This window comes from Vanellus vanellus (genome assembly GCF_965231255.1).
Source record: "Vanellus vanellus genome assembly, chromosome: 4".
In the NCBI taxonomy this organism is placed as follows: Eukaryota; Metazoa; Chordata; class Aves; order Charadriiformes; family Charadriidae; genus Vanellus; species Vanellus vanellus.
The window spans coordinates 10,944,694-11,016,782 of NC_138909.1; positions in this window are offsets into that span (position 1 = coordinate 10,944,694).

Genomic DNA, 72,089 nt, shown 5'->3' on the forward strand with positions numbered 1-72,089 from the left:
GTTGCATCAATCAATGCTCTGTTTTACTTTCCTCAAGCTGTAGTCAGCCTTTTCCCTCTCTGGCAAATTTTATATGTATTTCCGCTTTCCTTTTGTGTACGTGCTAAGAATGGATGAATAAAGGCAAGCTGGCTTTCATCTCCGTAATTAACACTTGCATGAAGCATAAAATGTGAAAATTAGAAATGAGGATGCAACTGAGGGGGGAAGCTGAACCTGCCTGATCTTTTCTGGTTTGAAACCGCTTGACAGATCAACCCTTTGAGATTCAAGTTGTATTTAGTGAAATGTCAGTCGGAAGCTGCTGAGTGGGAGGGGCGGCGTCACTCACTCCTCGGAGACAGCTAATCATATCGCGGCGAGTAGGAAGGACTGTTTAATTCCTGCAGACTTCAGTTTTCAGGGAGTCTTGTGAATTGCTCTTTGTAAATTTGCTCTGCCAGGGCTAGAGGTAAGCAGGGCGTAGGTACACGATCTCAAACAAAAGCTCCCAAACCGAGGTCTCCAGCAGCCGTTCCTAGGCATAAGGGCCCTGGTGTTTACTCCCCGTTTCTACCCCCCAGCTTCTTTTTTACGCCAAGGAAAAGAAGCAAATAGCTGGAGTGACGCTAGGGAGGGGAAAAAATGGTTTTTGATATCGTGAGTGTGTTTCAGTGCCTGCCTGTGTTCACTGCCTGGAGCACAGAATAAAACTGTACTGAATGTGAAGCCAGACTTGCTCTTGAATAAGGAACGAAATAACCATTTTGTAGCACTCAGGGTATAAATAACGTTAGACTGGATAGCAAGGTGAGCAATCCAGAGTTGAGTTGTCTGAGGTAACGATGACTGAGATTTAAAAAAAGCGTTCATTAAATATATATGAACTTACTTGTTGCAACAAAAGCTTTAAAGTACATTGCTGACAAAAAAGAACAGAAGTCGTCTCTCTATCTTAGCTTCCTGGTGTCCTGGTGCAAACTTGGGAAAAAGTAAGAAGTGCTCTAACGCAGCATTTCCAGTCTCTTAGGCTGAGTAAACTCTTGCTACATTTCGGTGTAAGACCTAGATGTTGGGTCATTTTTCTTACCCCTGTTGGAGACAGCGGTGGCCGATGCCAACAGGTTCTTGGGCAGCCTGTAGCAGGTACTTGCTACAGAGATCAGATGCTGCTTACCTAGCCCAGAGCTGACGACCTCCAAATGAAATGCTGCTGGCAGAGGTATGTCAGTAGTGCCACCGCTCTCTGGGACTGTAAAGTCCAATGTAAGGCTTTAAGTCATCTCCTTCTGTTCGGCATTCATAGCTCAGATACCATGCAGGTATGGAAAGCTGAGTGGCGAGCGGTAGCCACGCAGAGTTTAGCTGCCAAACCTGTAGGCGCTTTTAGGACTAGACAGACTTTTCTGAGAATCGCACCCTTCCTCAGGCTCTCCTTTTCTGGTTATGCCCCCTTCCAGTCCTGGCATGGATCTCGACTGAGCTCCTACGTTAAGAAGTGGAACGTGCTGTGAGAAAGCGAGTCCAGAACTGTAGCAGAGAAAGCTGAAAATGATTAGGAAAAAAAACAAACTGATGTTCTTTAAGAAAACATGAAAGCTGTGGAACTGACCCTAAATAGAGCCTGAAACTCTCCAGGCAGATAAATAATTTTGGCTATATCTAAAGCTGCACAAGAGAAACAGTGTAGACACACCTGTCGAGTCTGTTAGCTAAGCCCAGTGTCACCCTGTACTGCATCTGGTCCAAGGGTGAGCTCTGGTATCCCTCCAAGGCTTTGCTCTTGGAAACTTAAACCTACTGTTCGTTAACTTCCTCTGTCCTCTATTTCCATCCCTACCGTATTTGCTTTACAGCAGAGGACTGGCCGGGGGGGCTGCAGTTTTACGTGTGGTCTCTTGATTGTGGTGCATCTGGAGAGTAATGAATAGAAAGTATTTAACTGGCACGCTGTGCATTGATTAGAGATTACCAAAATTAAGCATGTTTATCTTTGCGATGGCAATATATTAATAAAAATGTTGTGTAGCCTCGATCAGTGTAGATTAAGGCAATTTTTTTTCTATTATCTCTGAGTGCATTACTTTCATTGTCCATCGTACATGTGTGAAAGGTGGTCAGGTTTAAAATACAGTGGTTTAGAATAATTTTTTAGCTTAGAAAGCCAACAATTGTGATAAATTAAAAACTAATTTATTTTTCATTGTTTTCTTTAGAAATGTATTTTAATACCCTTGATTAAGATGCATGTCATAATTTCTAATTGATATGTAAGAAGTAGAATAGATTTGTGGGGGCTAGGATGTGTCCCTTGATGAGAAGTACAGGGAACAGATGACAGAAATGTTGTACGTGGGTAATAAGTGAATGTGAATCTCCCACACATCTATGAGAACAAAGAAACAAACAAACAACTTAATATCATAAACAAAAGGGTACACTTTAAAGCACAGAATTTTAAACTATTTTTACTGCCATCTGAATTGACTTTTAATGTAATTAGTATCAGCCAGATAGAATTTAATGTTAGTGTGTGAGCATGTATGAATTCATCCAGATACATAGGAATGTGTAGATAATACATTTAGTACTTGAGCACAGTTAGCAGAACGATGTCATCATGCAAAGAAATGTTCACACTGTATAATTACCTTATGACAAACACATACATTGGGATTATAAAGAATCTTCAATCAAAGAACTACGCCATTCTGCTCAGTATATAATTTTAAATAGAAGTGTTCCAGCTGTTGCCAGTACTGCTGTCAAGTTTGTATCTAATCACACTCCCAGCAGTAGAAAGCCTGATTTAATGCTGCTTCTCTGGTCTGAATTTTTAAGAGTCCATCTTCTAATCCCCAATGTTTTTGCTGGGCTGTGTAAGACCAGCTCATTACAAGTGTTAAAGCACCTGAAAATTTGAGATTCACCCACCCACTGATGTTTCCAAAACCACTTTACCATTATCTGCCCTTTACAGTGCCTAAATAACTTTTAGAAGTGTCTAGTATTGATCATATCTCAGGAATAAAACCAAAAAACTTTTATTAATAAAAAAAGGGGATGACAGTAATTCCTGGGGAATTATTTTCCTTCATTATCCTTCCAAAAATTGAGATTTTGGAACTCTGGCTTCAGAGTCAGGGACAGAGGTTGACCCAGCGGTGAGAGTGTTCACCGGGGGCATGAAAGGTCTAGGTTGATCTTGAATGTTACACTTGCTTATGTGAAAGGAAAGATTGTCAAGGCTAAGACGCTCCAACAACTTCATAGCCGACAATAAGAGAGTCTGAAATCCAGGAGTCTTATCTGCTTTGTTCATAAATCTTGTTCTCCATCACCTAAATCCTTGAATGATGGGCTAGTATGAGATATATTAGAAGAAGAAATATGGACAGCTACTTGCCTGTCTCAAAACTGGTATAAATCAGTCTATATATATATGTGAGAGAGTGTGTGTGTGTACATACAAAGTTACATATATATTCAATTTGGTCCTGATATTTTTGCTAAAAAAATATGTCAGAAATTTCCAGCTTGCTCTTGCCTACTTTCTGACAAGCACCAGACTACTGTAAAAAGATTGACATGTACCCTTGGGACTTCTGATTTTTAATTTTGCCTTTGCAAAAGATTTAGTTAATGTCAATTAGTGTGCCGTATTTAATATAAAATAATCTGTTTAGAGTCTGTCAATCTTTTATTTCTTGGCTCATGAAGAATTACATAGTAAATATGATCTAATACTTCTGAAGATGTCCTCCAACAGAATTAGGAATATAAGAGCTACTATTTCATTTTTTTTCTAAGACTAAGAATTAAATACATGTAAAACCAATTGAGAATGAAGAGAAACAAAGAAAAGGCCCAATGACTTAATACAGTTATACACCACAAAGATAGAGGAAAATGTCCAAACATTTAAAAATTATAGTGATTCTTGACAACTCACCTTTTCAACCCCTGTTCATAGCAGAAAAGTGTCTTCTCCTTGGTCTGTCTAAATACAAAAAGAATGTTTTGATGAGTGGGTTTGAAAAAAGCGGAAAAGTTGTCCTTCAGTTCTCAGCCACCCTGTAAGATGACAAAAGACACTTTGTAGAGAACACCAGCAGATTTAAAGAAGAATTGGCGGCTCAACAATATTGTTTGGCACAAAGCTGCAAATAAGCCTCCCTCTGAAGAACAGATAGGCTGTTAAATAGGTTTATAGTTCTGTGCCCTCAGATTCATATGACCGAGTTCTCAAAACAAATCCCCTGGGTTTAGATGAAATCCCTAAAGAAGGGTCATGAGGATACCTTCCGTACCTTGCCCTGCCTTCACATTGCTTTTTGATGACCAGAACCTGAAAACTGCTGAACTGGGAACTAACTTTTTTCAAACAGGCTTTGCGTACAGAAGTTCATTTAACTGTAATCTAGTGGGATCTGCTGTCAGGAATTCAGGTCAGGTTCCAGGACTCCGAGGACAAACAGCAAGTAGCCTCTCTCAAAGTACCGCTGCTTTAATTTTGACAAGATGTACTGAAAAGAAGCAAGAAATATGGGTAAATTGTGCAGCTTGACATTTCCTACTGAAAAAGAAATGTCTCCAGAAAGACGCAAGGACACGAGAAGTGCAGTTCATCTCAAGAGAGTTCTTCAAGTGAAATTGAAGCTAAGTCTCTTACAGCCAACTCCAACCACCTACCATTTGGCTCTTTCTGTTGTCAATGCAGCGAGAGAGAGGGGGGCACCTCTGAAAAGCAATCCTTTTAAGAAAAGGAGGCATATCAATCCCTCTGTTTACCCACCCTGAGCAACAGCATACCTTCTCTAAAAGTAAGGAAAAATTCAGAGTGGCTTCAGTCATGTCAAGACTACTCCGAGTTGGTTTTTGGAGTTTGAAGTCCTTAGTTCCATTATGCATTGAGCTCCTCTAGGGATACTCCATGCATCAAAGGCTGCCTATTTATGAAGTTCATTTCAAGCAAAAGTTGAAATTTTTATAGAAGGAAATGAAAATTTAGTGAATGTAATTGACTTTGCCTTGGCTTTATTACTGAATTCACCACCCTAAATTTTTACATATTCTTTTGGAAAATCTGTCTTTTTCTTTCCTAAGGTAAATTCCATAATTACATTTATAAAATTCTCATGGAGTGTTGAGATTCGCCCTAGTTGAACAAAAATATTTGTATGCTATTTTGAAGGTTTTTTAATTTGCAAGTTAAAAATGACCTGTGTCATGTTTTGTGTGTGCACACACACAGAGCCAATATTTCTGCATTGCCGACGCATCGAAACATAACTGATTTGTATTATGCTGTCCCAATTAGTGGCTATGCTGAATTTCTCTTCCACAGAACTTTTACTAATTGATGAAGGTAAGTAAAGAAACTGTTAAAAAAAAATCATTAGGTGGTACTCAGATTTCAGGTTGCTTATCAGAATTTTCAAAAAAGGAACATTTCTTAAATGCTTCTGTTACTTCCCATTTGTTATGTACCTTTTGGTCATCTAAGTGAGCAACAGCTATTTTCAAAATTCATTAAAATATTATAAAACACAGTTTTCAAAGTGCTTGTAAATATACGAACGCAATTTCACCTGACTTAACCACTATGCTGTTAGAGATTCTTTTCTCTTTATGACCGAGGACACATACTGATTTCAGATTATTTAGTTATGGTTTCTTCCTGTCACCTGGCAGACGGGTGTGTGTTTTTTCCTTCCACCTACAATCATTGCGGAGAGCGGTTCCCGCTGCCTGCAACAGCTGATACTTCACATGTCAAAAATCCACCCAGTCCCCAGCCTTCAGCCGAGAGCCCCTTCCAGTGCCCCCTGAGCCTGCTGCAGGTCTTCGCGCTGCACAGATCTATTTCAACAACAGGGGAAATTGTTTCTGAACCTCAGTGTCTTGGCAGTGCTGGTCCAGAAGCATCGTGTTTGTTTACATTTATTGGGTTTTGGTACCTACTGTAACTCCAAAATGTTCACGTGACTCTGTTATCATTTAAAAAAAGATAATCATTCTGCTATCAAACTGCGTTCTGTAGCTGCTAAGCTGTGCTTAGTGCACATCTGTGCTTCCCCATACGTGGGCGTTTGTTATTTTTCCATGTAGGAGTGTGTGTGTGCACGCATGTATGCAGTATCGATATTTTTAATATACATATAAGTGGGTACATAACAGCTGTTCTCCCCTGTTTTACCCTAGCAGCCTTTGCCCCTCTCTTTTTGCTGTTTTTCTTTCCAGTAAGTGTTCTTGGTTTGGTGATCTGGTGCTGGATTAGGTTTCTGTTAATAATTTAGTGAAGCCAAGAAAGGAAGGAGATGAGGGACTTAACGTAACTCTGAGCAGCGCTGAGCAACTTCTCTGTAAATTCATATCCTAAATCCTTTTCTCAATAGAAGCCCTGTTTAGAAACCCTCTTCAGTGCTGTCTTTTGCCTCATGATTTGAGTAAGAATGCTATAAAATAATGTTTATTTGCAAGCGCAAATTATGTTTATTGCTGAGAGTGCATTTCTAGGGAACTCTTGCTGCACTTAAATGTGTATCCTTTCCCACTTAAAGGTTTTTTTTCTGAGAATTTTAAACTCTCTTCTCCAAAATGTTTAGGTACTGCAGGAGATGGAGTGGTATAACTACACTGACTGAAATGGGGTTCCTGCAAGGGTAAACGTGGTGTGCTCGTTCCTTCCCTTCCCTATCCTCCAGTATCATTATCCTTTACTGATGAGATTGGTACTGAATGATTATTAGGTTTGGACTTTGTATTTTCTTGATGAAACAAATATTGAAAGTTCATGAGGTTTTTTTTATCCCTGATTTTAGAAACGTTAAGTATGAAAGTAGTCCAGAAAGGCAGCCGGCCTTATGTAAAGAAAATAACAACAGTTGTCAGACTGAAGAATGTAACACAATACACTCATACAACCTGTGGGACAAACTTCTCTTATGTACAATGTAGAATCATATCTTCTGTGGAAAGCAGAGGTACCTCCTACAATTTTTAGCCTAGGAATCTCTTCCGCTTGCTACTTTAGTTTGAGTCTGCAATCCTTAAAGCCTTATGCCAACATGCAGCCCATGTCTTTAGTATTTTGTAGTGCAAATACTGGTCTACCCATTTCTCCTTCGTGCTCTCTGCTGCCTTGTTAAATAATGAAACCCTCCTCAACCTAATCACGAGTGGGTTGGGTTTTTTTTTTTCTTTTTGGAGAACGTCTCCCTTACTTTCAGAGTCAGGGTGTGCTGCTAGCAATTCAGTCGTATGTGTGTCCTCCAGCACTCTCTTGTCTGGGGTTATTGGTTTGTATGGAGCCAGTATATATCCATAGTGTCAGAGGTTAAGAAAATGAAGATCAGCCACATCTTTCCTCCCTTAAAAGGACATGCAAGACCTCGATGTTTGCCAGTAGAAGACTGTAGCATGCTGTAATGACTTGGGCAGATAAAGTGACTGAACAGATTTATGAGCCTTTTGTCACAGGAAACCCCGAATATACTGGCATAGGAAGCGATCATGTTCTAAATTAATCAAGGCAGTCATTGATGGCAGGGAAAACCAGAACACTTTGTCTAGAGAAAAAAAAAAGAAAGAGGATTTAGCTTTTTCATTATTATTTGGTTGGTTCTTTTTTTTTTTTTTTTTATTAGAAAAAGGTTCAGGCTTCCTTTCTGGAATTTAACAGGACTTTTTTTTTTCCGTTATTTTGCTGGCACCTCTTGAGGCTGTAAATGTGATATATTTGAGCTGGCCTAGAATATAATCTGCTATTGAGTTGTGTGTTTATCCAGTCCAGGTAATTATTTTCTTAAACACTTCTGACATAATATTTCTGAATTGCAAATAAAAGCAAATGACAAACAGATATGTAGAAATCGCCTATCGTAAAAATCCAATCTGTATTCCTAAATCTCGAGGGTTTCAACTGTTCAGGCCTAATGCAAGAACACTGAAGTCTATTAGACATGAGCAGCGAGTAATGGGAAATAGGAAATGAGAAAAATATGTAGAAAGGACTTGCATTGTTCTGGATCAGGGTGCAATTCACAGCACTTGAGCACAGATAACTTACACATCTGTCTACATGACATAAGTTATCGAGTGGAGGCAGTAGTTTGCCGGTGGGTTTGTTGATAAGAATATAGGGAAGGTATTCGATGTTGAAAATTTGACAACATAATTTCCTTAAGGTTTATGTATACACACATTTTTGGATTAATACCCTGCAGAGGTGCTTGCATAGCATAAATCTTAAGAAATTTGGCAGCTTATAGTTAAGAAAATTACTGGTTCTGATCCCTACTGTATTGTTAAAGCTGATGGCTAAAATTTCTATCACAGGATCAAGTGTTCTGGAGCGTATCAGTACATAAGAGTAGTTTAAAGAGGGGAACTTGCAGAGAAAAGTCTTAATTTTTTTGAGTGATACGTTCCAAGAGCAAGAAGTAAAATGTTTGAAAAGTAAGCACAATACACATTGAGAAAAGTAAAGTTAATTTGCTGTGAGAGTTCAGCGTTGCTTATTAGCAACTATGGGAAAGAATTCAGAACAGATAGTGAAACATTTCAACCTCCACCATAATAATCTATTAATGTTTTCTCTTGAGTTTATTCCAGATAACATATTGGAAAGATGTTGTGCATTCAAAGCATTCATAATACCCATGTGCATACAGAGAATGTCTTAATTTTGGGTTGTACTCTCAAGAACCAAAACAATCTGTTGTCTGAAGACATTCATTAAAATGCCAGCTTTCCCTAGTTTTGTACGTATATGGACAGGGACATAACGTACGAGGAGAGTGTGGAGCTAGACTCAAATCTATTTTGAATGAAGCCAACTTAAAAAAAATATTTTTGTTAAAAAAACACAGATAATGTCACATAATTTGAAAAAAATACACAAATACTCTCTTCTACTTATGCCCAGCAACTACTGATTCCTCTGGCGTACGTTATATGGACTAGTAACCAGTCTGCTTTGTCAGCTGTTCAAGCAATAGAAGTTAAATATTAGTATTAGGAATTCGGAATTTTAGAAAATGATGAAATGTAGTTTAGCTTATTTTTCTTCTGAATGTGTTTATAACAAAACAGAGGATATCCACTCCTCTGTACTTGCAATTTGGCGGCATGTACAGGAGCAGGTGAAGGTAACTAAACACTTGTTGTGATAACGAGGAGGAGAAAGTTTAACAAATAGAGCTCTGAAACAGGGCAGCTGGCTTTGGGTACAGGGGATGTCTGTGGCTTGGCACAGAGGGACAACTTGGCAACTTGCCTCAGAGTTAAATGGTGGCCGCATAACTGTGGATCTAATACTGCCATTTAGGTACAAAGTGTTCCAAACAGTGAAGTCAGAAAGCGTTTATATTTCTTCAGCGTGTAGAAGGATGGGCAGAATGGACGTGGCTGACACACAGCAGTGTGTTTGAGGATGTATTTGGTAATTCCAAACACGCTGTGTGTGGTGTAAACGTACGAATGAAATATTTCAAAAATAAAATCATTTTATGTATACTTCAGTATAAAACTTGTTTTTATGTTGTGAAATCTATTTACTTTCGAGCCAGTTTAGTAATAATCAGTAGTTTTCTACAGTTTCTAAGGAAAAATACTATTTTCTAAGAGGTTTTAAATGCTTGTTGAGGGCACAATTTCACTAATGAGTAAATAAATAAGAAATGATTACTCTGTTAACTGCCTACTGCTGTATGAAAAATGTGAAAAGTTGTCCAACAGCATGTAAGTCAAGGGCATGGAAATGTACTTGACTGTATGCTGTGATCCGTAATATTTAGTGGGGGGTAATTATATGGAGAATTCAGTGTTCTACTTAAAGGTTTTACTTGGTAATTCACAAGTCTCTTTTTCTTCCCTCATGCTTTAAGGAGTTATAAAACAATATTAATTTACTCTAAAATAATACTACAGTTACTACAGTTTGGTGTTAATTGGCATCCCCTCTTATTATTTGCCTCTGTCGTTGCTGATGAAGTAACTGTGTAAGAACAAGGCCTTACCTAGTAGATCTTTATCTCATCACCCACAGCTGCCTCCTACACAGGTTCCCCAGTCGTTACTAATAATTAAAACGAGTAATAAATATTAAAGAGGCAAAACAAAAGCAGTGCTGGGTGGGATTTTACTACAGCATAGGGAATTGGTTGTTCAGACCTGTAGGCAACTGAAATCCTTTAGATGTCTCAGTCAAAGAGCGAGTACTTTGTTGTTTCCCAGTCTATAAAACGCTGGCTGTAATAACAGTCTGCCCAATCCACCGAAGCCCTCAACGTGTATGTTTTCTTTTATCCGCAAGGGTAGAACACGTTTCTGTATTAACTTTTTCTTAAGCTTGTAGTAAAATCTTCATACGAGCCTTTATTAATCTACTGAAGTAGAAGTAGTCTGTCGTGTTCGTATGCTAAGCGTAGAGGAAGAAATGTGTCCTTCAACACTGTTGAAATCTCCGCGTTTAAAGCTTTAAAGTTTGACTTGCAAAAGGAGCTGTGTCTCAGGCACAAGCGCAGTCTGTGGGGTCGCTGTGTGCGAGTGGAACCTTTGGACCCCAGCACCAGTTGGGCAAACTCCTTCCTTCCTCTCTCTCTCCCTCCCAGGTGTGGGGAGGGGAAACATAGCTTGTTGGTCCTCCCTGTGTTGCCTCCTAAAGCAACAGTTTCTGCCTTTCTGTAGACAGAGCAACCATGCTCTTCCCTGGCCACCTGTAGAAACTGCCAGCTGCCTTTCAGGGCCAGAGTGCCCTGCTTTCTTTGCTGTTTATCTTTTAGTCTTCCTTTGTTTCATTCATGGAGATCAGTGATGAGTGGTGTCCCTCAGGGGTCTGTATTGGGATCAGTACTGTTTAACTTCATCAGTGACATGGACAGTGGGATTGAGTGCACCCTCAGCAAGTTTGCAGACAACAGGAAGCTGAGTGGTGCAGTTGACACGCCTGGCCACCCAGAGGGACCTGGACAAGCTGGAGAAGTGGGCCCGTGTGAACCTTATCAGGTTCAACCAGGCCAAGTGCAAGGTCCTGCACCTGGGTTGGGGCACACCCCTGGTATCAGTACAGTCTGGGGGATGAAGGGATTGAGAGCAGCCCTGAGGAGAACAGCTTGGGGGGGGTGTTGGTGGATGAAAAGCTCAACATGACCCAGTAATGTGTGCTCACAGCCCAGAATGCCGACTGCATCCTGGGCTGCATCAAAAGAAGCTCATGGGAGGTGATTCTGTCCAGCTCTGGGGCCCTCAGCACAAGAAGGACATGGACCTGTTGGGGTGAGTTCAGAGGAGGACCACAAAAATGCTCAAACAGCTGGAGCACCTCTTTTATGAAGACAGGCTGAGAGAGTTGGGGTTGTTCAGCCCGGAGAAGAGGCTTCGGGAAGACCTTATAGCAGCCTTCCAGTGCTTCAAGGTGACTTAGAAGAAAGATGGGGACAGACTTTTTAGCAGGGCCTGTTGCAGTAGGATAAGGGGTAAGGGGTTTAAACTAAAAGAAGGTAGATTCAGACTCGATAGAAGGAAGAAATTTTTTACGATGAGGGTGATGAAACACTGGAACAGGTTTTCTAGAGAGGTGGTAGATGTGCCATCTCTGGAAACATTCAAGGTCAGGTTAGATGGGGCTTTGAGCAACCTGATCTAATTGAAGGTGTCCCTGGTCATTGCGGAGGGTTGGACTAGCTGACCTTGAAAAGTCCCTTCCAGCCCAAACTATTCTATGATTCTTTTGCGGAATAGGAGAGCCACATTAGCTAGCTTAGGGAAAGAAGTACGACTTATCAATAAGAAAATTCTTCAATTTTAAAAAAAAGTCTATGTGTTTGGAAGGTCTTATGTTGTTTGGTTTGGTCTTCCTGCCCTTAAAGCTGTAAGGAAGCAAGGTGTACTCCTATTCCAGCCATAGTCCTTTCTCTCTCTCAATCAACAGTGCCAAAATTGTCATTCTTCACTCACTCCTTTAAATAAGTAAATAAAAGCTTGGTAATGTTTTAAAAAATGAGCATAACAAATGCTAAGTTAAAGGGAAAAGTACTGAAAAGCAAAAGAAAAAATGTCCCTTTGGAGTGCTAATGCGGTTTGCATTCAAAGAGGAAGTCATTTTTGATTAACAAGGAGGTAATGTTTCCCCACAAGGGTGGGTCGTAGATGATGAATAAATAATGTAATCAAATATTAAATTAACTTTATTTAAAAATCTTATTTGCATGCTACTTTGTAAAAAGCTTATTGATGTAGTATTTTGTTTACTGTTATTGGTCTGAGGCAATTTTGTAATAAATAGAGAAAGGGAGCAGTAATAGCATTCAGTCTTTCGACACAAGTGCATCTGTATTGACTATTTCTTTTTGTAACCAGTTCGTGAGCTTTTCCACCTTTCAGCATCAGAATTTCTCCAGGAACAGTTTTTCTGATCATAATTGCACATTTCTGAGTGGATGGCAGCGTAGAAAATTTTTGTTCTCTATTTTGGTAGAGAAATTCTCTTTATCGCTTGGTACCACACCAAAGAGAAGCAATAATGTCCAGTGCCCGACACAGTGGGGCCAGCAGAGAGAGTCAGGCTGTGCCAAAGTGGAGGACTGGCCGAAGGACACGGGCTGCCCTTACCTTGGCTACTACAGCGCTCCTCTGGGATTTTGGTTAATGACAGCAGCCCATCGCCAGGGCCAAGGCTGGGGCAAAGGATCAGGGAGATATAAGTGGCCCTGCTCTTTGTTGCGCGCCTGCAGACAGGATTTAGCCTTGAGGCTTTCCATTCACAGAACGGGAATTTAGTGTATTTTCGTAAAGATACAGTTAGTCCCATTTTTGCCTAATCTCCTGCAAAACTGGTATGTTCTGTAACAAGTTTCCAGCGGAAAGGGAAGAGGGTGGTTGTATTTCTATTCTGCTTCTCGGTGCGCAGCATGGTAATATCATGGCATTCTCCTGTGATTTAACATTGTTTTCACTATGTTTTAAAATTGCATAACTCCATAGACTTTGACTCCTGAGGACTATATTTCATGGTCCCGTGTGATACCAGGAAGGGTTCCTTGATAAAACTTGAGAAGATTTAAAATGATGCTTCTCCAAAGGAGACCATTGCTTCTGATTAGCATGAATTGATTTGATGGAAGTGTTTCTCTAGCTCACTGGCGGGTCACTTGCATAGTAAATTAAAGACTGAGGTTGCAGGCCCAACAATAATTGACTTTATTTACTAGCTTGCGTTTCTGTTTATGAAGGTGAGCGATGGTTTCCATTATAACCTGTTTGCGTAGCAATATAGCACACCTGCTTTGCAGAAGACGGTATCGTAAAGTACTCACTTGGATGGTCTTGTCTCTCATTGCAGAGGTCGTTGTATCCTGTGCTGTATAAATACAAACAAAAGAGCCAGAGCGTGTAATAAATCTGGTTTAAATAAAGCAATTAAAACTGATAGACATGTTATAGAACAGGGTATCACCTGAGATCTTGTGGAAATGCTGAACAATTTTGAATGATTGAAAAATCTGAAACTGTGGTGGATATAATAAACACATCTCACTACTTACTACTTATGCTCACGGAAAGCCAGGTCTAAATTGTACTGCAGAGATCAGTGAAATCTCTGATATTATACCACACAGTGGAAAAGTGGAAGAGGTGGTGTCAACAGTTTAAAATTGGAGGCTTATGTATCTCATACAAGGAAGAATTGTTGCCAAAGTGATGGTGATGTGTGATAACCGAAAGGCAATAGGACAGACATGGTTCTGAAGGCATTGGTGAAACACTCAGTCCCGTTAGATGAATCTATCTGGATGAGAAAAATGCACTTGATTTTGTGTTAGGTGATATTTGTGATGCCTTTATTTCAAATGGGAGGTTTTCTACCTTGCAAATAGGAGGTAAACGCTGTCCCGTTGTCCCGTTTTTCATGGCCAGAGTCATAGCTAATGACGACTGTGAGGTGGCCGTACATTTTCTTGTCTTTGCATATTTTGCGAGCTAGCACTTAACTCTGCAGAACCCACGCTTACCTCTGGCTCGGTGCTAATAAGTAAGTAAGCTATAGGAATAAAACAGCTGCAGTACAAGGATGCCATTTCAGGATGCTGAAAAAGAGGTACAAAGGGAGTATATCTGAAAGTGAAAGTCCCATGCATGGGGCTGAGAGCCCACAGATTACTCCGTTTGTGGGTGAAACATAGCAAATATCAGGTGCCGGACTTCAGTATTTCGTAGTACGGGGAAACATCCATTAATAGCTCTGGGATCTAAACCAGACTGTGCTTCCCAACAGGCGTTTCACAATACGTGGTCCCTGTACCCCCAATGATAACAGCTGCATCTAATGAATGCCCTTGTGACAGACATATTGCCATGGAAACGAGAATGGTTGCAGACGACTTGATTTATAGAAATTATAGCTTTAATAAAGCATTTCTTGCTCTTTCAAGTTCTGATTTAATTAGAAAGAAAAGTGATCTGTACAGTGTAGATGCTATCTCCAGCAGTTATTGGAGCTGTATATTAACACAGCTGTTGGCTTGTTTCATCTTGCGCTGTGTTTTAGTGCTAGGCAGATACTTATCTACCTGCCTAATCTCCTGGAGTTGTTACTTTAAGGGTAAACAAAACTTCATAGTGTGTTCTGTGATTGTATAATGCAGGGATTATGGACAGTCCTTTCCAGAAGCATGGCCACGATTGTTTTGGAATGAATGTAGAAAGGAAACTACTTCAGACTGGGGCTGAACCTAATTTGCACTCTGCCATTAAAATGCTTGTGGCTATAAGGTGACTTTTTTAAACTAACTTACTTTCAAAAAGTTTTGTTATTTTTTAAATAGTTAAGGCCATACTGGAAATAGGGCGTTAGATCCTCTGTGCTTCTCTGAAGCAATTTCTCAACCCTAATATATATATTTGAAGCGTATGACCACAAGTATTGTTGTACCTTCCCCCTCTTTCTTACAGAGGTACAAAAGGTGACAAGGTCAGAAATTCTGGCTGCGACAGTATCTAAAAATAAATAAAAAACCTTGTAGCACAAGTTCTGTCTGATGGCACTAACATCTGTTGCACTGATTCATAAGTGCCAACAGTTTGCTGCAGAAGTCAAGAGGGGGAGTACAAAACCAGCAATGTTTATACACACAAGAGAGGAATGATACATACATACATATAAAAATAAAAGACAGTTGTAAATGGTGATATCTAATTTGAAAATATTTGTTTATCACAATGCGAGATGCATAGCTCAATTTTAGAAATCATTTTAATAAAAGAAATGAAATAGATTAGACCCTAGAGTCTATCTGATTTCTCTGTGTGTATGTCTCTGCTTAGAAGGATAAACAACATTTTAGAAATTCCCAAATTTGACAGCTGCTGTGTTCTGAGGTTCACCCAAGTACTGCCATTCCCTCCTTTCCCCTTACTCAAGATGTTGTGAATGTTTTAATGCAGAAATACCTGTTAAACTGATCCTAAATAATACACGCTTCTGCTATCACTTCAGAAAAAGACAAATCTCCTCCCAAGTGCTGTCAGCGAAGAAGGGTAGGGTTAGAATAAATCCAAAAATCAACTGTTGCAAGTAAGGAACGGAAGAATTACTACCGTGGGCTTAAGTATGGGACCATTACAAATAATTATTGAGAAAAGCATATTCTTACTAAATGTTCACACCTTCTCTGAGTAACTGCCGCCTCCTACAATTAATCATGTTTACTATGAAGCCCAGATCAATCATCTTCACGTCATATACACAGTATAGCTATGCTTCCATAGTACTTAGGAAGTAGCCTAATAAACAGTACCTATATAAAGATGTCCCATGAGTTATTCATCTCAAGTACATACAATAGATCTTTTTTTTTTTTTAATGCAAACTAGGAAGATGAAAATTAGTATTTGTGATAGGCCAAGCAATATAACTGCTTTTTAAAATTTCTTTACTGAGAGTGTACTCTTACTACTTGGACTGATACTTCTGTATGGCAAACCTGAGGACATCTACATGGCATAAGTGGCCATTAGAGCCCAACCAGAAGGACTATCAAGTTTAGTCACATCTCTTCCCTTTACGATGATATTAATGGGAAAGAGCGATGATGATCGTGGCCTGAGTAGATGAACAGAAATGTTCAAGTATTTCTTCTACCTTCAACCTTTGTTGACGTTCCTGGTAATCATGTTAAAGCCGGAAGAATCATCCTGAATGGCTTTGCATATGGAAGTGCAACTGTCTTGACATCAGGGCCACAGCTGTCGTGAATGAGATTTTGCTCGAGTGGGCCCACAGTACGGCTGAAGGAATACTGTTCCAGTGTTTTGAAGGCAGTGTAACATCCAGGTGAATGGACTGATGGTACATCCTTCAGAACAGCCGCTGGCTTATTAAGTAGATTGCTTCTTGGAGACATGGTAGACTCTAAGCCTTCTCTTCACCTGATTTGGAGCAGGTTTAAATTTGAGCTTAGGCTTTCTAGCATCCTGACAGTAGAAATTTAGGCTTATTCTTTCTTTCTGGCTGGTATTTTTGCAGGTATGTCCTCAAGTTTTCATCTTCATTATGAATCAATAGTTGGGAAAGGTGAAACACTTTCATTTTGACATAGACATGGCAGTATGACATACCCTTTCACGTTCAGATTTACCTGGTTTTGCTGTTAATTAAAGCACTTTCATAAGTACTGATTAAGGGTTTTACATGCCAGTTACTTTTAAAAAATAATATTCAGTACAATCAGCACAATTGTTACAGGTGCTAACTAGCACAAGAGAGTTTCTATTGCATGGCTATGCAGCATTAATATGCCTTTTTGAATGTTACATGTAGGAGTAAAAACCTTTCAAATACTTTGAAATATTTTACATCTTTACTTTAGAGAAGACTAAAGCCAATAATAAAGAGGGTAACTGTAGATTACATGCTTTAGATGTGGAAGAGGAGAGCAGAATTATCACAGGATCTGTCAAGAGTGAGAGAGCGCGTCCTTCCCCTTGAGCTGACTTACAAGAACTCTTACAAGTAAGAAACTCCACAAGTGTATAAAAGTGGAAGCGGAGGAGGGAATCTAACTGATGACATTTGATGACAGTGTGCTTTAGTGGAAGGACTCAGGAAAGGCATCAGGACCAAACTGACTGTCAATTTGTTCGTTAAACCTGTAATATATGGTTAAGATATGGCTGAAGGTCACTTCCTTGAGCTTTATGACGAGCTCAGTGAGAAAGAACTACCTTTAGTACTGAGTAGTGAAGATGTTTCTGTACTCGTTTGGACTGATTGTCTGTTTACTGCCCCTTGTCGTTTCTGCAAGCAATGTTGGGTGAGTCCAATGCGCTCTGACCAGGTTTTTGTAGATATCCCACACGTGGAGACTGTAACGTTTAATACCATATTTATTTATTTGAAGAATTTTGATTTAGCAGAGTCACAGAACGTATACTGAAAATGCCATACAAGTATAAGTTATACTTAGCAAAACACAGCAGTTGCAATACACAGTTCAGTCACAATACCAGAGTGATGCCCATTATCCATCTCTATAATATGCCCACAGTCACAACGCTGGGTGTCCCCAGTCGCTGGGAAGGAAGACTTGGGTTGAAGCAGCTTAAGCCTATTGCTCACTTTGGTGTTTTGTTTTTTTTTTTTTTTTCCGGTCGTTTCATTTTTATACTCCTGGGCTGAGCCATGTGTACACGCACCTCTGACTAACTCGGGGAGACAGTCACACTCTTAGTGAACACAAGAAACATTTGCCCTGCCGGTTGACCCACTCGACCCTTGGTAGCTGCATACCTAAAACAAAGGCCAGCCTCTTGTCCCCTTTGTGTTGAGATGGAGTCAGCTTCTTTTGCAAGAGGGGTGGTCAGTCACACCCTGCGTATTCCCAGAGCTTCAGGGGCTCATGCCCTTGCCCATCTCCTCTGAGCCTCCTTCCATTGCAGGGTTTTACTGGTCAGTCACAAATGCGCAGGCTACCTGGTGAAGCACTGGCTGCTTCTCAGGCTGCTTTTACAGAATAGTGAAGACATAACCCCAGTGTCCAAATAAAAAACACTCTCCTCTTAATTTGGGGCATATAATCTTTAATAAATTCTTATTATTGGGATTTTAATTTTTACCAATATATGTATCACCTGTTGATGTCTCAGACAGCATACGTACATGCATACACAGTTAATGTATATGACACCGCTGTTTTAGGTTAATTTCTCAATTTGTTCATAAATAAGCATAAGAAGTGTTCAATCTGGGCTAAAAGAATACAACCTAAACCAGTTGCATTGCGCTCACTGATGTTTGCCAACAGCAACTAGAAGAAAAATTTTGTCTCCGTCCCGTATTTATTTCAAGACTAACCTTGTGCTTTCAGTTCTTGATGTGCCTTATTTCAGTCACCATAGTCTTGAATTTGCCAAAGGAAGAGTTAGAGGACAAAGCAGCACTTAAAACAGTTGTCTTTATTACCTGGGACACATGACCTTGAATATTCTGTAAGGACTTCTTTTAGAAAAGGAAATCTGCCTGCAGAAGGCTCGTAGCAGTCACATCCCATTCCTTTGGACTTGGAGGGGGTGTACGGATGCTCCACCTCTCTCTCTCTCAGGCAAAATGAAAGACACTCTTAGATTTGCAGTATGCTTCATTCTAGGTAGCAGATTTGCGCATTACTGGAAGCATGCAAACATGTTGTCATTACCCTGTATTATTTTAAATAAGCCCTCCTAATAACGATACTAGCACCTGCTTTCCATGGCTACAGGAGAGCATTTGGAATGATCTCATGAAGCGTGTAGGAAGGAGTGGTTGGTGAAATTACCTGCCAAATACAGGTATAGATGTGCCTACCTGAATGCAGGACTGTGTTCAAGCATTGCTACGTTTGTTCTATCCTGGACTGGAACAAAAGATCTGAGAAGAGAGTCCACTTCAACAACGTAAAATTTTAATCAAAGCAAAAACCAAGCGGTTAAATCAAACAGACCTGAAAACTAGAAAGCTTTGTTTCAGTTTTTGAAGGCTTTTTTTTTTATTCCCTGAAACTAGAAATGATCTACTCCCATGAAATTATTGGGTTTTTTGAATGAAGATTTTTTTTAAAGAAAAAGGAGCTTATTTCCAGAATATACCTTTAGTACAGATTTTTAATATACCTTTAAGCAGTAATTACAAATGCACTTCCATCTTTCAGAAATCTCATCTCAAATACCATTACAGCACAAATATCTGAATAGGAGGGAACAATGCTGCCTCAAAAAAAAGGACTCTTTTTGAAGAAATTAAAGCAGCAAAAAAAAAAAGTGCTGGGTACTTGCCACACCCCTTCCTCAGAAATAGCATCGTGCAACACGCTAGAAAATAAAACTGCGCTTAACAGTGTTTGAGTTGTTGTAGAATTGTTTTCTCGGGTGTTTTTTAATAGATATCATAATATATCATATTAATGAGGTCAAAGAGCTCGGACAGATGAAACTCACGTCTTTTTGCTTAATTTATCTGACAATAGTTCAATGCTATGGTAAATGACCAAAGCCCATTCAGGACATCTCTCAGCATACTGACCCGTATAAGTAAGGTTAACAACAGACAACGTATCCCAGAGGTATAAGACCCAAATAGAAAGTTCGCTATTTCATATGGTGCACATAAGTGTGCATGCATACAACTGGATTAAATTAATCAGATAGCTTAAATGAATGTAAGGGAAAATGCTTTAAGAAGGAAATCTATTAAGAAAGTATTAAAAATTATTTGTTTGTGACATTGACAAAAGAAAATGATAACACAAAATAGGAAACAAATGCATATTTGTAGAGAAGTTAGCAAGGTGTGTAAACAAAACCTTCCTGTTTCTAAATTCGGGGGTGGTGAGATTTTAGAAGAATATAGGTATGGCATCGTTGATGTATTGATCTGACGTATTCCAAAGCAACCAGATGTCATCTGGACCACACAATAATAGGGATCGAGATCTTTGAGCTCAGGATTTGTATCTAAATAGCACAAGGTGTGACTTTGTTATGATCACATTTCATTAAATTTTAACACAACGTTTGAAAACTGGCGACATGTCAGAAATTTAAGTAAAACAATCATCTATTCCTATGAATAAATCGAATAATAGGAAGGAACCTCATGGTCAGTGAACCTCGAATGGTAGACTAGATGAAAGATGGTAACAATAAGGCCAGTGAATATTAAATGAAACAAATTATAGGAAAGAAAAAATGAAATTAGGAAATTAGTTTTAAAAGGGTATCTAATAAGTTCAGTTAAATAGCCATCTCTCTTTAAATAATATTACAGGCTTTTTGGCTTGCTCACATCCTAATGCGACTCAGCCTTTTCCATTTTAATCTGTGCTTTGATTCATATTCAGATAATTGTAGCCATCATGACAAGATATCATAAGCATAAATAATATTTAAATTCAAGATGGCTGGGAGGATTTTTTTAATGATATGAGTATAGTAATCTGAGTGTTCCTTGCATTGGTAGTTTAGGAAATTAATACTCTTGATTTTTCTTACAATAAAAAGCTCTTCACCCTGTGCTTAGACAGAGTATCCTGAGCTTGGTATGCCTGGATACTACAGCAGTGTTTTTCCTAAAGTTTACATAGTGCAGATGTGGTATGATTCAACTTGTAAATGGCAACACGAGTTTATAAATTAAGAAAAATAAAGTCAGTGCAGAACTGTAAAAGAGTCTGAAGACTGCTCTAAATTACCCTGGCATATTTTCAACAAACCTCGTCTACTAAGTTTGAGCTGTAATTGGCACTTAAGAAATATTCACGATGTGCTACCTCGTTGTGTATTAGGAGAGACCAAAGAGATAGTGGGTCATTATGTAAAAATTGGTAATTAAGAGCAAGCAATTTTCCAGTTAATTTACATGTTCATTATATATTGAATATTGTTTAGTTTTCTGTGTTCTTTTTGGGTTTCATAAACTTGACCCAAGGGATCCTGCACTGTTAAAAGACATAAATTATAAAATAAGACATATACTTCACTGACTCACTGAACTTTTGTTGTGACTAATGATTCTTCCAGCAATCGTTGCATAAGGGAAAACATTTCTTTTTAAGTAAATAATGTTCACTACCTGTTAGAGCTGCTGTCACCGAAAAAAAATATTAATGTACTGAAATGTCGACATTCTTTGAGCTCTCTGAGGGCATCTTGTAGCTTTAAATTAAACTGATCAAATAGAAAGCGATATACCCTTCAAAATAGTTTAACTAATTTGACTACAAAGAAAAATAAAGACATTCCATGTGGTTATGAGAAAGTGATGGCAGGCTAAATTTCAAGAGGAAAAGGATTGATTGTATTACCAAAATTGAAGTGAAGTTTTCCTTGTGCAACTTACTAATATAGAGGTCTATTAATGAAACACCCAGCTTTGCAAAAGAAAGAACTGTGTCGCCTTTAGTCACTTAGATGTAGCGTGCTTACACCTTTATTCTCTTAGATGTGGCATAAATCAAGGTTGAAAACTATGCACTCCAAGATGAGGTATGCTTTCTCTTATAATCTGAGTTTCCCATGGGATTGATGACGTTCCGGTTGAAGCGGATGAGAGAGTTGCCATTGATCTAAATGACAGATGCCTGTATACTTTGCAAATCAATTTCTGTAAGGAGTTTGCTGCTGATTGGATCTTATTTTGAGGGATCTTCTTTACCTTTCATAGCAGCTTCAAAGTTTTATTCTATGTACTCCGCTGTGTATCCTTGTGTGAATCATTACTAGCTGCTTTTTTTAATTAATGCAATGATAAAGTTTTAATGTTTTTCACGTACTGATTACTTCATTTACTAGCAGAATTCAGCCACTTCAAGACCTGACATTTTGCACAGCCTTGTATTTAATGCTGATGAAAGCTGTGAATAAGGAATGATTTAATAAACATTGTATATGAATAATATTTTTTCTTTCCATCACCCCTACATTCTCACAGAGGTGATTTTCCAGCAGGCTTGCAAAGAGAGACATAGTTAAAAAAAATACCACAGAAAACTTTCAGCTGTACATTTTGGCTTTATGCATTTTTTTCTATATGCAAAGGAAAAAAGGAAAAGCTATTAATTCTTGGTCAACAAAGTAATATAGAAAAGACATACCAAATTCAAGAAACATAATTTATTATTGACATGGACTTTATCAGTTATATAGCAGTACTGTAACAGGTAGACTGCAAGATATAGTGGTGCGGAACAACGTGAAAATCAGAGTTTTACAATAAAAAACTGTGCTTTCCTTCCTGAATAGGTTTAGCAAAGTTTCATTTTTAAGCAGTACAGATATTTCCATTTCTCCAGTGGAAGAATGGAAACTGATGTATTAAAAGGCAAACTAGAATGAGACACAAGATGAATTTGAATGTTTAGTATCTAACAGCGCTAAAAAATTCCATTTTTACCTCTTATATTGAATGGTTTTGAGTAATCGTTAAGTAAATACCTTGATCTTTTACAGCAATCCATATATTCATCGTCTGTTGCCATGGCTTTGGCATAGTTTGCTGTCAATAAGGCTGATCTCCTGTTTTCCCTTGTAAAAGCACGGATTTTTGTTATACAGGGATTCTGGGGGATCCATGCCGACAGGTTCATTTGCCTCAGTCTTAGAGAGTAATGCATAAAGCAGTCTAATTCTTACATCTCTCTTCATATATACCTAGTTCATTTTTTTTCCTCTCTTCATTTGTTTGAGTACATAATACATACAATGGATATAGAGGACTATCAGCCTAGTAATCAAATAGACTTTTCATTGCTAAGGTAATTGCTTCCTGAGTGATGATCGCAGACCTTGTGACTAGCCCTGTATCCCTCCATCCACATTGCATTTCATTTCTTAGGAAGAATTACGTGGTCTGGAGCGTTCTCAGAAGGCCAACAAATCTAGGCTGAGGGAAATTAAGAAAAAGGCATGTTTGAGATCTTAAGTGGGAAATCTGGACCTCGTTTGAAGTCAACAACAACATTTTGGTTGAAGCCAGTATTTTAAAAAAACGCCTTTTGAGAAAAAAATTATCCTACTAACACTTCCCTTTCATGTAAATTAGCAGAGTTTGAGCTCTTAGATCTCTCCTGAGTTCTGTGGAAGGAAATAAGAAGTTTGTCAGGCAAACAGATATCAAAATTTATAGGCTACTTTAAAAATTAAAACCAATGCCCCAAATTCCTCTTCAACACTTCCAGTATTTACAGAGCAACCCAGAGTTCAGTTTAAAAATCGACAGTGCGAATACAGAATTGGTAAGCGGGGAGTTGCTACCTGAATAAGGTTAACGTTCCAGGGATCTCGGGAAGGAACTCTTCATCCAGCACGTCGCATTAATTTAGCTCGCGTATAGAGAAAAGTAACATAGTGCCTGAATCGGAAAGAATTAGTTGCTCTTATATTCTTAAATGCAGGTGGAAAAGCTAAATCTTTCTCAGAGCCTTGCTTTAATGCTGCGATCTCAAAATAGGTATGAAAACCCCCTAAACCCCTCATATGAAGATATTGCAGTAACCTACAAGAAATCAAAGCAGCTTAGTTGCTTGTATTTAGCTAATTTAGTGTATGGATAATGAATGTATCAGGCAAAACCCACTCAAAACAATAGTGCCTACAAAGTACAAATTTTACTCACTGTAATTGGCAGATAAAAAGTAAACAGCTTAAAAATTAAACCTCTCTTGTTTAAATTCAATGTAAGAGTTAGTTAAAGAAAAAGGAGCCTTGTCACTTCTTCACGTCCTTCCCAGAGGTCTTTATTTGCTATCTATACATCAGTTACTTGCAGTATTCAAAATTCCCGAGTTCGACGATCAGTGTAGTGATGCAGATCAACACACGATGCCTGCCTTCAGTCTGACCCAAGGCGGACGTGTATAGGGTAACGAGAAAGGGCTTGCCTGCCGCGTTCACCCATACCTACGTTCGGATGATGGCTGGTGCCAGATGTTTCTAGCTGATGTGGGAGAAGCCAGGAAACAGAAGGACAGTAAAGATTCCGTGCTATGCTTTAGTAGTACGTCATCTATTTCCCAGACCACCTGTGATTTTACCCGTTGTTTGTGGAGGTAGACAGCATTTTTAAGAAGGTAATAAATAGAGGCCTAACTAGCCGTGTTGCTGAGTATCTCGTATGATTTCTTCACATAGGAACATACAAGAGGATTTCTAATGTATATAGTTTTCCAAAGCATAGTGTTCAGTGAAGGCCATGTTTAAATTGAGTTATATCTTTCTCTTTGTTCTCATTCAAACTGCCTAAAAATTATTTAGAAAAAGCTCCTCTTAATTCTTAATATGTGTTGAAAAGACATTTAAAAGTTGAAAAGAAGTTACAAGGCCGTACTCCTTTACCGGAAGGTTTGGCATTTTACAAAGTATAAAGGAGGTTGCATATGTGGAAGTGGCAAAGAATCAATCCTGTGTGACCAAGTGCAGGAAAACCTTAAGCCTTGGAGTTTTTCTACAGTAATAACGTTTCGCTTTATGTAAAAGACAGAATGTAAATCATCACAATGTTAACTTTGTACGGTAATTTATGTCTGTATAAAGGAATTCTGAAGTGGATGCAAAATTCTGCAGCAAACTTCCTCATCTCCTTAGACCTTTATTCTCAGTTTGGCTTGTACGAGCATTATGTAGTGAAGAGGAGAGCGCCACGAGAGTCTTCTGTATCATTTATTCTTCAGGATGAGCACAGGAAAGTGAGATTAGACTCTTGAGATGTTCACCTGACATAGTAATCTAACATAGCATAGCGTGGGACAAGCACAAGTCCCGGCAGTGTGAAGATCTAATAGACTTAAAATATTTAAAAAAAGAGACAAGGAATAAATGGCCACTCTACCAATCAGAAAGTTAAAATGACCCAGGAAGGTTTGGAAGCTTTAGAAATATAGAGGCTTGAGGTAAAGTGTTCGGAGATGTGCTCTTAAATGTTGAAGTGTTGTCACAAGGTCCTCGGCGTGAGTGGACTGGAATTTAAGTAAGCGATTTCTGAACAAATTAAAAAACAACAATGCAAAACCTGCAGCTGCACTGTCTTTGGCTGAAGTATCTGAGCTTCCTTTGTATGAATATATTGCTTTGATCAGAAGAGATTGATTTTTTTGTTTGTTTGTTTGTTTATTTGCTAGTTTTCCAATCATTATTGTTAAAAACAGTTCCCTCTTTTTTCAGGAGCAAGGACTGGCAGCATGTCAAAATCTCAGTATATTGTTAGGCTGCTGGCATATGTACTAGGAAAAAAACCCACAACTCAAATCTGTGATGCACTACTGCATGTCAGATATGCTTTTCAAAGATAAGAGAATCCCATTACAAATGCTGATTTTTCAAAATTATTATAAATCATGAGCAATATTTACTGAATAAAAATTCAACAACGGCGTACACCATTTCAGTGATCCTGCCTTCAGAATTGATGTAATGCTGACTTACCGCCTGGCAGCCCTTCAGAGTTAAGGATATTTTTAATATCTCAGGTCATGTAAAACTAAACAGGTTAACCTAAAACCCTGTGCACTATCATTTGTACAAACCGCCAATAACCATCACAAGGTAAAGCACTTTTCTCCTGTGCTAAGGAATGCCACTAAGAGGATCATTTTTCTTCTCTTCTTGGATGAATCCAATTGTTTCACTCAATGGGGCTTCAATTCAGCTAACAGCATTCTGTGCGCTCGAAGATAAGGCATGACCAGCAGCAAAATGTAACATAGGTCTAATAAGAAATTCTTTAAATTCACAGTTCTTACTGTATACCACGCTTATTAAAGCCACATATATATAGACACGTATACATGCATATACAAAAATCACTGCCATCGAGAAATAAAAATACTTTACAAGACTCAAGAGCATTTTAATACTCCGCTGTACTCTGAGGATCTTTCAGTCAGATTGTGAATGTGAGAGGCTAGAATGTGCTAAAAAATTGGTGTCACGATATTTGTACAAAGTGCATGTAAAGCTTTAGGCCTTTTAAAGTCTCTGCACAACATCTTCTAAGTGAGGGGGAGAGAAAGACCTTTAAACAAATATGGGGCATGTCTCTGTTTCATCTATACATTCTGCGTTTTAATGATGCACATGTTTTGTAAGATAGGCATTCAAATAATTTAAGGAACTTTGCGTAGATATGTATTGGAAAACTAAGTGTCTGAATTAAGCTCACTGCGATACTTTAAAACTTGTAGAAATATCCATTTTTGAAGTTGTCAGACTATCGTATTATATACTTCTATCCGTCATTTATTAGCAGCATGTGCGTAACTATCCACGCAGCTTTGGAGGAAAACTCTGTTCAGAGTAGTGCCCTTCAGGAATTTTCTTATTGCTAGGAGGGGCTTACTTTTGCTCTGTTCACAAATTTTGTATTTAAGTGTTTGGAGAGTGGAGAAGCTGAGTGTGATGGGATGTGTGCGGCAAGTGGGTTAGAACCAGGAGCCTGTGCATCGTGGCCAAGGTTATTCCTAATGACCACCTGTCTCCATTCCTTAGCCCTGGAGATCCGATGTGGTGAGAAATACAAAGGCTTGGGGAAATACTAGAAAGACAGATAGAGTAAACTCTCCGTCACCCAAGCTGTGAGTTAATCGTGCCAGGGAGGCAGAAAAACCTCACAACCCTAAGAGCCACTAAAATTATTACTGAAGACTACACGTATAGACCGTGTTGTTTCCAACAATAAGGTATCTGCCTTCAGACAGTGGCTGTAGGAGGCCTAATTAAGTGAAGCACAGTGTTATGCAAGCCTACGTATCTAACTCTGGTCCAGATCATGTCACGTCTAATCTAATCTCTTGCCTAAACAGGCACAGACAGGAGGCTTTTCAGCAGCCTGAGTCTGTAATGGCTGGAGATGAGTCGGGGCTAACGTGCCATGTTAGAGATAAGGTGTTCCTTACAGAGAGCCACCTGGAGAACTCTCCTGTGCGTGCTTCAACTCATTGGGCTCTGAACAAGCTAACTGTCCCTGGCCCAAAATGATTTTATGAATTTGGGCTGCATTTCCCCATAGCTAATAAACCCTCTTAGGGCACAGTTTACTGGGAACCAGCTGCAAGAGCTCACTGGGTCCGGAGCAGCCAGATCCAACAGACCAACTCTGCACTCAGTCCTATTAGCCTGGCTGAACCCAAACTCTTTCTGGGAATCCTGAAGCTATTGCCCAGTGCTCCCCAATATGCTGTGATTCAGGGGGTTAATTTTCTACTCACCCGTTACCCTATGCAATTACATACTGCCTAGTGCCTGTTATTTTCTGTGCGTTGAATGGTGCAAGTTTGACTTCTCAGAAAGACATTTCCCCTATTAATAGCCGTTCTCATTCATTTCTAATGCACAGGTTTAAACTTACTAATCCCTCATTTAGCAATTGCACCTCTAATATAAAATTTTGACATGCGTGCTGCAGGGACAAATGTCACTAAGGATCTCAAGCAAGTTCTCTTGATGAATTTGTTTTCTCCTTTTTTTTTAACTGGAGTTGGCTAAGACCTTTCTTTATCAAAATCAGAAATGAAAGGGAAGCTTATAAACTGCCCATTTATATAATGAGCCTGTAATTATGTTAGCTTTCAATTTTATAGCCAAATTAGAGACTGAATTTCCTTTTTTTCAGCACTGAACTTCACTTACACTTCCCCAGCATCTATAATGAAGAAAATGAAACTCCTTACAAGTCGTACATTTGTGCATTTGTTTGTCACCTTAGTTGCCGCTTTTGTGACAATTCTCACACAAAATCCTCTTTTCTAGTCATTCTGAAATGTTTATGAATCAGAAAGAAAATTGCCCTGAAGATTCAGCTGAGGATTCCTCTTGAATAAATGAATTTCCAGTCGATGCAATCCAGCACAGTCTTTTTCTTTCCTTCTTGTACCTTCATGTTAAGTAAGACTAACCTTCAGGCTGAGTAGGATTTAGCGGAAGCAAATGTCAGGAGCATAAGTGAAAAGTGTTACTCTCTTGAGATCTTGGACTGGAGACTTGGACCTCAGCAAAATTTTGAATCAACTGCAAAATTTTGAATCAATTAGAAGAGGGATATGGCAAAAAGCTATTTCTGTCCTGACTGTACTTCCATATGCTGAGAGTAGTCTGCTGCGTGTTTAGTGCTTCCACAAAAATAGATGGAATTTTTGAGCTTAGATTCTAGAAATACTTGAGGATCAGGTCTCAGTTTTGCATTTATGTCTCCAAATATTGTAGCTCATTAAAATAATTGCAAAATACTTTCAGGAATTGAAGTGAGGTAGCTAAAGATATACCTATATATGTATATATATGAAGTTGCAGTATCTATATTATTTCCTTTTTATTTTCCTTCTTCTTAAAACTCCAACCCAAAAGTTTACCTAATGAGATTAATCTTTAATCACACAGTAACTTTTGCAGAAAACATCAAAACTGGCAGAGCCCGTGCTACTTCACATGAGCCAAATTTAGTGGCATGAGTGGGTTTTTTAGGGATGGAGTAAATTCCCTGTCTCCCTCCCCTTCTGTAAGAGCAAACAGCAATGCAGGGGGAGGCGGAGAACTGACAAGAGCTTATTGGCTTCACAAGCATCCCCCGCATTAGCCGTAAGAGATGTGGCTTTTGGTGAATGCTCTGAATATTAAGCGTTTGATTTCCTGTGTGCCTTTAAATTTTGACACAATGTAATCTTATGGAAGTGAAAACAAGTAGGATCTGATCTCAAGTTTTAATCGTTCCATCCAGTGCTTTTCCCTTACTGAATCTCATCATTATTTCTCCTTACAACTTTCCAACCTCCACCTTTGTAGCACATGCGATTACCTCCTACAACTCACATCATCACCGCCACTGGGGTACAGATCTGCCTCTGAGAAAATGACCTCACTTGGCAGATCTCACCTGCGGTCAGAAAGTGAAGCTGATTTTGTGAGCCATCATTACATCTTGATTTTTCCTTCTCAGCTTTCAGTTGTTTTCCGCTACCCTCTCCTCACTTTGCATCTGCCTTAAAAAGCGCTCAGACGATTTGTTTGTAAATACACCAAGTCGTGATAGCAGTAATCTAAGTAATACGTTCTCTTCGCAGCACGAGGCCCTGAACTCATTCTCTCTTCACAGTATTTGGTAGCATAAAAGGAGTTGGAATCTGATCTGCTTTATTTTAAGAGTCTAATATTTTATGAGTTTGAGTTGGGCAGAATTCCAGTAAAAAAATAGACCTCTTATAAAATTCTGCAGTAAAAATCAACTTGAAGTTTTATGAATAACTTTGCTTTGGCTGTTGCTCTAGGGTTTTCTAATAAACCTTGTGAGAACGTTCTAAAGAATTTACTAGAAACTTTTAACTTTATCCTTTTTAATTATAGTCACATAGTCGCAATATACAAGTATATAAAATTATTACTTTTAAGCATACTGTAGAATCAGTATGTATATGAAATTCCTGGGTTTTAATTCTTTCTTGGATTTGTGTCTATTATTTGCAACAGGAATCTCCATGGTGGATCGTTTTCTTACAGTTCAGGGTGTAGTCTGAGTTGACTGACATCAAGAAGTTAAAAGAGAGAGAGCTTATTCAGTTCACTCCAGTTTAAGTTACCAGGAACTTCTCACTACAGATGATTCAAGTTACTTTAGAATATCCAAATCAGCACTTTCTTCTCCTATTTCATCTCCTTTCTCTCTGTTTTTCCTTTCTTTTCTAATACATCCATTTCCTCGCTCCATTAGTGACAAGTTCTCACATATCACTTGGATATTGAATTGAGTTAAAATGGGTCCAAATGCTCTTTTGAATCATGTTGAATATTGTCTGGAAATCCCAATGAAGCTAAATTCTCATCTTTTTATTTCTTGACAAATTGCATGAGAAAGTTCTGAAGAACTCACGAGAAATCAATAATTTTTGTAGACTTTTTTTGTGAAAGAAGTAGAAGAAAAAGTTGCTGCCTTAGCTTTCTGGCTGAATGTCCTTCTTAGCACTTTTGTCTAGCTATCACCTTGGCATAGGTGCACGGCTAATATATTTTTTCTCTTACTGAATTCCACAGCTAAGGATAACGGAAGTCCAAGAGTTGTCCTGCAAATAATTTGTCTTGTGGGGACACCCCTACCATGGTCCCTGTGCCGTCTGCTGCTGCGATGCGAGACTGTCTTGGTTTTACCCCGTTATGAGAGTCTTTTGGGCTGGTAGGAGTAGCTGTATGGCTGTAGTAAGCTGCATATTAGATTCCCACTGTTTCTGAAACACTGCAAATATTGCAAGAATATTCTTGCTTTTGGAACTCCCGGCCCTTGGGGAGTAGCTTGCTCGAAAGGAGACTCAAACTATTTTGAGCCTTAAACAAAGACTGACGTTTAAAAAAAAAATAAAAAATATACAGACCGGTAACTAGCTTTTGGGTTATTACACTTGTCATGATAAAGCTGTTTGCAGTGTTTTCAGTTCCATGGAAAATACCTTCTCTCATTTGTTTCCTTCTTGCTCACTTTTTAAGGAATTGTGGTTACTAGATATGTAGATTCCATTTCTGGTAAGAAAACTGATATGTAACCTTGTGTAGGATGAGATGTTTACCATTTAACTGCAGATATCACTAAGCCATCGGTACGTAATGGGTGAAAAAGAGACCTCAAGAAAAAGCATTGCTCCTGTTTCTCTTCCTTGTAACCTGCTCTGTTGACGCCACTGAAGAACAACAAGTTAATAAAGAGGAAAAATCTCAGTAGCTCTGAATAGCTGTGCCTGTCCTAGCCTAATTTACTGGCTTAATCGTTCTTTTCCTTTTTTTTCTGTAATGGATTTTTAAAGAAATATCTAGGTAGTTTCCAAGCATGAGTTTGACGAAGATAAGAGCCTTTCTTAATTTTGAAGTGTGAGCACAACAATTTCATAAGACCTTTTCAGTCCAAGCAGAGTAATGTTTAAGGTATGCAAGATAACTGCAGGAATATATATTGGTCAGCCCCCTTCTACTGCTGGGATGAATACCTGGTGTTCACTTTGTTAAGGTGTTGGATAAGGCTTGCGGATCATAGCTGTAAGAACTGGTTTTGAAAACAAAACCTCACGCCTATTTATTCATCCCCAACTTTTGACTTTGCTCTGCTTTTTTCCATCCTTCCCTTCACCTCGTTACCTTCCTTCCAGCTGTCCCAGCCCAGACATCTGGAAAAGGTGCCGCTGAGTGCAGTAGTAACCTAGTGCGGTGGCTTCCACAGGCCTGTATTGCCAAAAAGGTGAAACTGGCTCTCACAGATACCACTTCCCAAACGGTTTACGTCACCCTCTTCAACACCATCAGCTGTGTTCTGTATTCCTTGCATGAAGTCAAGGAGGATTTTGGTGTGTAGAAATCGAGCCCTTAATAGAACAGTTTCATTGTTGTCACATGGAAGAATGATTTGCTATTTTAGAATAGGCTGGGGAGGAAGAGAATCAAAGTGCTCTGCAATTAATTCATAAGCTCTTCTGAGGTTCACCTGGCAATGATTTAGAAGAAGAGTCATTTACAATGTAGGTAACACTCGATAGCTGTGATTTTTTGCTAATGTGGTCTTGTAAAAAAGCTCTCCTTCGTTCCTAAGGAGGTTATTTCAGAGCAACATTTACATTTATGGTGTTGATTAAATAAACAGATAGTTGCTAATACATCTGTGTAATAGTTTGATAAATAATGGCCGTCACTCTGTAATTCCTATATAATGCAAAGTGCGTATTTGGTCTTTGAAAGAGGGAGAGATGGACTACAGGAACAAAGCTTCTAATAATTACAGTGGGAAAGAATGTAACATAACACAGGCAGGTTTCTGCCCCTCTATTAATGTTTTGCAAAGCTGAGATTTTCCGAGCCTTCCATGGCCATTACTGCTTCAATCTTACATGAGGGGTTCAAAAAAATTTTACTCAAATCCTGCTTTTTTAATATTACAAGTTGACATAATAACTATGGAGGCAGATTTCAAATTGTCATGTAAATTTCCCCAGCATTAGCTTTCAAAGTTTATTATTACTTTATAATATTCATTGCTCTTAAGCTTCTTATTTATAGAGGCAGTGTATGTATTTGGAATAACTGTGGTAAATGGAGAGATTAAGGTAATATTTCTTCTACCAAATCTCTTTATTTGTGAGCCAATACAAAGCTAGGGTTTATAATTTATTTTCTTATTTATTTACTTGTGTACGTATGTGTGTATTTTAATTTCGGTCAGTACAAGCACTCTCAAGGCAGAATTGTTACACTTGTCCCAGGCCATCAGGAATCCTTGGAAACTAATCCCAAAAATACACGGCTACAAAGGTTTGTGTACATACCACAAGAAAATAGAATGTCATTGAGAGTTTTAAATAAATATCTCCTATGCTTCCTTGCAATTTCACAACAGAATGAACACATTTTTTTCTGAAGAAACACCCTCTCAAAAAATATGATATTCACTATTTTATTGAGTACATTTCTATAATGTTAGTAGATAATATGGCAGTTCTGGACCGAACTTGCGAGACGTATTTTAAAGTTGAACTTGCAATATTTGTGTCGTGTCGCCAGTACAAAACTTCTGTTCTTTCTCGCAGTTATGAATGATTCTTATATCATTGCATTTCATGCTTATTTATTTCTGTGATTTGCAAAGTATATGATATCTGTATTTCCTCTTGACCAGCAGAGTCTGTGCACTCCGGGAAGTGTGATGAGCTATCAGTCATGTCAGAATGGGATACAGCAAAGGCAGACGTGGAATTATTGGAGTTATTTTCTAACTCTGTACATAAATCTTGTGCAAATCGATTTTTTTTATAAAGTTCATTATAATTTTGAAAATACTTTAGAAACATTCAATATCAACATTTGAATTAAAGATGCATTTTAATCCTTATTCTTCTGTAACTTAAGCTCTGTTAGCTTTTTGATTTGTCAAAGGATAATATACTTATAGGTTATGTATTTTTGAAAAGCGTAGTCAGTATGATGCAGGAGAGCGTGGCTTTACTCCATTCAGACAGCAAGCAAAATTATGTGTACTTTCCCATTGGGCATATAAATAAATATATATATGTATGTGTGTGCGCAGCTGTTTTTATGCGTGTAGCTGTGACAGAATGAAAGCAGAGCAGTGAAAGAAAGAACTCAAAAGGGAACACTAGCTACCTGTTACTCTTATTTAACTGGTCATCAGAGAAGCCTAGTGATGTCAAGTGGTACTACTCAAGTTGACCTCGCAAGCTTGCCACGTTCAGCAGATAAGGCAGGCATCCCATGCGGTCTTTCTGAAATGGTATACGATTGTTCAGACGCCCCTCAGAAAAACTGCTGCCATGAACCTGTAGGCATGAGCGGGATTTAGTCACCCTTTTAAGCTAAGTTGTCTGATCTTGGGAAATCCTGGGTCTGGAAGGGACAAAGCCCGAACAGAGCTTTGCCTCACTGCTTTGCTGTGCTTCATCAAGAATTTTTCCCGTATTGTCCTGGGGACACTCCCATTCCAGTTTTCTACTTCTTCTTCCTCCCATCCTCCCTCCCTCTCTTCTTCCCTTTTCTTCATTCCCTCTTTTCTCCTTTCCTTCTTCCTTCCTTTCTTCCTTCTTTTCCATTCTCCTCCTCTCCTTTGGAAAATGTCAAACATCATCAGGGAGGCTTTCCTTTGAATGTGCAATCTTCCAAAAGCACGCAGGATTCTGTCAGGCACTGCGCTTGAAAGTGTTACTGCCTTGAACATATTGTGTCCTGACATTAAAACTGATTTTTTTTTTTTTTTAAATCCGCAGCCTGTAAATGATTCTGCGATGCTATCTTTTGAGTAATGCATGAGAAGGATGCTCTAATGTGCTATTCAAACATGAGTTCATTCTAAGTCAGAGGCACTAGTGCTCAGGTAATAGATATTTTTATATGGGACAAATGCTGTAACAATGGTTTTATAGATAAAAATGTTCATACTAGCTGACCAAGAAAGACAAGAATTCTGTTATTTAATAACTATGACAAAGAATCATAAACACCACAAAGCATGCAGCGTGGTAAGGAAATTAAATAGAAAAGGAATGAGATAAGAAAAAGAACATACTTTCCTGTCGGTTCATATTTACTTAAATTTTTATCTCTGACCTCTCTATAAAGCAAGTTTTTCATTGTTCAGTCCCTGAAGAGATACGTTCTACTCTTTCAAATAAGAACAGAAGCAATGAAGCAAACGTGAATGCAACCACTACAGATGTGGTGACAGCCAGTTGCCCCAACCAGGGGAAGACATTTTGCCTTGATCTGCAACACCAGAAAACCAAGCAGCTAAGAGGTGTCAAAAAAGCCCAGCAAACCATACAAACTCTCAGAACTTTACGTTCATAGTCAATATTTTGGTCGTCTCTGTTCAGAATCTCCCGACAGCATTAGAAATTTAGAAGCAATGCATGTAGCCTTGGAAGAGTGCTGTCTGCAAGTCAGTTACAAACTCAGCTTTTTTTCGGCATATCTTATTTTTTAAGATCCGTTCTGGAAGTACTGGCAATATCTTACAGTCATAGACAAAGGAGTTGCAGTTTCAAGAAAGATTAAGGAAAACCAAAGCAAATGCTAGAAACATCGGCTCGAAGTTATATTGGCTTATTTTTCACACAGTACTTGTGAAAGGGCGCTTTCAGGTTTACTGCTCCGTTGAAATTGTTTCACAAAATTGTGAGAAAGGCCAGCCATGAGTTTTTCTCATTCTTGTTTACTTACAGATACTTTGGTTAGTAAAAACCAGACTGGGAGTCTTCCAGAAAATTCATAAAAATACGCTCTTTTTGATCAAGGTGGAAGTATTGTACACACTTCCAATATTACCACAAACTGCAGTAACACAGGAAATCAGAGGAGCTATAAAATCGAAGGGATTAAAACAATTTCATCTCTTACTAGGTTGCTTTTTCTTCTAAGGGAGTAGTTGGATTAATTCTCTGTCCAGATGTGAATTCTCCACGCACTCCCCCTGACCACCAGCGTGCAGGCGGATGCTGCCAGCCTCGGCTCTGACGCTGCTACGGGACATGTGGTGGCTCTGTGGGGGTCTGCCTGGTGTACTGTGGCGCTCTGGTTATTCCCAGAACCGGGAGGAATCCACTTGGAGATCCCCTAGTTTCACTACTAGACCATGAGTTAGGAAGCCAAACTGAAGAGTTCAGTTTTGCTTAACAGCAAGAACTAAAGAACCCGATTTAAGACAGAGAGTTTGAAGGGGGCCACCTGTATTTCGTTTCCGTCCCTATATTTAATAATTCCGTACTTCTGCTAAAATGACTTAGCGTAAAAATGTATTGCGTTCCTTTCTTCCTTTTATTTTGGATTAACATATGTCACTGCATTTTAGTTAGCTGTGGTTTGTGGGTTTGCTGTAGAACTCCCTCATGATAATACGCCCGTGTGGGTATGTGTGTGCTTTAATGCCGTTTTCTTTTCTCATCAGCGTAGCGGAGTTTCATGCATTGTATCAACCTCAGTACGTGTGGTCTCTTTATGCTACAGATGAAAAGGAAGAGAAAAGAATGGAAAATTTATTTTCCAAAGTGTTAGCAAAAAGCTTATTTCCCCAGAATAATAGAGTCCAGGTAGCTGGCAGGCAGGCTTTCGAAACGTCAGATCTCCCGAGCTGGTGCACGGTTTCAATTCAATAATTATTCTCATTCCCACTATGCAGCTACTCAGCAGCAAGTGGCGCATCCAAACTGCACCCCGTGATTAGAATGGCATTAAAAAAGAAGGTGAGAGAACTCTTCACCCACACACCAATTTTCTCTCCTGCAGTAAAGACTCAAGTTCGTGTTGCTGAAAATAAACAATTAGGAAATGAAATCGAAGACCTGCGTGGCCTTGTGATTCAATACCACGCTGAAATAAAAATTGTAACAATTGGGTGTAATAATCTGCTTGATGCAATGAATGAGGTTTAAAGTCCTTAGTCCGTAGCAATGCTCCAATTAAATTAAAAAACAATGTCGGGTCCCTTTGGGCATGCTCCGCTCTATTAGTATGCGGTGACATGTACTGACAAGGCATCTATAGCCAGTGTTCTTGGTTTCGTTTACAGACCTGCCAATAGCGGCTAGCAATCGCCTATGAAAAGCCATTATACACTGGCCCATAAAGCCACACAAAATTTTCATTATGTTTCACTTAAAAAGTGCTTGTTTTGCAGGATAGGGACCGTGTCAATAAAATGGATCGGATGTCACTTAAACCAAGTGACGGGCTAATCTCCTGGAGACCTTGTGTCCTTAATCTCTACAGGACACAAGTCAGTTTAGAAGCATGAGCAGTTCTCACAGGTAGCAACTATTGAGCTCTTTAATGTAAATTCAAAGGCAAAGCTTATCAGTGTGTTTCAGAAATTGCTTCAGTGTGGTTGCCGTCTATGGGAAAAAAATCCCCACACTTCCCCCAAAATCCCTGGGCAACTTCCAAGCTTTCACCGTGCCCGCGAGCACCTTTTAATTATAAAGAAATTGGTTTTGGTGATATGTGCCCTGTGACCAATTGGATTAGAGGCATTTCTTCTGGCTATTATTAAGCTAACTTGACTATTGCCCTTGTGTAGCTAAGCATGATCAAAATATAAAGCATGGGAGAGCATCTCAATTAGGAACCATAGTACAGTGCTCCTGCAGACTGCATTCTTCAGTTCTTCAAAAAAAAAGCTTCAATGACTAGCAATACTATAATGAAAGGGCAGAATAACAGGCACAGGATCAAGGATACTGTAGCTGATCGGGGTAAGTTACAAAGGCTGTTGAAAGATTCAGACTAGGGTTTTTAACGTTTCGGAGGGCTGGTCATTATTAGACAATAGGTGGGGCCATTGGAAACCCGTAGACAATCTGTGACTCCTTAGAAGGATCTAAAGACAAAGAACGAAGGTCTCCTTGGAATGCCTGTAATAATCTGCTAAACGTTATAAAGTACTAAAATACATTTACTGGTGTATATTCCTTCCCTAGTTGTATTTATCGGCTCCCTCCGCTAACTAACAGTTACTAACGCTTTTCATACATGCTAGAAATTAACACCAGTTTCTCTTCTATTCATTTGAGCCGTAGCAAGTTTTTCACTAGAGAGCTTGTCTGTGAGTCAAAAGCAGTTCTTCAGAGCTTGTAAGTTAAAGTCAAAACCAAGGAGCAGAATGCTCATCTGTATTTCTGACATTCTGATCTATCTCACTCTCAAATCATGAACTGAAACCAGTGTAAATAGATGGGCTCCATTTATTCTTCCATCGTCGTTTACTGAGAGCGGCGCAGCCTTTCTGGCTGTGTGTGACTATATTTGGTGTGAATTAAATGATGACAGGGAGCCAACTCTTCGGAGTATTTTTACTGCTCATACATTGCATGAGGAGGGGAGAAATGCGAGTAAGAAAAGAGATCTGAAATTTGTTCATCACAAAAAGAGGGCTTTTGTTTTATAGAAGCAGGAGATAATTACAAACAGTAACATCAGAATATGCTCCGGCTAAAATAATTTATTATTAAAATAAAGTTTTTGAGGTATTAGAAGGAAGTACCAGAGTAGATCCTCATTCTTCTGCGTGGTAAGTCACCACCACGTGCTGCTTGAGAAGATTTATTGATATTTAAACTGGGCAGTATCACTGCTGGTATTACCTTGTTAAAGCATTTGCACCACTGTGAATAATAGCCCTGCTGTGGAGACTTAGTCAACTCCTTTGTGGCATTGAAGTATTTAGGATTTTTACCATGTCCTTTTTAAAAAAAATCTGTGCAACTATTCCTAAATTCTCTTGCTATGGAAGGAGAAAAGATGTCAGATCACCCCACTCATCGCACACGGAACTGGGAGTTTGGGAAGTGCAGCCACTGAACCATCATTGCTCCCATTCCTAAAAACTGAAAATTGTCTTCTGCTTTCTATATCAAAATTGGTCACAGTCAATTTGTACTCATCTATTTAGACCCTGTTATTTTTCTTTAGTACAAATAAATGCTCCTTCCTTCTAGTGTTTTTCTCTTGGAATATTTGGAAGTCAGTTTACCCCTCTCTGCCATTTTGCTAGATTAAAAAGCCACGGCCAGAAAGATTTGTGTTTTAAGATGCTCTCTATATTCCTTTGGTCACTCCAGTAGTCCCTCCCTTCATTAGACCCGACATATTTTTTTTTTTATTGTAAAGACGGAGCAAAATGAAAAGTTGAGGTCTTATGAGTGACTTAAATAGCTGCATTGCCGTTTGCCAGTTTCTGCTGGAAATATCTTGTGTGATATATCCTTGTATGGTTTGTCTTTTGCCTGACCATGTTACACAGTATCTAAAAACTAGTGTTAATACAAGGTACCTGAATTTTTCCCTGTCTGTGATGCACTATTACATTTATATTTTTCTGTGTCATTAGAAAGGAGAATAGAAAATAATTATTATTAGTAGCCTGTAATATGTAATTTCATCTTATACCTGTGCCCCATCCTCAATGCAATCCTTTTCCCCTCCATGATGTATACCCGTCTCGCTGTTATTGATCCAGTTCAACATTGCGTTATGAAGAAGTGCAATTAGTATCCAACATTTTTGTCTGCCAAGGGTAGCGGTAAAATTATTAAATAAAATTGATCCTAACAGAAAATTTGGAGAACTCGGCTATTGATCTCGTTCCAGTACAGCTGCTTGTTCAGGATGACCTGCCATCATCTGCTCTCTGGTGAGGTCCTTTGGCATTTGATATTTCCTGTGCTAATCCCCATCTTTTCCAATTTATAGAACATGTTCTTGTTATATTAAACATTTTACTGAAATTAAATAGTTTACCTTATGACATTGCATTTGCTTAAAAAAGTTGCTGATCTCTTATACCGGAGAGTGCATTACAAGCTGTCCCGGATTTCCATGTCTTTAGTTACTCTTGCCTTGAAAACAGTGATCCAAGATTTTCTACACTGTAAAAAAAGGAAAAAAGAAATCTGACTTTACCGTGAATCCTCGAGAGTTGTGGTTTTTTTTCCATGTCATTTTTACATCAAATGGGTGAAGTCCCACTCTCTGTTTTTCCCTTTATTGGACTGCATAAGGAAGATAAGAGCATAGGATGGGGGGAGTGGGGGGGATCCCCTTTTCCTCTTGAGCAGTTCATCTCTTACAAAGGTTTTAGCATGGGCAGGAGAAGGGAGTAGGTCTCATAGTTGCAAATCCCACGCCTTGATCACAAGGCCATCACCGACAGAGGAGTGGCTGTATTTTTTTGAACGAGTTCATACGCTTAATCTCTATTAAAGTAATTGTACCATCAGCAACATCTTTTACTTCAGTAAAATGTGTATTCCTTCTCTTGCAGATTATACAGAAAGTGAATAATCCTTGCAGAGATACAGGTCACAGAGTTTCTTCTCCAATTCGATTAAGTAGGACTTGGTAAAAGTGTTCCCTTTGATGAGAACAAATAGAGCTCTGCACTTTTTTTAGCCGCATCTCCTTTCCGAGGCTGGTTGATCCGTATCACTTCTGGGTATATGACAAAGACAGCGAGGAGTTAATGGCCCTGTGTAACAAGGTGCTCTGTGCCAGAACTGTGCAGCTGTAATGAATTGGCTTAACCATTAGCAGTATAAAGTAATTTAAGATTAAATTTTACAGCTCATATTTTTACAGTGAGCGTTACCCACTATTACGAGATATCTCCATCTCATATTTCACACCGTTTAGGAGGAACTCTCATTTTCACTGAAATCCCCTCTTCTTGGCCCAAAGAGATGTCACATGTGAGAAGCTAAAAGCAAGGATAAATACATTTAGAAACTTGAACTAGAACTGTCTTCAGCTGAATATATTTTTAATCAGCTTATTTGGCAACTGTTAAATTATCCAAATCGTATCCTGTTTCTAACATTCTGCTATTGCCACATGAAACACTTCTTTCACAAGCGTCTCAATGTTTCTTCATTCTTTCGGGATCAGAGAAAAAATAAAGTATCTTAAAAACGTATCTTAATACCACAGTTTTATAATCTTTGACTTTTACTTCCTTTTATGGTAATATGATAGTAAGTAGCAAATAATGAAGCTGATCAATATGAACTCAACAAAAAGTATATACTGACCATAAATCAACTTGCACTAAGGTTCTTTTACTGCTCTTCTGATTTGTATTCTCTGAAGCACCCAAGGCAAAACGTCATGTCAATCAAATATATCATTTTATGTAATAGCAGGTTTTTTATCTATTAGATTAGTTGAAAAAAATGTGGAATCTATGTTTTAATGAACATTTCTTTTAGTGGGAAGATAGGCACAGGAAGGAGTCTTTTTTTCACCAGCCATGTTTTTCAGTCTCACATTTCCTCTTCAGTTCCCTAATTTCTGTTTATGGCTGTAAGAAAAAAGGAGCGAAGAACTGATCCAGGTTAAAATCAGGCTCAAGAAAGGGCTTTCTTCACTGTTGCTACGACCTGCAGATGGTTGTGTTAGCATGGCAGTGTGGGAGTTGGGAAGACCAGTAAGGAGGTGAGGCAAGAAGAAGGGCTGCTTGAGCCAGAACTGCTGCTGGTTTAGTCTTTTTTTTTTTTTTTCCCCCCTCATACTGCACCCTAAAATAAATTCAAGATGGTGGCAGAACAGTAACAAAATAATGCACTTAATTCTGAATGCTTTTTTTTTCCTCGAGAGGAAAAGCAGGGTGAGAAAATAAGAAAAAGTGAGAAGTCAAAACTTTGGAGAAGATTTTAGAAGTGCAAGTTTACTTTCACTAAGGAGCAAAGTTCTGGCACTGACATTTGTCTCCAGAGTGTTCAGATTTTAACATACTTCTGCAGCCTTCAAACCGATGTTCAGCAATTGGAAAATACATTCCGCTTTGAATGAAAATTGGTCATGAATGTTGCTGTTGGGTTGGATTTACTAGCCTTCTACACCTGTTTTTAGGCAGTAAAGACAAAAGTCAGACTGACAGGTCCTTAGTGTATTTGAACAGAGGGATGAATAGAGAGAAATACCTTGAGGGGCAAATGTTGGAAAACAAAAGGCTGCTTGCAAGAGAAAAAATCTAGCAGAAAACCAGTTGACAAAGTGGTACTGTAATCTGTTAATAGCTGTGCAAAGTTTAAAGTGATACAAGGTCAATATGCTATGAAGGTAAATGAGTACTAGGTACACGAAGCAATTATACAAATAATCATGCTATGGAAACCGCCGACATTTCAAACAGCGAGAGGAAAGCATTTACACACTGAAGCTTTTCAGTGTCACCTTTGTGAGGACTACTCTGAAACTTTTCTTCTAAATAATCACTTTAGGTTGTCTTTTTGTATGCGGCAGGTTTTTAATTTACATTTTTCCTCCCGTTTGAATGGTATCCCGGAGTGTCCGGACTGTCGCCCATCGGGATGACTCTCATGCTCTTACCGCTTGCTCACGTCAAATCTCACTGTCATTCTAGTGGTTTTATGGCCTCTCAGAAACTATTCTTTCCCCCTGATATTTGACAACAGTATTGCCTAACCATATGTTCCTAAAATTTGTGCTTTCAGCCTCCTCCTTTTCCTTAACAAAAGTATAAAGAAAATGGGCTCTTATGGGCTTCACTGTAAATAGGGGTCTTAAAATGCTCTAGAAGCCATAAAAAAGGCAGCGGCATTCTTTGTGGGTTGAGACTAAGCTGAGTAAACTGTTCTTTTTTCAGATGCTACTAAATGCTGTTTTTTTTTTTAAATAGGCTGCTACGGGCTTTATTTTTATATGCTTTCACTAGGTCATGGAGCCCTAGTAAAGTTGTTTCTTTTAAAGCGTAAATGGAAAAACTCTGCTATGTATTTATTTTGAAGTATTTGTTACAATTACATTTGCAAATCATTTTATCTCACAGATTTTTATTTGCTTCTGAAGGAAGCAAAGGACAAAATGAATAGTTTTTGAGACACCGAGGCGTCGTCTCTGGAGGAATAGGAAGCGCTGCTACAGAAGGCGGCTACAACGGAGAATATCGGCACTTGCTTTTGTCAAATCCTTATGGAACATGGAGCAATGGGGGGACAAACCAAGCTTACAGTCCTTTTACAACAACGATCTCAGGGGGGCAATTTGCTGCGGTGCAAACTGTGCACGCCACCTCGCAGAACAATGCGGCTTTTGCGCTTACTGTAGATAAGAAGCTGGCTATAAGGTTTTTGAATTAACTGTCGAGTTAATGTTAATTATTTCTTGTCGTGGGGTTTAGAGGGAAGTGAAACTGTGGGGGCAAATTGTATCTTTAAGAAGCTCTGGCCTGAGCCAGTTGAAGCTCCTGTGGTCGGCAAAGCTTGTGACTAAAGATAATGAAGCAGGTCCCTGCTGGGCATTTTGGCTCTGAAAGGTCCCTAAACAATGCAGACACAGAGAAACAGCATCAAGGTAAATAAATTCCCTTTGAGGAAACAGCAATGTTTCATTCAAACAGCGGTGCATCCATTTGGAACTGGCTACTGGATTGGTTTGAGGGTGAATTTAGCTATTCTTCATCCGGTATGTCTATGGTAGGTTTTCAGTCTCCCTTTGGGAGCAGGGAATTTTAAATACCATTAAATACCATCTTCTAAGGCACATGCATATTCCTGAGTTTTGCTTTATGATGGCTGTATGCTCATCTGCATAGAAAGAGTCTGGAGAAAGACTTCAGGAGGAATTTTCAAAACAGCCAAAAGATTTCCTATCCTCTGACTGCCTCTGCCAGAATGAACTGGTCCTCTCCCAGTTTGCGGCTGGTTGTTCTGGGAATTGCATCGGTTCCGTGCTGCAATAATGGGGGATCTGCATTTCTGCAAATCCCAGGATGGGTGATGGTTTCTCACTGTATCCTCAGGGGGGAAAAAAACCACCAGCAGATAATAACTTTCAAACACATATACCACCCCTCCACCCAAACTGGTAGAAGAGCTCTTGGGAAGGACACTGTGCCTGAGGAGGGCGCGTTTGATGAATGTGTTCTCTCTTAGCTTGCATTAAGTAGCAGACTGACCATTGTCTACGTGTATCCGTGTAGGTGACACGTGTCAGTAAAACATACGTAAACAGTAATCATTGTTATCACTTATTTAAGACTTAAACTCAGATCTTCAGGGGTGGATGTGGCTTCCTGGCTCTTGGAGCTACTCTTCAGGAGGAAGATCAGTGAATTACCTTAAGAGCAGCCATACCCTTAAAGGTGACTTCAGATATTCCTCACCATTTTGTTTTCAGTTCACATTGCAGCCACATTACCTTCCTAGCTTGCTCGAGGTAATCATATGTTACAGCTGCTTTACACTACTCTGTGTTTTCAATGAGTGAAACACCTCGGTAACGCCGCTTGTCCTCATTTCTTCCGCCTCTTGCTTCTTGCACCACAATTGCCTGATGCACCTAACCGAGTAATCAAACAATGTAAACGTGGATAAAACTGTACTTACATCGATCACATCCTTATAGATACATAACAGTGGATATAGTCACTGTGTGAAAAGTTTCATTCTACTTTTTCTCCTGCGACTTAACAGAACTAGAGGGCGTGAAAGAGATACAACGTGTTTCAAGTCAGGAAGATTTACAGACAACTTAAAATTTTAAATACAGTATTCAAATGAAATTGTTTCCCTTAAAAGATGTTTTACCGTTACTAATACTAACAGCAGCTCATTCCCTTCATACTGACTCTCCAGTCTATGAAATCATAACATGGTAAAAAAACCTGCTACCGAGGGTTTTTTAAAAACACAGTCTTAATAACCATAAAAGGTTGTCCAGAGAGCTGATAATCATGTTTGGATTTAAACACGGCAACTCCCAACAGCTGAGTGCTGATAAAGCTTTTTGGAATGTTCATGATCAGAACATCTGGAGTGATCCTTGAAATACAGCGGCCAGCCGAGCTGTGGCTGTAGACCGCTAAGCGTAGAAAAGTGAAGCTATAAACAGAGCCATTTCTAATTTTTACAGTTCTCCTAATATGGATAATTGCAGAGAGTATTCCTTCAGCTGCCAAGATGATATAACCACACAGAGCTGCAATTTCAAAAAATACATTTTGAGGGCTCAGTGTGGTGCACGTTCCTTCTTATGTTGTATCTGTTCTCTTTTTCACTATGTAAATAGCTTCTAACGGCTCTCCTCTCCTTCTGCCCTTCAAACAGCGGCCTTTGTAATATGAAAGAAAGATAGTACTAAGCGCAAGCCTGTTTTGCTGGAGTTAAAATAATCCACCTCAAACTAGAACATCTGCAAACCTAACCCTGTGATTGAAATTCATCTCAGATATTCTATGAATTTTGATTCCTCATATTCTTAAAGCGTGCTTTCTTTTGCTTTGTTTTGTTTTACTGACGATAGCCCAGACGCTCGAGCACGTATATGCAAATGGTAGCTGGGATAAGGAGGAGGAGATGCCTTATTCTTCTTACCTTCCTGGGACAGTGAACACTCACAGCTGCATTTGTTGCGCTTCCTTCCCTGTACAGGTTACTTCGACTGGATAACACCAGGAATTAAATGCTTGGGAAGAAGAAATATGGAACAACGCGAGAACTTTACCACAAAGCAGCTTCCCAGCTACGTTGACTTGTAAGGTCTGTGATACCCGGTTTTCCAGTTCTACACCTGTAAACTGCTGCTGCCCTTAGCAGAGGCAGTTTTAATTTACACCGCCTATAGTTATCGTGCATTTAATCTGGTTGATTGGTTGTTAGTTGCTTATATATAAGTGAGTCTTTGCAGGTTAAAAAAGATTTCTTCAAGTGAGCTACTTTTAGGAAGGTACAAGGAATCAGGATGAGTTATGGTGCATTATTCAGTTGCGTTCTGCTTTGTTCTGAATCTTTTCTTCCCTCCCTCAAGGATCTGCATGTATGTAGTTTATACTGTGCTGTACCTCTTTTCTACCTCCTGATTGCCCCTCACCTGCGTTCCAGAGGTCTGCATCCACCACCTCCCTCCAGGAGCCCTATCACGCTCCTCGTGAAAACATTTGAACTTTAGTTTTATCATCTGAAAGAGGTCATTCCACCAGTTCTATCAAATATAATCTTGGATGAAACTGACGTAGGTACTATCAGAATAAGTCTTAAAGGTTAAACCATGCATTTAGAAGGTCCTGTGTTGTGTATATGCACATGTAATAATTTAGGCAGGCCTAGAGAAAACAGCATTTTTGGAACTCCCGTAGATGGAGAGTAGCGTCATTAGGAGCTGACCATCCCCTCTCATACAGAAGATTTGTGCATGTTTATGGTATCGGACAGATAGTGCATCATATTAATGCAGGCCAATAAATCATGTTTGTCTCCAGACACGTTTCTGTGCATCAGCACCTGAACAGAATCACTACATAATCTTTAACCCCTCCCCACACACCCTGCCCTGGCTGATGCCTGACTCTGGCAATTTGAGCCAAAACAGGCAACCGCAGCATGGGGGGAGACCTTTGTCATCGCTGTTTTGCCATGGAATTACCGCTGGGAAGAGAAAAGGGCATGCCGCCGCTCTCTGGCCCTGCTCTTGAACCTTGCCTTTTCTCAGGAGCTGCCGGATCCCTCCGGAAAGGTGTCTGGGGGGGCCGAACGCTGCCGCCAACATGACTAATCGCTCCCTTCTAATGGGGAGGGACAGATCCGCACGAGCAGGGTTTTGTCTGGGCACAGTTCCAGCATCTGCAATCATGCACTTAGGCAAAGATCTTTTGCTGGAGATCTTTACTCGGGTTTATTATTTCTGCTGAATTCCAGCCAACGAGTGGAAATTCCCACTAGGAGGTGGGAGGAAAATAAGTGGAAAGACATCGAAAACAGAAAGGATAAAGGACAGAATAAATTGAGCGACAACCAGCATATTTAGAACCAAAAATCAGAAAGTAATCATCCACTCCTGGAACTTAACAGGATTTATTTTAAACTCCGACTGCCTGTGCATAGAAGGCAGGCAAAAAGCACAATAGCATTCTCCTAAGTACCAATTAGCGAGCATTGGAAAGTGCAGGCCCAGTGAGGTGAAAAATTGTGTATAATTTTTAGGTGTGTGACACAGGTGTTTCTCTTTTGGAAACAAATCCATTCTGCAGAGAACGAGGAAGAATCTTCAGGATTTAACTGTGAAGCTGGAGGCCCACGATAATGCCAGCAGGCTTGTTTGCATTAAGAGAAACTATTCCTCGGTAATGTTTTATTGCAAATTTCCCATCAGGAGGAAAAGCACGTATTAATCCGCTGATTTCAAGATCTAATACTTTTTTTCTGAAACACTTCCCTCACAAAATGAAAGTACCCCAACGTGTAGAAAGGCTAGCTCTCCGTGCTATAGAGACTTCCCAAATCCTAGAATATCCTTCCCGGTGAGTTGTCAGGCGGGATACACGCTGTGAGATCCGAGAAAGTTGTAGCCTGCTTTTCCACATTTATGCTTTCAAGTGGAGGCCAGCTTTATTTGCACCTTGAGGCTTCTAAAAATGCAAAAGGGTGTTTTCGCTCAAAAGTACACTGTCATGTATCAGGCATCTTCCTTTCTTGTGTCCCTTTGGTTTCTGTTCTTTGGGCTAAGAACTGCAGAGTCACAAGCCTGGCGTGTATGAAGTACATGGATAACTCCCCCGTCACGAACTGTACGTAAGAAATTGAGCTTGCGTCGCAGAGATTAAAAATGTAGGGAGGAAAGAGCTGCTAGTTTATCAACTGAACTCTTTCTCTCCGTGGGTATCTAATTGATTGTGTGGAAGCTGCCCGTACGCAGCGCTGTACTCTGCTGGAAGCTGCTGGTCTTCCCTCCACGCTGGCTCAGCTCGGCGGGTGCTCGCACATCCTTCCAGTGCCCTGACAACTGGCTTAACACTTACGGGATGAACTGTCTTTCCTGTACACTTCTTCAATTCAAATAATAACATGTAGTAAATTAGGTGTCAACGTGTTTGTCCAGACATTTTTAAAGAGGGTAAAATGGTGGTGTATACTACAAGATGGGTAAAATGGTGATTAGGCCAGTCAAAGAGTAGCACGAAGCTCAGTACCTTAATTCCACAGCGAAGAGCAGCAGGAATTGCAGCGCTGTCTACAGTGTCTGCCCGGAATCATAAGCAGAAGATTCAATAAATACAGGTACAGAACCAGGTGCTTTAAAATATACTGCCTTACACGGATATAACGCTGTTTTATCATACAGGTATATAGTATTTTTTTCCTGTTAAACTTTTTTAAAGGCAGCAAGAATTATTGCAGGGCATAAATGAAACACATGTTCACATCTGAGTATCTTAAAATATAAGTCTGTATGATTCTTATCTAGAATCGCCTGGGAACATTGAGCGAGGGTGTACCGGTGAAGACAAAGCTCTACCCTAAACTCCTGTTTGATGATTGACTAGCAAAAGAAATTCACAGAAATGTTATGGATAAATAGCGTGCTATATTTATGTAATTTAAAACGCTGCTCAAAGACAAGAACAATGATCAGACAATGAATGGTTTATAGAAAGGGAAACAGATTTAAAGCGAGAAAAAGATGACGATTAGGAGATTAGTATTAGTGTTGCGAGGATGAAGTGTATTCAATTCTCTTTTTAATCTTTGTCATCCGGTGGAAACATCCTTTTTAATAAATGAATGGTATTTTGAAGGGGCTCCAAGTAAGCACCTTTTGGTTCTTCAACGTTAAAACAGACAAGGGAGGCTATCTGCAATTTAGTATTTCCGTGGTAGTAGAGGGAGAGGGCCGGGTTCCTAGACTATTATTTTTTCAGGACTAGCTATATTTAAATATATGAAATACTTCACAATTCTTGTTATGGAAATGAAAAATCAAAGTGAAATCACATTCCTCTTTTGAGAGAATAGGTTAGAAAAGCAAAAATTACAGTTAGTGGTTGCCCTCATTTTAGGCTTGAAGCAGGCTGTGATAGAAACTACATTGTGAAATAAATTATTCCTTTTTAATTACGTGCAATAGAAGTTATACCTTTATCTATAAAATCAAAGTAACTGATAGATAAGAGGAGCGTTGACTTATTTAATGGCTAAACTGATTTACACCTTCAATTCATGAAACATGGAAGAGGATTTGATCATCTGTTACTACAGTGTAGGAGTCTGAGAGGCCCTGACGTGCTGACAGATTGCATTCAGCAACATGCTGCTTCTCCAGGGAAAACACTGGTTCTTATTTTGAAAGATTCAGGCACTGCTCAAATATGAGTATCTATAAAATGCTCATTAGGGACAATAAAAATCATTCTCAATGACTGCAGTGTTATTAGGTGCCAGCAGAACTTTGATTAATTTTCATTCTTGTTCGGGAACTTGCCTCGTGAAGAGATTCTGTAGTCAGGGCTCACTTGTCTTTTGGGTTTGTGCTCTCATTTTGAGCAAAAGAGAGGATTTTTACACAGGGCTATCCGCGACTTGCGTTTGTTCAAGCTCCTATTCTGCAGCGAAGCACTAAGCCCACGAAAACAAACATCCCATCCCGGGTGGGCCCCGGGCGCCGTCTAACCCCGTACCTGCGCTCCAACAGCATCCAGGAGCTGAATTACAGAAGGGGCCGAAAACAGGATGAACGCAGAGGGATAATTCTTCGGTACGGTTTTCGGCCCCCAGCCAACCCCCTTAATAAAACTTCCGAACAATTATAGAGATACCACTACTTGATGCAGAAAGAGGCAAGAAAGAAATGGCATTAGTGACACACCTACGCGTATTATTGTGAAAAAGCACATAACAGTCTGTAGAAAATGGGAGAGGAAGAATCCATAACAGAGCGTTGATATCTGGCGGACCTGTTAGCTTTTTGGACGATCACCTAAAATAAAAGGGAAAAAGAAGAAATATTACCTTAATTCTTAATTAGACACTGCTTTACAGGGCAGATTTTCTGCAGAATCGCTGCAACTCATACTTCATTCATCCCTACTCACAATCGCATTCATTGCTAAATCATTGAAGGCCATATTGTATGGCTTTTAGTTGTGTCAAGTTTTCAACCTAAACTTCTACTGAATGAAGTGAAAATGCTCAACATTTTCATTGTAACACTAAAAAAAAATTAAGCTTAAATTTTTTTTTTTTTTTTAAAGTAACATCTTAAGGAAAAAAGTAATAGTACATAGAAAACTTTAAGAAAAGAGATACTACTTTGCCCACTCCTCCTCATTCATTTTTCCCCAATCCCTCTCCTACTGGGTTTATTTAGATCTACTGTTAAGAAACAAATGCAGGCGTATAGAAATAATAATACAGCAACAAATTTAATGAATCAGCTCTCCAAGGGGTAGTTAAAATAAGAGAATGCTAGTCAAACTTAGTATCAACCGATAAAATATAGACAGTGCTTATTTAATTAGATGAAAATATTGGTTAAAATCTTTATGAATTATTAAACGTATTGATTTATCTATAAGTAAAGAAGAATATTTATGTCTTGGCAGAATGTATATTTAATTTCAATCTCTTTGGCACGTAAAATAGTTGTGATAGCCAGAGAAGAGACAATATGTTCTGAAATTGGTAAGGATTAAGGACCAGAGTTAATAGAGGCTTTGGCTAATTAAACATATTTAGATGGGAGTAGATGGAATTTAAGCATGTGCATCCAAAATTATGAGGAAGTGATGGGAGAAAGGGAGTCTTCTGTTAGAAAGGAAGATTTGTCGAGGACATAGGCAGAGAACTACCATATATTTGATGTACATCTGATCTGAACCAAGTGACACTGGTCTTCTAAGTATATGAGGGTTTCTTATTAAGTAAATGGACAAGTTAATAGCGGTCAGACTTGCAATTTGAGCTGCGTCTTCAGACAATTTTTACTGAAAGGTTAAAATAACATTTTAACAGCCATTTCTAGACACATAGAGATCTCTTTTGGAAATTTTTCCAAACTGAAAATCTGCACATAAGTTTAATCTAATTCATTATCAAATACTTGGTATTTTCTTGACTTGCTCATTCTACTTAAAAAACAGAATCTGGCTATACAATGATATATTGATTACAGGAAATCAAGAGTGCCTACAGTGGAACATGTTGGCTATAATCGTTCTGTTAGAACTCTCTTATATTTCACTATCTATATATATGCAAATACATATATGCAGATATAAAATGTGTAACACGTTTATTTTGTGTTATCTATCTAAATCTTGAAATAGGCTTCTATTTACAATTGGACATTGTGCCCAGGGACATGAGGTAGGGAAGACAAATGCCATCGAGACCCTTCTGAGAGTTTATATCTAGTATGACTTACAGGGTGCGAGGCTTTAAGCTGTTTCAATGCCTTTCCTAAGGTTAAAAGCGACAATGTTGGATTTAGCTTGTCTTAGGGGTGAATAGAGTGTATAATAAGCCTTCTTGCCATTACTAATGACTGACAGTTGACTGAACAAGACCAGTTCAGTCAGCCCCTTCATGAAGTTATGATTATGGATTATAGAAGTTTGAAATTTCTTCACTAAAAGACCAATAAACAAACCTGCCTATTTCAGATGATCCCTTTTTGAGGCTATGGTTTTCTCGTATTTCCAGCCTGTTATTCTGAAAAGACTGTGCTTGGCAAGTTCTTGGTTATTTTTTCAGATTCAAATGCGTGAGTGCCAAAGATTTCTGGAGTTCTCTGTCAGTTCCTGCTGCCTATGGTATAACGACCTTTCTAATACCAGGGAAGCAGTGGCAGATGTCTAATGTTTTTTGCGTTTGCGGCGGGGGGGAGGGGGGTAGAAAAAAGTTATAGTTCCAAATGTCAAATTCAGAGACTTTATTCAGACAAACTGGTTGTTTCTAAATTTCATAAAAGTTAGGATCATAAGGAACCATTAGTTCTCTTAAGGCTCTATAAGGCCTATACCCTGTCAAGGTTTTTCTCAGGCTTTAATAAGAAGGATTTTATATCCTAAAGATCACGACAGAAACCAACGTTGGCTGAGAAGTTCATTCAGTAATGATGTCGCTAAAGACAATCTCAGATACTTGTAGCTATGTTGGTAATTATATCAGGTGATCCTTTTAATCTATTCTATGAATTTCCAGTTAAATCCTCGGTTATTATTAATTTCATCTGGGGCTAACCTGTTCTGTAAACCGCTTTGTAAACACTAAATCAAATGCCTTGGAAAAATCCCAGTATACTATACCAGTTTACTGCTCAGATCCATAATCCCACCAAAGACAAAAGAATGATACCATCTACCTTCTTTGAACCCAAGCTGATGGGCAGTACTTACGCTTGTAATCTCTAATCCATAATGATTTTTACTGGTGAACAAAGATTAGACTGACTAGTCTGTCGTTCCTAGTCATTCTTTCAGTTCTTTTAAAACATTCAAAGGTTGATAAAATCCCTCAACCTCTGGAATGTCCCCAGTTTTCTCAGGACCGTTCGATAATAACATGAGGAAATCAAATAGATCTTTTGCCATTTTCTTCATTACATTTGTCTGTTTCTTTCCTTGGCACCGTTGGTTCAAAAATACTTACTTTTTTATGGTAATGACTTACCCATTCTTATAGCAGATGGTGACATTTTTATTACACTGAATATATGCCATTCACACAATGTCATTCACTTACCATATCTGCAGATCAAATCTTTCCAACCTTAGATCTTTAGAAGTACTTCTGGCTTCTTTTTCACATAACAGATAGTATTTGTGTGTGAAGGATTTTTTTTCTTACAACATTCTTTACTGAATGCTTTATTTTTTTTTTTTTTCACTGAAGTCCTGAAAACGTTCTTTCTGCGTTAGTCCAAGGATACTGAAGAACAGCCATGTTAGAGTAGTTCACAGCATAAGAAGTATCCTACCAAATGTTGCATGCACTTCTAAACCTGTTAATAAAGAATTTTGTCATTTCCTAACTGGTCACAGCCTTCATCCTGATTGACGACACTTGTTCTGGTCGTTTAATAGCAAATAGTTGAAAATGTTCCTGTGTCCCTTTAGTTACAAGAGGACACAAGAAGCAGTCATTAGGCTCATCTTATTTAAATGTTTGCGACAGTGCAAAAATCTGAGACTCCTTCCACCCTGAACATCTAAAGGGGGATGGCGGTAAGCCAGAGGAGAAATAGATTTCTTTTAGCCAAAAGTAATGGGAAATCACCTTCCTTTTCTCCTGTGCACCTCAGAATAATGGGTGAAGTCTCACGGGACAGGTTTTTAGAAGAATTTTTTGCAAAATCTGCCAGTGATTTTGATGCTTGAACAGAAGATGAATTTTTGTCAATTTGTTGTTTTGAAAATCTAGTTCAGAGTCTTCACAAAGGCTGATCTCTGTCTCTAATTTAGGTTTAAATATGAAACATTATTCAAAAGCATCCCAGGAGCTTGTTGAGTACAAAACGACCAGGAAGGGAGATAAACCGTGGTTTCTGCTGAGTTTTGAACACCCGTGGTCAAGAGCGCTTGTCTTCAAAGAAAAGCATGAGGTTTCATCTCCAGCATAGCTGTTGTGTTCTCAAGGTAGCTTGGCTGCCTTCAAGGTTTTCTTTCACCTAACACGCTAAATTGGGTATTTTAAGTGAAACTAAAACCTTCCTTGTACTCAGCTTTTTTGAAACGCTGCTGGGCAAGATGGTAGGGTGAAAAAGCTGTCAGAGGACAGCTAGGAAAATACTGTAGACTATTTAGGGCTGATTTTGATAAATATAGATACGTGGTCACAAAACAAAAAAAATAACAATAGCAAACCACTGACAAGAATCGTTAACACGCTCATTTAAGTTTTACTGTAACTTCTTTACGGAACCAGAGTAACGAGCGCCACAGTATATTGTATCACTTTGCAGTAAGAAACTACTTTGGGATTGTTTTATGCTCTTGTAAAAGTAAACGTCTGTAAATGACAATCTAGGATGACAGACAGAAGAAGTGAGCATTAGCATGATAACTGACTCTACACATCTTGTTGCTTATAAATTGATGGTGTTAAATTAATCTCAGTTCATAACAGGGGAGAAGAACATAAGTAGGCATAATAAAATTCCTAAATGCAAAAATTAGACTTGATAACACCCTAATGAATGTGAAGACATATATCTATTTGGTGTGAGTCTGCGTATTTCTGGTTATTCACGTGTAGCAAAGGAGAAGGTTCAGTTTTTGCCAGACACGTACTAAACTTTATTAAAACCACTTTGAAGCAATTTACTCTGTATGAGTGCTAATATTTCATATTTTCCAGAAGGCCCAAAAGCATACACGCCAAGAGCCCAACACTATTGCATACTATTTTCATCCAAATTGATAAATGTGGCAGTCGTATTACAGTTACATGCAAACATCCACACCCACTTACGCATATATAAGTAAAGCTACTTCAATTTTTTCATAGTCATGTCAGATGTAATTTGGCATTAAGTGAAAGAGCGGGTCAGTCTCATTTTTAGTGATGTAATACTACTTACTCCGCTTTGTTTACAGACATTCATTTTAATTTGTCTCTCTGAGTTATGCCAAGCATAATCCTTCTCACCATCTGTATATAGTCTTTTGTATATATTCACGGTATTAGTTCTGTCACCATAAATAGCAGTTGTGATTGTACTTAGTAACCCGCAGTATAATTGGCTTTGAGTATGATTGTTTTCATAATTAGTCTCAGTGTTTACGTTACAAGTACTATGTCAATTTTAAGTAAAGTTTATCGTATGCATTTGGTCACTAAAGCAACCAACTTCTTTGGGGGTAGGCAGCTTTATGATGTCTGTAATAGTGCTTATATGGTGAGCTTCAAAATAGCCGATGTCCCAAGAAAAATAGGTTTGTCCCTGGGTATAGAGTGGATGAGTTCACCCATTACCTGTCTCACCCCCTTTCTATTTCATACTGAGCATCAAGGAGAAGAAAATCAATAAAACCCTACAGATTTTGCACACTGGAAGAAATACAGTGGCAAATAGGAGGCAGAAAAGGGAGAGCCTCGCCGTGTATCAAAATTTAAGGATCGAATGCATCCTAAGTAATGCTCAGCACTAGGTACCCTGAAACTTTCCAAAGAATTAGTAGGTACTTTGTCACATTTTTTTTGCCTTCAGGGTTTATTAAGGGAGCAACCCTAACGCTGTGTGAACACTACAAAGATACAGCTGCCTCTGCTCTCCTTTTCCAGCCCCCAAAGCTGGAAGATTTAAGGAAATCTCCCAGAGTAACTGCAGCTCCTTTCAATTCTTTATTTAAGGTGTTGCATTATTCAGAGAGAGAATCTGGATCTACCACAGCAGTGGAGATCCAATAAACATTTTTTACTTTTTAAAACGACGTCTTTACAATCAGAACCACTTGCTCTTCTGTCTGCGTAACTGTTTCTCTTTGCAGTCATTCTGGTGTGTTTTAGAGGATTCAGCAGGATGAAAAAATAGTCCTTTTATTTGGTTCTGGCATCGAGCGCTCTCCTTGCCTACTGTTCAGAGCTGAGGTTCAAATTTGAGGATTTCAACAGAACGGAATAAAACAAGAGGGAGGTCTGATACATGAGGAGACATCATTAGAGGAGAAAATAGTTCTGAAGTCATACAAAGACTGCCAAAGTTAGCACACTGCACTCTGTTCTTCAGGTTCAGGGTTGAATTAAAAAATTATATGCTTGTTCTGGTTATTTTGCATGTAGAAAGGTGACTAGACATGTAAAATAACCACAACAGGCAAATTAATTATTGATTACAGCGCAGCCTTCAACTAAATGCAAAATTAAACATTTATTCTGATCAATAAGTTATGGGACAGTTGTGGCTGTTCCCTTCGTCAAGTTGTATTTCCATATATCTGTGTCTGGATTAGGTTGCCTGAGTGCAGAGCTGTGGGGAGGTGCGCTGGTACCTAGGACAGGAGGACAATTTGCCTGGCTGGCTGTCCCTCCTTGCCTTCACCAGGGTTTCACTCCGAGCCCTTCCCGGGGCCGTTTCCCACCACTGGGCTCAGAGGGAGCCCAGGGGAGCAGGAGGGCCTGGGGTACCCAGAGTTACACCTCCGTAAGGGGCGAGCATCCTTCCCACGGCACGGACAGGGGGTTTCGGGGTGTCTCCTCGTTGCCTCCAGCCTTTGGGGGAAGTCAGGTTTCTTTAGAGAGCGTATGTGGCGGACAGGGGGAAGAGCTGGTTTTGTTATTGCTGCCTTCACTGTCCCCATCTAATTCCCTCCCTTGGAAGAAAAGTTCTCATTTTTGTCTCTTGGTTCTTACGGCCCTCCTCGAGTCTTTCACTCGTCGTACCTTTCCATTTCATCAGAGTGGTGTTAAGAGGCATTACTCGGAGCTTGAGGTAATTTACGGAGAAGAGAGGTAAGGAAATCGCACTTGTTTTCCTTCAGAAAGCGAATAAAATGAGGGAACCTGCTTCGCTTGTTCAGTGCCACAATCAAGCACACCGCCCATGAATTTGCAGTTGAAAATTGTGTTCACACTGTCTACTTTGAGGTAAGAAATCCAAGGGAAGAAAGCTGTGCAAAAGTGGGCTTTTCTTCAGGTTTTAGTTGCAAAGTAGAAGTCGCTTTTGAGAAGTGTATCTTTTGTACAGCGCGTAGCATACCTGCGTCGCTTCAATGGGGAAAAAATAAAGTTTTCTGGTGTATAGTCAACTGGGTTTGAATTCTATTATGAAGGTAACTTATAGGGTTGTAAGAGTTTTACACTTGCCTCCAGGAATGAACTACATACGATTTATGCATCTGGAGGGGAAAAAAAAAAAAAAAAGGAAAGAGAAGGCAACTGTCTGATCCTTCCCCACCGTGACAGCATATCATTCTGAGAAGAGAAGTAACTGTTTGAGGTTAATTTAGATCACATCAATCTGTATTACTTGACCTTTTCAGAATAAACAGAACCAAAAAGTGACTACACAAAAAAAGTCAATCTTAAAGCCAATTAAGCTAATAGCATCTGATGTGTAAATGGGTGTTTATTATTAAAAAAAAAAAATCCCTGCAATAAAGCTGAGGGGCATTTAAAGACAGGAGATGTCTAATTGTAGCATATCCAGTAATGAAATCACAGTCAGCCTAGTAGCTGATTAAGGTTAATTTGAATCACATCAATGTGGATTAACTTGGCCTTTGCAGAATGAACAACACCTTTGTGCCAACATGATCAATTAGTCCCCTTAACTTCATACGTCTGCTTGGAAAGGTTAGATTTATTAGTTATCAGGATAACCACTTGGAGATTAAAATCTCAGGTTTGCGTGCTTTTTTTTTTTTCCCTGCATGCCCTAAGGAAGGGGAAAAAAAAGAAAATATGAAACTTTTTAAAATCTCGGTGCAGTTTGATGTTTTATCTAATAGGCTTGAAAAGTCATGTTTATCCTAACATTAGAGTAAAAGCTGGAGACTGGACGTGTAGTGGAATTATGTAATATGTCTAGAAAGCACGGACTGTGCTTACACTCCAGTACCGCTGTTGCAGCTGCCCGGTCCCAAATGCATTGGTGCTGCAAATTCTTTTTACAAAGAGAAATCTCTCCAGAAACAAGCGTGCTGGGTCAAATCTGTGGTTTGCCTTTACCCTTCTCCATTTCTCCCCTATCCAATATGGGGGGGTAATAAAAAGAGGGGAGACCATGTTCACAAGTGAATGCTGGTAAAAAGCCCAGAATGACCCCAGTGCCAACCCCAAGAGCTACGACCATTGCTGCGGTGATCTTTCCCGCAAAGAAGGACAAATTGTTTCCGATCTCTCTCCTTCGATTCCCTGTCTGCAGAACAGACCTACGTTTTGCGAAATTCTCCAGGAAAAGGACGCTGAATATTGCACGGGTGACTTTTCCAGCTCGGAATGGGGGACTAAGGCATTATTTTCTCCACCTTCAGTCTATTGATACCCCTTTTTGACCTGCTAATAGTGAATATTCAAACAACCCTGAGATCACACTTATTCAGGCTTACTGACAGACACTCCTTACCCTGTTTATAGTAATTAAAGACTATACACATTCAACTGACTCCAAGAAGAGTCAGTAGTAACAGCGATGCCGAGTTCAACAAATATCCTTGAGACCTGACAGCATATTGTGGAGTGAAGTTCCTGCAAGAATATCGCGTTTCTAGTTTGTGAAATATAGTTTAGCGTAGGTGCAGTGCTGTCTAAATGCAGCTGTACCTCTTTTCAAGCCAGAGTAGCATCTGCACACTGTAACGCTGATGCTCTTCAGCTCCCACGTAGCCAAAAGGACAACGGTGAGAGACCTGCGCAGCTCTGCGGGTGGACAGAGAAACTGCCACGGTCTACTCGTGCAGGTCAGTGCAACTTTGTTTTTTTCATAGAAGAAAGCTCCTTATGAAACAAGGAACAGAGAAAGTAAATATTTTGTGGACTCTGTAAAATAATACCTGATGGAAGAATTTGGAAAATTTATTGTTCATGGGCAAATCTACTGAGCGGAGGCAGTGGGGAGCTGGGGGTTGGGATACAAATGTGGAAAATCACACTGCAGCTTAAAGCTCAGAGAAACATGAAATGCAGAAGAAAGTGATAGCTGCAGCTAAATTAGGCTAATTTAGGTGGGGGTCAGATCACAAAGGGGAATATCCCTTTGAAAGGAAGACCTGTGGAGGGTACTCTAGTCATCTGTTGCGTATTCCTTGCACAGTGGAAGGCGTGGGATGGTAAACTTAGCAGGAGGCGGCACTTCTCTTCCTATTCATAGTCATGTGAACTGTTGTCTCTTGCATTCTCCCACCCATTTTCAATCACGGAATAAGCCTCTTGTAATTAAAACCATTGCTTACATGGAAATAGAAAGGAAAGGGATTATTTTATTTTTTTTCTGATTTGTTGTGAATGGTGTTTCCTCTGTTTTTAAATTTTGTTTATTATTGCAGTTGTATCTAGAAGACCAATATGAAGCTGGAATCTTGATCTGCTGGATAAATGTGCACATTTAGTCCGAGGAGATTGTTCATCACTCTGTGGATGTTTGCTCTTCACTCTGTCTCCCTTCCCAGCCATCTGTTCAGCTTCTCAGCTGGAAATGAGGCAAAGAGCGGGTGCCACTTGTGCCACCAGCTCTTCTCCTACCAGCTGCAAGTGCTTTGACGGCTACCAGTTGCTGGTGGAATAGGGCGTGGGGACCGCCAGCGGCGAAGCATCATCGGTGGCAGCATTTCCCGTGCATGGACAGTCGCTACAGCCTTTGCAGGATACTCTGAAATACTGTTATCCAGCCAGAGCTGTCAGTCCACGCTGTATCTGGCGCAATCCAAACTGGAGAGGTGACTTGTTCACTTAGCGGCGCTCTGCATCAAAGAGTGGTATACTTCTTGAGAATGGATAAAATGGAAGTGACACATAAAAATACATGCAGCTGCCTTAAAGCATTTGTTGTCAGTGGCTTCACACAGACCCTGCACATTAAGGCTGGTATATAAAATAATTTTTTTTCTTGTTTTAACTTTTATGAATGATGTTACGATGTATTGCATGTTCTTACCTGAATCTCTCTGTCACCTCTTAGATGATGCACAAACTTCAGCGTGAACATCAGCTCTATTGTGTTTGCTTTTTAAAGAAGCCAGTCAGACCAGTTCTCCTTTTGCCTGTGTTACTGTCTCTGGTGTTACAGTGATTGCCTGGAAGAAGAAACAAGTTAATTCAGCACTACATGTAATCTGTTGATGATGTCTAACTAAATTGTTAAGGCAAAAATTTTGGAATAAACTATTGCTTTTCCTTCTCTGTGTAATTCAGTTTGCTACTACTGCTGTCACCTCTTTTCTGCGCAGTCCAGCAAACGTGTGCTGTGTATAAGACATCTCAGATTCCTATTTGGGCACAAACATATGGAGACAACAAATGACTTAAACATTACGGCTGTAAAACTGAAACCTGTGAAATCAGCCAAGTATTATTCACTCATGCTTGACAGTACTTGAAATATGAACCACGCTAAACAAATGGCTCTTTTCAAGCCCACCAAAAAGACAAGGTGAAAGAACAAAAGCCAGGCAGCGAGAAGAAAGCAAAAGATACTCAGGAGCGAACTCACAGAAGCAAATGCAAAACCCCCTGCACTTCAAGGAAGTTGGTTATAAATTAATTTCAAACAGGTAATCAAAACATTTTGTCTTTTTAAAAAGTTTACTATTTTTCTAGATGTATTCATATATAATACGCGTCATATCTATTCTAACATCGTTACATATGTTAATATGTACAGATGTGAAATGTCATTTGTATTTCAAGGATATATTTCTTACGTTAATGCTATGAAAACTGCATATTTTGTGATGGCTTTCACAATAGGCTTTGACCTCTCCTCTCCTCTCCTCTCCTCTCCTCTCCTCTCCTCTCCTCTCCTCTCCTCTCCTCTCCTCTCCTCTCCTCTCCTCTCCTCTCCTCTCCTCTCCTCTCCTCTCCTCTCCTCTCCTCTCCTCTCCTCTCCTCTCCTCTCCTCTCCTCTCCTCTCCTCTCCTCTCCTCTCCTCTCCTCTATCTAAGCTGGCTTTCAACAGGGGCCTCATATGACCTAAACCATATTCTGAAACATTAACAAAAGGGAGATTAGTGTGGAACAACTCTGAGACCTCTGATTCTTTCTGTATGTGTTACACTGGTTAGGGTGTGTTATCAAATGAAGCAAGCAATGGCTGATAAACAAAATACCCTGAAGTCTTTTTAACTCTCTTGCATATCAGCTTGCTACTTTGCAAAAACAACCCCAAACAACAACAACAAAAAAACGTACAGTTTGCTTTCATAGCAGTCTCAGGCCTTAAAAGTCTTTAGACTTAAAATTGGATTTTTTTATATTACTTTGTTTTTCCTTTACGAGTGAGAGTTTTCACAGTTTCTAGAAAAGCAAAGCAAAGATTCAAAAGGGTGAAGAGTGAGAATACCATGGGTGAACACTCACAGTTGTTGCCCGTTGATAAAAGTTAGACCAGGCTGCTTCAATCTGGTATCAAAGCTTAGACAGAGACTAGAAGCAGAGTGATGGGTTTCCATGGCAACCCCCATCTCCTGCCCCATCCCACGTGAGCTCTGCTCTGCTGAGTCCCAGCACAGGGATGATCAGCTCCTTCCTTCAGATGGGTGCGTACAAAATAAGAGGATTTGTCATGAAGATTGGGAAAACGCATGAGAGGCATAAAATTACAAGGAAAAAAACGATGGCAGCCTGATAAGGCTTCCTGGCTGCCCTCGCACCCAACGCTCCTCTCGCATATGGTGCTGGGACCCGTGCGCCCATGGCACGGGCACCCTGCAGCCACTGACGCTCTCCAGTCCCAGCTTACCCTGCTTTGGCCTCAAAGAAGTTGCTGGGCATTTTGGGCTACACATCATCTGTTGCTTCCTTGGGCTCTTGCCATCTTTTTGCAGACTGGTGTGGTTTCCTTTGAATTGTATTTAGTGGATAAATGTGTTGCAGGCAACAAGAGTTTTTTTGTTCAGAAATTTGCACGGTGCGTAACCCAACGTGGCCTCAATCCGCAGTCGGGGCTGCAGGGCTCCAGTGCTGCAACGTGGCAATGTCAGGCTCCCCCTCTTCTATATAGGAAAGCGATCTTCGGGAACTTTGACTTCTAGCCTTCCTCCTCTGCCATTCTTGCTCATTCAAATAAAGTATTTCCAACCCTGTTGTCATCATGGTAGGAGCAGTGAATATACATGTCGTAACACATTTCATATGTATGTATATTGCTAAGGTGGTATAAGAAGCAGATATTGTATTATTGAGATGAAATCATGCCTCAGGGTGTAGACAGATTTTTCACTTTTTATTTTAATTAAGTGAATAGCAAAGACAACCACCCCCCCCCAAATATTTGTCCACATGTGATTATAATCCTCAATTAGCTTTTTCCCCTTAGATTTTTCTGCATGACCGATGGAGTAATACCTAACAGCCCCTATTATTGCACAATTTGGGCAATATTACTTATGATACTTGGCGGTGGTGTCTTTCAGTCATTCTGAACTCCCTACGACCCAACATATGTCTCCTTCCCCTTCACTGGCTGAATCAACAATTAGACTGTGTTGATGAACTCCAGGAAGAGGGGAACCACATATCTGCATTTGCTTTTAAGTCAGAGTTGTCTGAATACAGAAGAAGCCCGTGGCAATTTATGCCCTGCTGAAATACAGTTATCTTAACTGATATATGGGGATTACCATAATATTTCCTATTAAGTCTCTGTGATTTTCCTCCCATTTCCATAGATAAAAAATGGTAATACATTATCACCGGTGACATTGCAGGCACTGACTGTAGCTATGAAAATAAAATTCTAGCTGTATACATAAATAACGTTAAGATTGTTGCTGTTATGTGATGCTGATCGAAGTATTCAGTTTTAGTGGCCCAAGGTTATGCTGAACATACTGAACCTTCCAAAAAATTACTTTAAGGATGCTACCAGTTGAAAATACCTTAACTAGCTCTTCCAAATTCAAAAGTTTACCCGACATTATCATTAATAGTTCTAAGACGGCCAACAACACCATGAATCAACACACAGACAGCAAATACTATACAGTGTCCCTCTAGCTTTTTAATTCACGCAGAGTGACAAATATACTGCATTAGGTTGGTGCTCAATCACTGTTCATTTTCCTCTATTCCTCACCGCATAACAAAATTCATTACGTGATAAATTTGTTACTGCTCTTCTGGCTGGGCACTGGAAACTTCTTTCTGCAATACAAAAACAACATCAGAGACACTATTTGATTTAATTACAGGGTTTTCCAACACACAAAGCTGTGATTCTTTTTCTTTGCAAATTGTCACCTCCTAATTGTTTGTCCCTGGAACTGCGCTACAGTTTCACTCCTGCGCCAGTAAAACCATCTCATCCCACCTCTTCAGCTGAATTACGCTTTGCTACTTTGTTCATCGAAGGGTGAAGATTATAGCCAGGTGATACGATTTCTGAATTTTTGTCAAATTATGTAAATCCCTCCATACATAAACCTGTCCTATCCCCCCTAGAATAACTGCCAACATTCAGAAAAAAAGTATTTTTTTCTGCTCAGAGTTATACTCTCCTTTTTGTACATTTAGACACTGACCCTAATGCAATAAATAAATGGACGTTAGCACAGGGAAGGAGTTTTTGCGTGTTATCACAATGGTTTTCGAAAATAATTTTAGTAGTACAGTGACTGTTAACTTCTGGTAAATTACACAAAAGGACAGAGCTAACAATATAGAGGTGATACTATAAATCATCTCTTTTCAGGTATTTATAAAAAATGAATAAGAAAATGTATCCAGACATCACCCACTCCAAATAAAAATAAAGAAATAAAAAGATCTCTTTAGGCTCTGATGGAGAGAGGCATGGGATGGTATCCTACACTTTTCTGTCTATTTTCCTTAGAAATTATACAGCTTTTTCAAAATAACAAATCGTTCCTTTCTTGGGTGCCTTCTGTAAAGTAATCTGGCTGTGTGAGAAGACGTGCCGTGCTCTGGTGGGGCATTTTGTCCGTGCAAACCTTCCTGGTGTACTACATTGACACAGAGATTCTTACTGGTAAAAAAGAAACCTTCCTCTTCAGCCAAAGTAGTGGATTTTATGTTAAAATGCTTCTTGAACATGGTAAGCAAGAAAATGATGTGCTTGTGTGATGCTCAGAAGTAAGGAGCCACCTCTGGAGCTGAGATCTGGGAGGGAGTACTGAAGTTGGGCGAATAGTTTGAATTTAAACCGCGACCAATGAAAAGTGAACAGTGTTTTTGTAACGATAGACTTTTTCCTCATGTATGTGTGTGCCGGGTAGCTTTTATTGCATTCGATTTTACAGTATTACCCACTGCATTGTGTCAAAATGATGTTACACGTTGAATGAAGATAGCGAGTGCCAAGAACAGAAAGAAAGGAAAGCAAATCCTGTTTTCTAAATGCAATTTCTGCTTCTTCAGAGCAAATTCGAGCATGAGGACTCAGTCTGATAAGAAAAAAACATATTTAAAGTATAGAACTGTACATTAAGTAACTAGAGAATTTCATGACCCCAGTTTAGTGTCAAAGAGCTATAGATGGGATTCAGGAATTCCCCAGCCAAACATTTCTTCTCCGCTTATTTGCTAAAGTGATACAAATTTATCGTTGTCCTACTGCTTATCACTGGGCCGGCTTATGGGAAGTGTTTAAAGATGGCACTGAAAAGGAACCTAATATTTGAAAAAGGTAGGGTTCAATGTTACCTAAAAGATACTTTAGTAGCTGTTGAGGCTTAAATACTTCATTCCAAATTAGTGCATTTAAAAAATACTATAAAAAGATGTGTTTAGTAGAGGAATAGACTACTCGTGTCTTGTGGCATAACCTGTGTAATTGCATTCTTTTATCTAAGAAATTATGCTTATTTTGTTCCTTTATCAACAGCCTAGCTACCTTGAGTTTTCTAATGCTGATAAAGGTCCCTTCCAAAGAAAAGCAAAGAGGAAGAGTTCAGATTAAATTACATGAAAAAGCACTTTTTTACCTCTGATTTTATTTTCTCATGTCCATTTCCTGGCTTGTTCATTTGCCTTTTGTGTTTATTTGTAAAAGAATAGCGATCACGTAATCACGTAGTATTTAACAGGCACATCATACAGCTGCATGACCCTGTTTTAAAAATGCTGCTTCAAATTATTTGAGTTGCATTACTGTTTTCTTCCTTTTCTGAATGAGCTAAGAAAAGGGTGGCAGTTCCACTCATGATGGAAGACCTTCAAACTTGCGCAGGAAGAAACTAGAGTCAAAGAAAAACTAAAAGAGCCACTGAAGAGCTCTCTCGTTGCCTCCCTCATCTCCTTCCCAACTTCTTCCCCAAAAGAGATGTAACACGAGAGCAATCCTTTCCTAGCAAAACATTTATGGAAGCTTGTTTTTTTCATTTTATTGACCCTCCTTGACTCTTCCAATAAATAAACCAGAGGTCGAATAATAAATAAAATAAACATTTTCCCATGGCAGTTCTATGGAAACCAAAATATTTATGATGAATTTGAGCAACGCTTATTTGATGAAAATTTTCCTGTCTTTTTATCACATATGAACCTACACATACATTTAATCAAACCAGAAGTAATACCGAGTGAATTGTGTCGTAAAAATGGTAATTTTAAAGAGCTGAATACAAGCCTGAACAAAAAGCTGACATTGAAAATAAATCATGTATTGTTACGTGTAAGAATATGTAATGAATGTGTAAGAATACTCTATGTACATTGAATGCATAAGAATATCAGGTACCCCCAAGCCATGTATACTTGCATTCAGGAAAATAAGTCTTGTTTAATTAAACAAATCCTAGAATGTGGTAATAGCAAGTTGTACAAGCCAGAAGATAGACCATAAATGAAGGAGATTGCTAATGAACAGCAAAACTAACGAGGTTGGGTTTTCTTCCTCTTTGCGGAGGAGTCGTTTTGTGGAGGTGTGACGGAGGGATGCAGGTGAGCTGCCTGACTGCTGGGCGATTGCCCACCTGGGCGGTCCCCCTTCCTGCAGGTGGGCACAATGACAGGGGGATGGGCTGGGGGGGGTAAGGTGAGGTTTTAGCAAAGAGTGGTATATGTCTGTAATGCTGTGAAAGTTTCTGAAAAGGCTGATAGGGATGACTTTGACAGTTGTAGTAGTTTGGCATTGGTGCTTATACAATTGCTGCTGAGGGGATACAAGGTGTGAAGGCACAGAAGTAGGTAATGGGACTCACATCCATCCAGCTAATTTTATGGGAAATTAGTGCCAAAGAAATTTTTAATTTGTTTGTTGTTTGGTTTTTTTTTTTAATGAAACCACAATTTTATTGAAAATAGCTGTGTAGAGTAATGTAATACAGTACATGAATTTATTCAAAACACATCTTGCTTAGAAAAACAAGCCAACCCACCAATCCTATGCATAGTCAATTGAAGTATCTTAAAACACTTTCAACTGCAATTTAGATTTCTGTTTACCTACACCTGCTTGCAGGGGGTGGGGCTTTTCAGTAGTGGTTCGCTAAATGATGATAAAAAGCACCTGGGGGGTTGGGCGGGTTTTTCTGCCGGAGGAAAGAGGGGCAGAAGGAATACTGCTAAAGAAGAATGAGGTAATGGATTTTACAGTGTGGGGTTGTTGGGGGTTTTTTAGCAGGCTCTATCTAAAGTGAAGTACAGGAAAAATGAAAAATTAAATGTAGCTGGTCTGTGGTGGAGGCCCCGAGACATTTTGTTCTGATTAGGAATCCTCTTGAGCTCCCAAGGCGATAGGGCTGTTAAAAGGAGACCCACACGAGGGGCTGGTGGCATTGGTGAGGCAGCAGCGTTTGTCGCTACATGTGGGGACGTGACTGAGCAGAAGACTTCAGGTAAGTTTGGTGGATGCGTGTTTCGACTCAGCTTTGAAATGGTATTTCGTTTGAGTTGCGTGAGATACTTTGTTGGGCTCCGAAGATCAGGAAAGGAGATCCTTAGCGTGGCTGAGGCGGGGCCTGCTGTAGCAGCTCGATGGATTTGATCAAATGTGACTTCTAGTGCAAGAAGTCACAATGAGGAACTGTTCTTACATGACTGTGGGTATTTTCGGTATATTTTAGTGGTGGCCTGTTCCTGACCTGGTGCTATTCAGTGTTTTCACAGAGTGAAATAATTGCTGCGAGCGCCTGCAAAGGCAGCTGAGGTGATGCAGTGCAATGATAATCTAAACGAATTAGATGGGATTTCTTAAATGAGCTTATTTGAGCATCTGTTTAAATGCTGCCAAATGTTAAACTTGATCTGTAGGAATAAAGAAAGGCTGATTATGGGAGAGTTGCCTCGCCCGAATTAAAGGTGCGTCGGAGAAGATCTTGGGGGAAGTCCTAGAAAAAATAGTAGAGCTTTTCAGTACCTGATGCGATACTTTGGTGAAGTCAGTGTTTATGCATGGTTACTGAACACCAGGGAAATGGAGCAGGAGTAAAAATACAGAATTTGTAGTGAAATCACAGTCAGTTGTTATGCTGATTAAAAGCCAAAGATACTGGAAGATAAAGAAGAACTCAAACTGGAATTGCAAGGATACTTTGTGACCTAGAATGCAAATGTAACAGTAACAACAAAGTTTAGTATCATCAAATGGAAATTGATATGTAATTTGGTAATGATTTGATACTACTTATTTTGCTGCCTGCTACCAGGTTTTGTGGCTGTTTGAGTAGGGTTTTATTTTTTTATATCCCCTAAAAGTATGTGTACTTTTGCATGGTGGTTTTCTTATTTTTCGTAAAATGCTTGTACTATGTGTATATGTATACCGTCTTAATTTATGAATACACTGTCTGATGTACATCTGTCCTTACAATATATGAGACTAGATCTTGTGGGTGTTTAATTAGAGTAGCACTAAATAGAACTGCTCTTGTCTATCTGTAATGTGTTATCTTGTTCAGTGTCTAATAACTTTTTGTAATCATTAAGTTCTTCTCGGAACAAGTAGACTCACCTCCGCTCAGCTTAGCTAGCTCAGTATACAGACCTCTGAATTCCAGGTTCTAGCAGGCTTAGTGTGGACACACAGGAGGATGTAGCCTGGAATTAGGTTTTGACACAGTCCAAATCCTGAGGAGTACTACTTTCACTGAATTTATGTTACATCTTTTCAGGTATGTTTGTTATTGTAGTCTTAGATATAATATTCTCCTATAACAATACATGGATTGGATAGTACTGTTTCAGAAATGAAACAATAGGTTTGGGGGGGCAGGGAGCTAATTCAAGGTAAATTTCTCTGGCTATACAAAGAACAAAACTATTATAAATTGAATACAAACTGGAACTGCATTGAGTTTCATACCCTATCCAGCATGTTCTCAGTGTTTTAGCCAGAAAGCGTTGCAATGTACCTGTACTAATGGAGAGCAACCATTACAGTTTGGAAAACTATAACCGGGCACTTCCATTTTTTCTTATGTTCAGTAGTCCACAGCGTGATTTCTAGATGCTGTTGTTTATGCTGGAAAATCACTCTTGCTCCTTCTCATTCACCTCTCTTTAGGAGTGGGTTAAATGTTCAAAGAGTAGAACACCTTACTGAGAAATCTCAGATGTTATTTGAATAGCTTTCTCAGTTTACATCTACTCTTTAAAGTATGACTTCTTCTGTACACTCAAGAAGCGAACATTTTGTGACACTCTTAAGGGAGGTGTTTTAGCATCAGAAACTGCGTATGGGTGTTTTTGGTATCTGCTTGAGAGCAGGTAGAATACAAATACGGATGCTGGATGCTCCATTTGCTTTCCCTCAGCCTCCCCTTGTGTAAGATAATTGTGTATTGCCAGTCTTGCAACCTCTGATCCTCTTGGCAAGGATCATCGTGAAGGTGTGAATGTGATCCCGTGCTTTCCCTTCAAAGTTAAGGGAAATCGGTAGCAGACCTGCAGCCTAGAGTGAAGTCCCGTCTGAGAACGATCTGGGTTCATGACCGAGGGTGTTTGCTGGGGAACTTGGTTAAACTGTGTCCTTGCCCCATTACAAAAGGCATGCGATAACTGGGATGCATCCCCTTAGCTGCTTAACTGATTACTTTTGTGGTTCAGAATCTATTCTTGACAAAACTGGTTTCAGTGTTCTCAGGTCCACAACCGAAAGTATATTACACGCTATCGTAGTGCCTTACATTGCATCCGTGTCTTCAACTTGAGGGGCCTTCCAGTATCCACCTCAAAGCTGCAGCAGTGTTTCCAGGAAAACATTGCCAGAAATAAATTTGTGAAAGATCTCTTTGAAGTTTAAAGCCTTCCTTTTTGTTCTTTGACTAGAATTGGAAAGGGGAAAAAAAATATTAAGCAGGACCACGCTGCAAATGAATCCAAGGATGAAGAGCTCACAGTTTTGTATGTATTGCTACAGGAGCACCACAACTCAGCAAACTTCAGAACTGCTGAAACAGAACAGTACAATATTTATATTTCCTCCTTCAGAGTGGCTACAGCGGTAGGAGGGAAAGCCAGGGTGCAGTGTGCATCAAATTCATACGTTTTTTTTATTATCACTTCAAAACAGAAATCAGTTCATCAGCAGTATCTAGCTCATGCTAGGGATATGCTTCGGAGTGTTCTTGGATTAAAAGAAGGGAGTACTATAGCTGAAAGATTTTAATATTTATTTTTACAATAATAGTCAGTGCTAATGATGGACACACCTCACACTTCTTCTTCTGTAAGGTTCCTGACTGTAAGAATATTTTAATTGCTGCTTAACCAGTTTGCTACAAAAGCAGAAGCCCGTCTATTTCTTGAAGAAATTCAAATGTATGATTTCAAAGTGTCTCAGGAGTACTCTTGTACATATATAGTAAGTCATTTTGGTGTGCTTTGGAAATCAGGACCTTAAAATGTATGTCTTGTACTACTTTAGTTTAATGGGCTGTCAACTGTCCAGGCAGATCCAGTACGAAGTCAGACATGTCTTTAATCTTCAAAGAACATAATGAAAAAAGTGAATATATTTAGTTATTAGCTAGGAGGTACAAAACAAGTGAAGAAAGAAACAGTACTTTTTTCTATCTTGAATTAGATAACTGAAATTTTAGCTGTCCGTGTGTCTAAAACATCTGCATAGTTATTGAGGAATTTCCTGAGCAGCGAGTGCTCCGTTTGTCTCTCTTTAATAAACACAGTCATATAAATTCATTATTTGCTCAGTCTTTTTAAATTCCCTACATTTAAAAAATGTATTTGTATTATCTTTGATGGTTTGTAGTGTAGGAAAAAACCCTCAAGTCTGAATTGAATAACAGTTTCAATCTCTGAGAGCACAGCGATTGGGGTTTCTTTTTCTTCATAGAGGAACCTGCCAATAGGAGTTCCATATGTACAGGGCTCTTGTATTTGATAATTGTCAGTTATTTTAAACAACTAGATTTCACACTTGCAGTAAGAAATGCCTGACCTTTAGTCTCCTGTAAATTCACAAGCTAATAGTCGCAAAGCCCAGATCTCTGAAGTTATTAAAGGCTATTGCATTCATAGGTGATAATGATAGCTTTTAATACACAGGCGTGCCCTGTCACTTGTACCTGAACAGCGATATGATAACAACGATATAGGAACTGAGACAAACCTTTCTGTTTAGTTTTCAGAAGAGAGTATGGTTATGTATCACCAGTGGCAGTCCACAAAATCAGCGTTGTATTAAGTGGATTATCGGGTACGCCGCCCTCTTTGCTCCTCCCAGCACTAAAATTGGTACTAGCAGGGAGGTAAAGATCAGACTCCTACAATCCTGATGTCTTCTAGAAGCGGAGTATCTGTTAACATCAAAATTATTTGGGTCGCTTCTCCACCTAAACTGCCTCTTTTTTTAGAGCTTCTCAAACAGTTGGCCTGACGAACAGCTGCCCTGAGCACTGGTGGTGTTGGTAATATGGATGATGGATGACTTCAGTTTCATGGCCAAATTGCTTATCCAGGCATGAAGAAAATAAAATGCTTGTTTCTTCTCCTCCCTCCTCCCCTTTCTAGCCTATTTCTGCTATTCAAACTTTAATTTACCCTTTGCCTTAAATTATTCACTTGGAGCCAGTTTGTATGTTGTGTTATTTTTAAGATCTTAAAGCTTTATTTTTCAAAAATTTTAAAGGAGGAGAAATGTCACACAGTGTTCTGTTTTAGCTGGAATTCTGTGTGTTGTATGTATAGCACAAATATATAGATCACTAAATTGAAAGTGTTTTTAAACAATTAATCAAGTTTGAGTAAACTCAGATTAGAGACTTGATGGAAGGGGCTTGTGCCAGAATCATGAAGACTGACATTTAACATCCAGTGCATTTGTACCTTAGAAAATATCATGATGCTAGGGGCTTTTTTTTAGGTCTAATCCTCTTTGGACTATGGGAGTAGCAATGTTCTTTGCCTTGAGGGAGGAAGTAATGACTTTCAGACAGTACAAGATATTATTTGCAACGCTATTGTAGTCTTGATAAAGAATGTGATCCAGTGGTGTGGTGGTCCTGTGGGGTCGTGGATTGGTCCATTTTTAGGATCTTTAAAGAGTTGTCGTAGGGCTCGATCAACAGTCCTGAAACAGTAGTGTTGAGTGGATGTGTGGGTGTTTTTAATATAAATAGTCACAATGAGGATCCTGCTGTGGTGATGATATAACCCCACCATGATTAGCTAAAAAAAAAAAATAATCTTTAGCAAGTGGAATAGAAGGGGAAGAAGAAATGAGGAGTTCTTCATGCTTGTCTGTTTTGTTTGGGTTTTTTTGGGGGGGTGGGGTGGGCGTGTTTTCTTTAAAATCAGTACTTTGTGTTTGAGCAGAGGTGTTGGACTTGCTGTGAAGTCACCTTCAATTTCTGTAGAAATATTGGAAGAGTTTAAGCATTAAGAAGTGAATGAGGAGTTGCTGAGATTAAATTATGCCAAATCAATCTAATTTCCTTCTATGCTTGGGTAATGAGCCCTGCAAACCAAAGAGAAGCTGTAAAGTTTAGAGTACTTGTGTGATACTCTCATAAGCAAATTAGGGAAGCTATGTCTAGGTGACTTCAAAACTAATTAGGAAAAGCACAGTCTGAGAGTATTTATCTGTCAAATTCAAAGATGCATAGAATGCAATTTTCATGGTTTTTTCCTAAATTCAGTTCTGTTCAGTATTTTTTATTAATAACTTGCAGAATAGAAAAATCACTAAGCTCAGTAAATTACTAGATACTGCTATTGTGGGAAGAATGGCAGGTGCAGACAGGAATAGCTGAAGTGCGGAAGTGTCCCAAAAGGAATATCATGTGAACTGACAACAATTTAAGTATAAGGTAGTTCCAGCTGAGTTTCTACTGCACAAATGCAAGTATGAATAACTAGTGAGGTAGAAGATCTGCAGGAAAGAACAGTGGGCCACAGGCTGAGCATAAAAGTCGTCTTGATAAATGTCTTTGTAAAATGTAAACCTCTGACTGGAAGCAGTGAACAGGATGCCATCCGTCTCTCAAGTAATCTGTCTTGTCTGTTCAGCACTAGCAAGTCCTCTTACAGAACAGTATGTTCAGGTTCGGGCAGCACGCTTTAGCTTAATTCGGTCTATTTGAACCACTTACTGTTTGCTTTTTCTTCCTTTCTTCTCTTCCTCTCTTTCCTTATACCCGCTAGTATGAAAATCTGTGGGTCTGCTGAATCGAGAAAAAGTGAGAATCAGATGACACAAAGTCATCAGAAACACTCTCTCCCTCTTTTGAAGAACTTTGTCCTTCGTACTAGGATTTAGGGGTAGTCTATAAAAGCTAGGCTTCGGGGAGGTTTTTTTTATGAAATATACAGCAAAGGGCTGCTTTAAAAGATCATTGAATGTATTTGTTCAAAATCTTTGATAAGAAAACACAGGCAATGGCTTAGATTTGGGTGCTGTTTTGTTTTGGGGTGTGGGTTGTTTTGTTTTTTTTTCCTGCTCCGTTATAAGCTTCTATTCCCTTTGGCTCTGTTTCCCATAATTGAATGACATACGATTTTGAGTCTTCATTTAGCTGTTGTCATTGAAAGTCTCTGAGACACCACCACTAGAATTTGGCCAGCGTTGAGATGCTTGCACACTTTGTACAGTTACTGAAACATGCAAGCCTGGTTAAGCGTGCTAGGTCAAGCTGTCTGTGTATAATTACACCTTCTAGATACGCAGCTTTTCAGCAGGTCTTTGAACAACTTTATCCCCTGATTAACATGTCCTGTACTAGCTCAGATACGAAACAAATCATAACCTGTCTGCAGCTGCTTTTCATTCAGCAGCTCTCTTGCTTTAAAGGAATTTCTGTGATCAAGTGGCACGTACATCTGCGGCACTTTATATCTAACAGAGCATATAATGTCTATATCCCAGCTAATGTCAAGGTTCCAGATGGCTTTAGCACAACACGCAATGTGACTGGACTCCAGGTGTAACTTTAAAAAAAAAAAGTAAATTAAAAAAAAAATAAATCCTGTAAACTGTGGTGGAGAAACAACGTCAAGTTGAATCTTGCATTCCCGTTTGGAGAATGTACGGAGAAGTGGGATAGCTAGAAATGGTGAAAATTAAGAAAGAACGAATGAGGGAGGATGGAGAGACGGGTTTAAAGGGGAAATTTTCTTTTTGGACTTGCGTTTGACACATCTCTGTTTTCATTGCTCTCATTTTGATATCTGTGGTTTCCCCACTAAACTTATGTGACAGAACTGGATTAGAGAAGGGCAAATCTTACAAGAAAGTGTTTTTAAATGTGAAGTTTAGGGCAC